The sequence below is a fragment of the Protomyctophum parallelum genome, assembly GCF_964188405.1.
Source record: "Protomyctophum parallelum genome assembly, chromosome: 18".
Taxonomy (NCBI): Eukaryota; Metazoa; Chordata; class Actinopteri; order Myctophiformes; family Myctophidae; genus Protomyctophum; species Protomyctophum parallelum.
The window spans coordinates 2,729,839-2,801,927 of NC_139716.1; the positions used below are offsets into that span (position 1 = coordinate 2,729,839).

Sequence of the window (72,089 nt, forward strand, 5' to 3'; positions counted from 1 at the left end):
AGTGATCTATTACCATTACTCACAAGGTATGCCTGAGTTGCCTTTCCTCAGTGGAGAGTGACTTGCAGAGGGCCAATGGTCAGTCCTTCCAGAACAGCATGTGGGCCTACAGAGAGAAAGAGGCACAAGACGTTTGTGAGTTTGTAGATTGTCTATTTTCAGCACATGGAAATATGCAGGCTGAGACTTTCAGAAACTTTCCCCTTCACAATAAAAGCACATCAGCTTTCACATGTTGCGGTTTCATAAAGAAAAGACAGGAGCAAAGTGGGCAAGGATTATGAATTCGGTGGCATTTCACATTGTAAAACGGTGGTGCACGTAAACATTGTGGGCACCTCAATGTTATCCTTATTGGCCATGTTGAGGTTGAACATGCCCATGCAGAAGGTAAGGGGTGTGTCTCATTTCTGTTTCATATAGCCAAATAAAAAATGCACTATTAGGTTAATTAATTATAATAATCATGCCAAGGCCAGGTAGCTTATAGAATGTGTGTGAGTGAGAAATATTCCATGTTATGTGCTTAATTTAAGGCGTTTATGCTTCAGCCAAGAAATCCTTTGTGATAACCCTTGTGATAACTTATCACCAATAGGCCTATATAAATACATGACCTTATCAGTGATAAGGTCATGTATTTAGTCTGGAGCCCTGTCTGCAAGCGAACAAAGCCAACTTGGATCGTGACAACACAAAATGTTGGGCCGATGTGACATTAGTTTGGCATATGACATTAGTGTGGCATTAGTTTTGCACTAAAAACACGTACTCCTTGGGCTATATTTGGGCTTAGCCAATTGCCCAAATGACCTCATCACATTTCATAAGAGAAGGTTTTTAAGGCTCTAGCAGTGATTCTCAACCCGTTTAATTTCAAGGACCCCCAGTTTGACATGCATTAGTCTATTCGGACCCCCAGTAAATGGGATTTATATCTCTGGGACCCCCAATGTATATTGTAAAATCAACGTTAATATAACTCTGAGAGTGTACAAATGAAACCTAATGGACCCGTTACTCTCTGAGTTACAGACACATAAAGGTTCATTTGGTTTAAAACTATCATTATAGCTGGGGACCCCCTGGAACTGCCTCAAGGACCCCTGGGAACCACTGTACTAAGGGACAAGTCATTTTATTCTTGGTTGCATGATGAAAATAGCAGAATTACAAGCACAAGCCCTGTGCTGCAACAAGTTGTGAGCTTGTAGATTGGCCATTTCAATTCTGCATGCGACCAACCATTTCAATGCCATAAAGGACTAAAACACTCGTACACAGCCAGGGACACAGGGACAGACCCACAAACACAGCTGTGTATAGGAGTGGTTGCACCACTCAAATGACAGATGATCATAGACATACAACAACAATTTGAGGAGCGCCAGCCCCTCATATATTCAGTTATAGTCTAGATTTGTCCTAAATACCATTGACAATGAATGGAGAATTAATGTCATATATCAGCCATTTTTGTCCTACATTAAATTCCCATGAATGGGATGAAATGGAATGACAATGAATGGATGATGTTAAGAGCGCCGCTCACTTCATACGGGTGTGATTTTTTTTAAACAGGCCAGCTTGTTTCTGCAAGCAACAGGCCCAATGCAATAAAAAATATGTTTTGGTTTGGTTATTCAACAGGGTCAGTTTACTTCATGCTTTTAGCCTTAGTCAATTTAACATCCTCTCCTTTATTCAACAGTTGAGCTGCATGTTCTTTTTTATATATTTATTTACACGCATGAACACACACACACACACACACACACACACACACGCATGCAAATAAATTATGTACACGCTTAAATTTACTCGCACGCATGCACGCACACAAGCGAGAGAAACAGACACCCGGTGTCACTGTCCACACCAGTTGACAGTAACGAGATGCTAACGTTGCTAACTACCGTATTAGCACTTGCAGGCCAGGCTTGCAGCTAGCCCTGGACCGGGGCTAGCTTGCAGCTAAACGCTAAGGCTAACGCATGCGGCCGGCCACCGGCATTGCCGCCATTTCCACACCAGTAGCAATGGACCAGAGCCGGTGGCCAGAGCCGGCCACCGGCGTTGCCGCCATTGCTACACTAGTAGCTATAGCTCTGGTAGCTCTAATCCCGTGCATGCAACAGCATTCACTCAAGCTATCATAATAATGATAATGGCGAACAAAACCACACAAAACTATCGCAACACATATAGGCTACGAGCCAACTCACGTTTCAACTAAACTAATTTCATACAACAAGTGCTAAACGCGGCAACTCTGATTCAAGTTGCTGTTCTAGCTATAGCCACACCAAGTTAGCTAGTAGCCACATCAGTCACATCATGCTATAGCATTCACAGACACCACAACATTGTATAGTTGCAAAACCAAAAACGCCATTTCAGTAAATACATGCATAGAAAATATCTACATTTGGTTCAGTTTCTTAGTTCAGTTAAATTTGTAGGAGTAGTGGAGTGACCAACACACACAAATTATAGTAGTCATTATTACTGTTTGGTTAAAATGTTATGTTCGTAAAACAGCAGTTTATATAACAATAATTTGAACAAAAACGCTCAATCATGTTTTCATATTTCTTACCGTGGTTTGTGAATATTAACACCCGCTGGCTGCAGAAATGTTGTTCGCCGCGCGCCGACCGTCCAACTGTGCGCACCGAGTGTAATGGCGGACATCTGAGGCTGAGCAAAGATCTGAGAATGACGTCAGCATCACGTGACAGCATCACGTGACAAAGGAATGCAATGTGAATGCTTTAATACGAGTATTCCATTTAAATTGAACCAACAGAACACATATTTAAGTTGAACGAACCCTTTTAAATTACATTATACCAATGGATAGATGAAAAACTTGAGAAAAGTAATTTTAGTATGTCAGATCAAGCATAAAAAACAATTCAAATAAATGGCAGGGCATATTCACTATTTTCAGTGTACTGTAACTGTAGCCAATAATAGGCAATGTGGTGTTTAACTATTAGAAAAGTAGTACAAGTAACTCGGTAATATTGCTTATTCCCAAAATTACTTCAGTAATATACCATTATAGTTATTAGTTACTCGTTTTATCAAAACAACTAGAGATAATATATGGACACAGGCCCCAGCCTGTATTCTCTGTGAGGAGGAAGCACAACAACCCTCGGTGAGGCCTTTGGGAGGGTCATGCAAGCAGCAAGCGGAACCGCAGCACCATGACCCTGCAGAACCATTGCCCACCACTCCTGAATGAACCGTCTGGTGCAAGGCTTTCTAGACAAGTGCACTCTCTAGTCTCTGGACCTTCAGGTCCTGTTCTGTTGAAGCAGTCCAGGCGTGAGGTAAAGTCCTATACTGGCTCTCTCTGACTTGAGCCAGTCTGCATTTATGTAGATGCATATATGGTACGTTGTACTTTCTTTCAAAGGATTTCAATGGAAGTATAGGTCATGGTTCATAACAGTAGGCCTATACCTTCAAGTCCATGATGTGGTACACATTAGGCCTATCTATATCTATAAATGCACCGCATGTCTCTGTGTGTGTATGTCTGTAATCCACGAACCGTTCACCCCACCAACTTCAAATTTGACACCCGCGTTCCACACCCCCACAGGGAATGCAGTGCGCAGCCATAGGCCGACTACCATGTTGTCCAGAACCACCACAAAAGGCCTCTGCCCAGGCTCTGGACAGGGCCCCTGCAGGCTCCATATATGGAGCTGGCCTGTTCAGACATCACAATGAAACATCTGCATATAGACTCCATATTTGGGCATGCCTGACAAATAAATCTATATATGGGCATAACAGGTACACATGAATAATAACTGGGTGAGCATGAATTTCCAACTTGCATCAATCCAAGTAGGCCAGTGCCTGGGCACAATAGTGTGTAATAATACTGTAATAATCAACATTTAAAATGTAATAGCAAGGGGTCATATAACTTAATCTTGAAGAAACCCATGCTGTGTACAGCACACACGCACACGCACACACACACACACACACACACACACACACACACACACACACACACACACACACACACACACATAATCTCTTTGTCTCTCTCTTCTCTCTCTCACTGCTCGCCTATTAGTTTGCACAGTGCGCTATTTCCGAACGCGCCCTAGAAGGGTGATGCATGTGTGTACCAGGCAGTCTGGATGAACAACAATATCGTGATGTGCGTGTGTGTGAACACACTCATTGATGACGCCACACAGACGGGTGTGGTAAACGAATGGGGACATTGATTGCATGCATTGAATCAGGTGGCGACTATAGGACGCCAGTATAAAAGTAACACTTAGACGTTTGTGCGTCGTTGGAGCCCACGTCTTGTGAAGCGGCACTCTGGGTGCGGGAGCGGGCCGTTCGCAAGTGCTTATAGTCTTGCCGGCGGCGAAGACAGGTAGTGAGGGGGAGCTAGCTCAGCTGTCAGTCAGCAGGAGGGGAGACTACACCTGCGGTCTCCTGTAGTTAGATAGCGGGGCTTAGAGAGTGTGCGCTCACCTTGCTCCGCCGCAGACCTGCGATCTGAGAAGTACTGAACGTTAACTTGTCAGCAACAAGAGGAAAAGAAAGATGTCGGAAGTAAGTTAAATAACTTAATTACTTACTTTCAAGTTATTTTAGCGGAGTATTCAGTTGTTTAAACTTCATACATGCGGTCAATCAATCACAAAACAGCCCATTCAAAAATATCCCACAACGATGTCGGAGAATCCAGAGAGCCACAGGTCTCGCCCCGGGGGCTGCCAGCAAGGAGATGCTGATGCACCCGCCACCACCTCTCCCCGGTCGGCACAGGCCGAAGCGATTCCCCCCGTCCCTCCCACGGAACGAAACGATCCACGTGCATGACATGAATCCACTGTGGACACCCACAGCCCACATGCAACTCGCCCCCAACCGTTCCACCCCCCCAAATGTCGAATCCACTGTGGACACCCACAGCCCACATGCAACTCGCCCCCAACCGTTCCACCCCCCCAAATGTCAACTAAGTGCACCACAAATAACAGCCACTATATTATTGTTATTATTATTATTACCACGTCGAGTCTATGGTCGAATCTGATTCAACCTGAGTCCCGCTTCCTTGCAAAGAAAAAAATATCCACCGACGTTGTGCTTAAACTAAACATGCGTTGTGTGTATGTGTGTCTGTCTGTCTGGCTGTGTGTGTAAGACACAAATTGTAATTCAGACGTGCCGTGAATGAAAGTTATTTTGGGGTACACTCAGTCAAATGTTTGAGAACTACTGCTATAGAGGACTAGAAAAGTCCACACCAAAAATAGAAGATATACAAGCTCACAACACGTTGCAGTGCGACATGTTGTGACTTGTGAGCTTGTAGATTGGCTATTTTCAGTAATTTATTAATTCATGTTATTTTAAAGTGAAAGTGATCAAACTAGCAATAGAATACAAGTTTAGAAGCATATTCCAGAAACATGAACAGTCTCAGAAATGCCATGATTTCTTCAGCTGGTCTGCCTAAAACATCATTACATTGAGATTATATTTAGCTTTATTCCATGTATAGTATAATGCACTTAATACTTTAACCTTCTTATGGTTTCATCTGTGTTAAATTATGTATTGTGTTAATGTGGTGTATTGACTTCAAGTTCTAATGTTTGGCAACCTGTTGTAAAGTCATCATTGGACCACAACAGAACATAATTATTACCCAAGCACAAAAGCCATCTTTTTTTTTTAACAATAAGGGAATTCTGAGTTGTAGCACTACTGCCATACAAATAACCTGTTAAGCCAGTGGTTCTGAAACCTTCATTCTCCACTGCCTTAGGAGTGCATGTATCCAAAGACGGGTGAGGAGGTGGCCTGCAGCGGCGGGCCTACAGCAGCACCATCACGTGAGACTGCCATGTCTGGAAGTCTCTGGAGCGGAGCCGGACTGCTGGCCTACAGCACCACCAGGCCTAGCCGAGGCCATACCAGACCATAGTGGTACAGCTGCACTGGGGTCTGGAGCAGGGTCAGGAACACCAGGGCCCAATGTGCAATGAATGTACTTTTTATGTATTTATTTGTGTTAATTTTCTACTGGAATTACTTGATTTTGACGTTATTTATTACATGATTGAGTCTGAGATACGGTATCCTTGTTCAATGTTCATTCATTTTTATACCGAAGACAAAATAACAATAAATAAATGTTGTATTTACAAAGTTGAATTGAACTATTTACATACTCATACATACAGTCATACAACTAGGGATGCACCGAAAGGGAAATTATTGGCCGAAACTGCAGTGAATACCGAATATAGGAAACAGTTGGCCCCCCGAAAACCGAATATCCAAATATGATTAATATATTATATATATTTTTTCCTACCATTGCTGTCATGGCCGTACCTTAAAGCTATCTGATTTATGGCAAAATAAATGGGTATGGCAAAACAACTTAAATTAATCACACACAAACACATTAATCATGTTACCAAGATTGCCTTTTTTCACCTTAGAAATATTGCACGAATCAGAGCCTATTTGTCTTTGGACGATGCAAAAACGCTAATCCACGTCTTTGTTTTTTCTCGGCTTGATTTATACTGCAATGCACTTTTTTCAGGACTGGCTAAGAAAACAACTGACAGATTACAACTTGTCCAAAATGCAGCAGCCAGAGTTTTAACTAGAACTAAGATGAGAGAACATATTACTCCAGTTTTGGCTTCACTGCACTGGCTTCCGGTTGTTTTTAGGATTGATTTTAAAATGATTTTACTTGTGTATAAAGCTCTCAATGGTCTCGCACCTTCCTACCTACATGACTGCCTGCCTAAATATGTCCCAAACCGCCCCCCCCCCCCCCCCCCCCCCCTAAGGTCTTCCACTGCTGGCCTGCTCGCTTTGCCTAAATAAATGGCAACTAAAAAATACGGGGAAGCAGCTTTTTGCTTCTACGGGCCGACGGCATGCTCCCACTGTACCTTCGTCAGGCAGCCTCTGTAGACATTTTTAAAGCACAGCTCAAGGCCCACTTCTACAACATTGCTTTTAATTGATCTTTTAATTTTTTGTTATTCATGTCCTCACTGTATTGCATTGCATTACTGCTTGTTTTTTAATGCTCCATTGCTCTGTAAAGCACTTTGAGCTGCATTTCATGTCATGAAAGGTGCTATACAAATAAAGTTTTATTATTATTATTATTATTAAATAATAATCACTACTATGGGTCCATAAAACATTTATTCAGCTCTTTTGAATGCATTAATTGCATACACTATTCAGTGATATTTTCTGCCTAAATTAAATAACTGAGTGACAGCATTTGTAAGATTTGTGTTAATTACACAGTAAAATATTATTGTGATAAATGTAGCCTATCCATTTGGAGCTGAGAGTTGGCCTGGTTTAACCTTTTCATTCATGTAAATGCAAATGTAATTAACTGATTAAGAGTATCATTCTGATTAATTATTTTCCCTCAGTTGAATTAACAGTTTATACTCACTTTACAGTAGGTATAGGCTATAGGCCTATATGTGGTTGTTTAAATGTAAAAGTATACCTATATTAAATGACATTATAGCAATAAACTTAGCCTATATGATCAGTGATTGATCGGTGCCTGCTAATACAAATCAAACAGCAGATGCGACGATAGTCTGTATTCTGTCCAAATGTAAAAACATTTATCATTATGAAGTGTATGGCAGGCTATATGCAGTTTGGTATATCCTTCCTTTCAGAAACTCTTTGCAACGAGTCAGGACTCAAGCCAAATCAGATTCGACGTAGTAATAATAACAATAGATATTTTATAGAATAGCTTTTATTTACACTGCACCCGACACCCGGGGAAACAAAACAACTGGAAACGAACCGCATCACACACGGGCACCACGTCGCCCCGCAGGAGAAACGGGGGGAAATCGCCCCGGCCCACGCCGACAAAGGAGAGGTAAAAACGGGTACAGCTCCCTGGTGACAGCCCCCAAAGCGAGACCTACGGTTCTCTGAATTCTCCGACGCCGTTGTGGGATATTTTTAAATAGGCCCTTTTATGATGAATTGACCACATACATGAAGTTTAAACAACTAAATACTCCCCAAAAATTACTTGAAAGTAAATTCCGTGGGCTAAAAAGGTAGTTTTAACTACTTTTACCAACACTGCAGTCAGTCCGTGTAAACAGCAATGGCCGCCAGTCGAGAACGCTGGGGCACCGCTTGGCTCCGCCCAGCTCCACTCGGCTCCACCCAGCTCAGCCCAGTGAACGCTGTCTCAATCCACAGACATGCCCTCTGCGTGTGCACTATGCCACCTCCATAGGGTAGTGTCAGTGCAGTGCCCTACCCTATCCTACCTAGTACCGCACCTTGTAGGGTGAACACTCCCAATTGGGATTCACCTATTGTATTTATACAGAGCTAGTTTATACTTGGTTTTAATATATCTTTGTGCTATTAATTCAGACAGTGCCTCATTTAAATAAGTGGGATGTGTTGCTCCTTTATAAATAGGCTATACATAAGGCCTATACATACACTGTTTTGTGTAGGCTACTGTAGACATATTTCAAGCTACGATTTTCGATACCAACATGCAATGAAGAGGACGTCTGCAAACTCTGCACACTATTTTGAATGCTCCTTAAATACAAACTGAAATGCAGGATTGTTTGGAGACACCAAAGCTTTAATACAGACAAGTCTATTTTTCCCCCCTGCTGTACGAATATAATTAGGACAAAGGCATGTTTGGTATTCAATGTGACTCAACAGCTAGAAAAGCATAAATTCCAAATGCAATATTTTATTTACTTAATCTCTATAAACTATCAGTAATGGCATCTCAGGCAGAGACTGAATGACTGTTATACAATTACTACATATAAATCTGGCATTGTAGATTGAATGCACTATATAAACATTTTTATGTCACAAAATAAATAAATGCAGTAGTGCTAAATTTGTAGAGTGAAAATATTGGCAAAAAGCATGTGACAGATTTAATACAGCGACTTAAGACAAAAGCAATGTAGAAATATCATGTATTCTGAGCTACAGACAGAGCATAATTTATTTAGGTTAGGTCGGTGAAAATTGATAATCTGTAGGCCTAGTAGAATTGTTCAGTCATGAATGTCCTTCATGAATACACCCAATACTTCAAAGCCACACATAAGTGTCATGTAATGTATATCCAAAGTATTAGCTTGCAGTGAATACTACATACAATTGAAAATGGAGGGAGCAAAGATCTGAGTTCCATTCAAAAGATTGACCATTTGCACATTTTTTGAGCATTCGTTGTACGCATTAAAGGTGGCACCACATCCCTCTGCTCTGGCAGCAAGATCACAATTTTGTATTCAACCTTTTCATAAAGTATGTGTGTGCAGGGGCGCAATAACCGCAGGGACGCAGGGGACGAATCCCCTGCCAGCGTCCCATTGGTCCCCCCCAGATGAGTTAGGGGGTCCCCCCTTGGCTGGGGGGTCCCCCCCTGTATCCCCCCTGGCTCCAAAGTTATTTTAGGAGAAATCCTGCTTTCATAAACGTGATATATTTTGAAGATTGTATTTGGTGCACCCCTCCGTGTAAATCCCATAATGGTTTGGCCCGTTCCCGGGCCAAACCGTTTCCCATGAAAAAATAGGTAAGCGTCTCTCAGTCACTTCCTCTTTGCAGTTTGTACCGCAAGCAGTGGCAGTGTGGCACCGAGCGAGCACAACATGGAGATGCATTGTAAGTAATAAATTAAGAATTATTTAACATGTCAATGGCAAATGAAGTAGATTTCATTTGTAAAGCTTTATAACTAGTATTAGGAACCTGCGTTTGATTGAATGTTTGCATTTGTGGCCCACATGGGGTGAAACTTGTGTTGAGAAATGCGTGCCAGGTAGTTTCTACCTGGTGTTTTTTTTTTAACGTTGGTTCTTGCCTTGGTATGGAAAAGCTACAGTAAAACCTTTTGTGTTAATTTATAATTCAGTTTCAGAGATGTCATGTGTGCTTACAGTGCTTCTGTTTCTCAGGTTAAATGACGGCATGTAAGTTAGCTATATCATATGATTAACAAACTAATTGTTGCACCGTGACCGTCGCACGTGCGGCACGTGGATGTAAAGTTTGTAGCTTACCGGTAGCTTGGCTAGCGTATTATGCTAATTATAGTCTTCGCTAGCCTACATTTGTACTTGTGTTCATGATTAAAGCATTAGCCTAGTATCACAGTATCTGTGTGTGTGTGTGTGTGGGGAACTTTGGAAGGTTGAACATGAAGAAGCGTCACGTGAAATTAGAAATGAAGAAACGAAATTACAAATTACAAATTACAAATACGTTGTTTAAGTCCTTGAATAAAGTGTTCATGTCAACGTTCAACTTGTTGTGCCATTTCCATAGACCACAGCAGACCCACTGCAGAGCCACACAGAGTCTCAGGAGCAGCTGCCAGAGTCTACAGATGAGAGTAGGGGTAATTTTAATTATTGTGTTGTGATAGTCTAAATGTCTAAATGTGTGCATTGTCCTGCTCCTAGATGCAAATTATATATGTGCCACGGAGAGACCAGATGCAAGTCCTAGTGTCCAGAGCACAGACTTGACACAGAGTTCAGCAGATACAGAGAGTAAGGGATTCACTATAATACAAATTTAGAGCATTTTTATAGTTGCAAACAATAATATTGTGCATTGTCCCATCTCTAGATGCAAATACTATCTACATTTTGGATGAGGAGGGAGGAGACACAGAGTTCAGCAGATACAGAGAGTAAGGGATTCACTATAATACAAATTTAGAGCATTTTTATAGTTGCAAACAATAATATTGTGCATTGTCCCATCTCTAGATGCAAATACTATCTACATTTTGGATGAGGAGGGAGGAGGAGAGACCAGAGGCCACAGCACAGGTACAAGTCCTAGCTGGATCATTGAGTCCATGGAGAGAACAGAGGTTACAGAATCCAGTAGTTCATCATGAATTCTCAGTTAACTGTCTTAACTTCATTACAACAGACATTGGTGCAGATGCCCAAGAGCCCAGACGTCCCTCTGCTTTGGGATCAGGGATCCCATTTCTGGCCAGAGTCGGCCATCATAGAGAGACCAGTTCCAGGACATCAGAGAAGACACATGTTGCAAATACAAGTAGGTATTAATTAAATATCACAATTTGATATAAACGGATGCAATGTTGTAAGTGTTTAGTGATACATGTATCTGTATTGTCCTATTCTGCAGGCACCAGAGGTTCACTGCCGGCCCCAGAGTCTACTCTGTCTAGAGGTCCCTCAGCTTTGGAGACACAGGGGAGAGAGGAGGGTCTACAGAAGAAAGTAGGTTTAATTTCCATTATATAGATGAATAGTGTTTGTATATATATATATTGTTTTTAATTTTCTCATTAATATATGCAGGCATCAGAGATCCCATTGCTTGCCAGAGCAGATGTTGGCCACCATGGAGAGACCAGTTCCAGTTCATCAGAGAAGAGACCACATCAAACAAATACAAGTAGGTATTAACCCATTCTGGACGGGAGCCCCTTTTGGTGTTTTAAGCATCATGTTATACTTTAGCTATTGGAAAATAGCAGATCTACAAGCTCGTAGTGCGGCACTCAGTGCTGTGCTACGAATAGATCTATTTTTGAAAATGTGCCACAAATCTTTGAATGTGTGTATATATATTCTTTCAGAGCGAATGTTTTTAGCACCTCTTTGCCTCTAGGGGGTCCCTGGAACAACATATTTTCAGATGGGGGTCGTGGCCAATTACATATACATTTTGGGGTCTTTGACATGAATGTTTGAGAACGACTGACATAGGTTTTTTCAACACTTCTAGGATTTGTAGAATTGTCCTCGGGTCTAAATGGATTAATTCCATTTTCACAATTTGAGTGTTTAGTGATACATGTATCTGTATTGTCCTATTCTGCAGGCACCAGAGGTTCACTGCTGGCCCCAGAGTCTACTCTGTCTAGAGGTCCCTCAGCTTTGGAGACACAGCGGAGAGAGGAGGGTCTACAGAAGAAAGTAGGTATCATTTTCATTATATAGATGAATAGTGTTTTCTTTATTTTTATTTTGTTATAGTTTTCTCATTCATATACTGTATGCAGGCACCAGTGGTTGACCTCAGGATCCCGAGATCAAAGATCCCTGTGCTGGCCAGACACCGTGGAGAGACCAGTTTCCAGAGGAGGACCCAGGAGAGACCAGATGCTGGCTGCAGAACAGAGTCCAGGGAGGCAGATTTGACTGATACTGATATCAGTGATGGTACCAAGCCATATCATCCACATGTGAAATTCATAGAAAAACAAATTCTTCCAAACAGGGTCTTATCATTCCAACAGAAATGGTTTAACGATTACCAGTGGTTAACTTACAGGCCGTCTGTACACGGAGGTCATCCTCTGGTCAAAAAACAGAACCTGCTTTTGTAACAGCAGGTTTTACAAACTGGAAAAAGGCCATAGGAAAATTTGGAGCTCATGAGAGAACCCAGTGTCATATTCATGCTGTAGCAGCAGATCAGTCTTATCCTGTCACTGTACAGTTGTCCAGTGCTTGGGCAAAACAACAAGAGGATGCAAGGCATTGCTTAAACAAGATTATTACCTCAGTACAGTACCTTGCTAGGCAGGGTCAAGCCTTTAGAGGCCACACTACTGAATCTGGAAATCTCTATCAGCTGTTAAAGCTTAGATCAGAGGATGATCCTGTGTTAAAAAAGTGGCTGACACGTACTGTTAATTATACAAGTTGGGCTGTACAGAATGAGATTCTGAAAATAATGGGAAATTCTATCATTAGAGAGATGATTGACACAATCAAGGGTCTTCCTCTTCTCCAGTTTTCTCTAATAGTAGATGGTACCCAAGATATTTCTGGTGCAGAGCAGGAGTCTATCTGCCTGCGTTATGTTGACAAACACTTGGTTCCTCATGAAGAATTCATTGGGCTTCATACAGTGTCTGACACAACTGCTCACGGAATTGCTAACATGATTACTGATGTCCTGCTAAGGTTGAATCTACCCATGACTGGTTTACGTGGCCAAAGTTACGATGGGGCTGCTAACATGTCTGGCAAATACAACGGCACACAAGCCATATTGAAGAGGGAACAGCCTTTAGCTCTTTTTGTTCATTGTGGTGCACATTGTGTCAACTTGATCACACAGGCTGCCTGCTCTGTCTCCCCACTGATTCGGGACGCCCTTTCTTGGGTCCACCAGTTAGGCATTCTCTTTGGCCAGTCAGGGAAGTTCAAGGCTATTTTTGAGAAAATTGCCACTTCAGAAAATAAGACCATGACCACCCTGAAACCTCTTTGCCCAACTAGATTTACTGTACGTCATAGAGCAATCAAGGCTGTGCTTCATCAATATGGCAGTGTCCTCAGTAGCTTAGAGGAAATGGGTACTGGTACCTCAAATACTGCTTCAACTGCTAGTGGCTTATTTCAACATTTTAATCGGGGGAAAACTGTGTTGGCTCTTACACTTGCTTCTGCTGTAGTAGGTGAACTGGAAGGGCTCAACACATCTCTGCAGTCCAGAACTGCAACTGTTTCTGGCATGCAAGATGCTGTTCGCATAGTGCGTTCTGCTTTCCAGGGCAAACGGAATGACGAACACTATAATTCCCTGTTTGAAAAGGCAACTGCAATGGTTAACTCTCTAAAAGTCTAATCAATTGAGGTGCCAAACAAAAGACGCTTTGCTGTGGAAGCAATTGATTACTACCGTGTAGAGTTCTTCCAGGTCTTAGATAAAGTGGATGTTCAAATTGCTGACCGCTTTGACCAGGACAGTTTTAAGACTTTGCAGCAACTGGAGAATATGCTCCTCACTGCGGAGGTGCATGATGTGGTCGATCAATACCCTGAGCTTGATGAGGAGGCTCTTTCTTATCAGTTGCCTTTATTTTTCAATGAATATGAGTTCAGTTGCAGTGGGGAGGCGGCTGCCGTGCTTGAGGGGCTGAAGCCGGGGGTACGGGAGCTCTTTAAACAAGTCGAGGCTCTGGTTAGGCTGTTGGTAGTGGTGCCAGCGTCCACATGTGAGGCGGAGAGGACCTTCTCTGCCTTGAGAAGGCTCAAAACATGGCTCAGATCCACCATGAAACAGGAAAGACTGAACAGTGTTATTGTATGCCATGTGCATAAAGACAAACTTGACATGGTGAAAACAAAACATATTGCCCAACAATTCATTTCACACAACGAAACCCGCCTACACACATTTGGCTCATTTGTATAGCGTGACATTTGAATCATATTGGAACCACACTGTCTGCCACGGTACTTGGAGGTTGCATTGCATGTTGCATTCTAAATTGGACGCTTTCTACAAAATTTAGGACCCTTATTTGAATCATATTGGAACCACACTGTCTTGTCTTGCTCATCCACATGATGTTTACTTGAAGATGTCACAAAGCTGACTTGAAGATGACAATGTTATTAGACTAAACACTTACAACATTGCATCCGTTTATATCAAATTGTGATATTTAATGAATGCCTACTTGTATTTGCAACATGTGTCTTCTCTGTCTGGTAACTAGTCTCTCAGAGTGAAATGCTCAATATTTTTGCTGCACTTTGTTTTTTGTAGCACTTTCCAAATATCTCAAATGTGAAATGTTTACATGTGTAATGTAACTTGAAGAGTGAAATGCTCTATTTTTGCTGCACTTTGTTTTTTTGTAGCACTTTCCAAATATCCCAAATGTGAAATGTTTACATGTGTAATGTAACTTGAAGAGCACTTTCCAAATGTGAAATGTTTACATGTGCCACACTGCCAGTGCCTGGCACTGCTGCTAAATCCAATAAATGTTTTTGAGAGATATTTTGTTTTGTTTTGTATTCATTTAATTGCATTCTGAAAACTCAAGTTGGACGACTGGTGGTGGTTTACATGTAATGCAACCATTTCTAGCTGTGATTGTGTAATTCTAGCTGTCAGCATGCAAATGAATAAATTAATCCATTGACTCATAACGAGATGTGACATATCAAAATGTTATAAACCCTCAGCCTCAACCTCAATGTCATTAATGACATGGGATTTCTAGTTATTGTTTTTAATGTATTGCCTTTTAATAGAATCCTCGCTCTTGTCCCGCCTCTAAAACACCATATCCGGTTTACTCTAGATCCGGGCTGCTATTCATCCGTGTGAAATGATGTTGACGTCCACCGTACGAATGTATTGGATCATGGATATGGTTATATGGATTATCGTGCGGTTACTTACTTTTTCGCCCAGTAGTACAAGTTACAACTTAAAGCGTAAAATGCAACGAACAATTACATGGCTGTTTTAGCCTATTTAAGAGAAGGAGCTGCAGACAGTCAATCGGATGTTGGTCATTGGTTAAACTAAAGAACGTTTTGTCACACATGGGAGAGCCGTGACGGGACGTGACCAGTGGACCACCAAAACCAAGCACAGACAGGTTGCAGGTAATTAATGACTAACAAAATGCAGTTTTGTATGTGCATTTCGGGGGGTTTTGGGTAGTGTGGAGAGGCACTGGAACGACCCCTCTGTAGTCCGACCCCTAACCATAACCACACGTTTTTTGGTGGTTTGACCCCCCCATCCCCCCCTCCCCTAGGGGAATGGGGGGGACGGGGGGGACGGATTTTTCGGCGGCGCCGCGTTCGGTCTGTGTTGCGCCTCTGTGTGTGTGTGTGTGTGTGTGTGTGTGTGTGTGTGACTGTGTGTGTGTGTGTGTGTGTGTATGTGTGTGTGTGGAGAGAGAAGACGAGAGTTTAGGCGCGGAGCGAGAGAGATAGAATGTAAAAGAAAGCTAGTTTTGACCAGATTTTAGTGTGTGTGTGGACTGTGGTGGGGTTATTGTCACGTCACTATGGAGTAGACAGCAGCATATGCTGCCGCGCTGCATATATATATATATATATATATATATATGCATATCCTGAGTTTGTTGATATGCGGCATATTATGTAAAATATGAACTCAATATACACCCTGGAACAATATATTATACTAGGATATGAGCGTAATTCTATGTTTGTCATGTTTGTGTTCCGAAAATGACCTGAGGGTGAAGATAGCAAGAAACCCTAATTTCCGGTTTTAGGATTCTTCTAGAATACGAACATTTCTGATGCATATCCTGAGTTTGTTGAAAGCTTGCAGCCAGTCGTTATATATCTAGACAGACAGACAGACAGACAGACATTTTCAAACCCCTCTGGGCAGGTAGGAGACTGGGATGGGATCATATTATGATGGTGCATGCCATTTACCAAAACACAGACAGGCACCTGCACATATTTTGTATGTGCCTGTAAATTATTTTGTAGTCCACTTCCAACTCTGTGTGGTCGATCATACGTCGATCTAACTACAGACAAATGATGAGCTGCAATGTTTTGGGAAGAATGTCCTGGAAGACAGTTGAAAGATATGCCAAGTGAAGTCATGTGAATCCTCAATGCCATTTGGGTCATGGTGTCATGGGTGACCTCCGACTTTAAGCCACAAATGGCGAGGGAACTGTGCAGTTGATCACGTCATTTGACCAGTACAGTCCTCCTAATACCCTTTCACTTGCCATTCCTTATTATTTTAATAGAAACCCTAGCTTAAATGCTGCTGCACACTGGTATTGGCGGCAGTGCACCAGCTGATGACCTTTCTGAAATTTGTCTATATAGCAGCTAGTCAGCTTTTGGTAATTTCTCACCAGCTTTGTTTAAACAGTATGACTAGAATGGTTATACATATGGAGATTAACGGAAGTCACACACACACACACACACACACACACACACACACACACACACACACACACACACACACACACACACACACACACACACACTCACAGTCAGACTTGCCTGATCAACAAAAGGTCCTAGGAATCAAACAAATTGAGCAGCTGCAGCTGCTTACTGTTCCAGTGTGGCTATACAACACCAAGCATATCAGATTCAGCGTCAAAAAGTAAGTCAGAACAAGTGTGAAACAAATTTCTTTTTTTTAAATCGGCGCAGTCCGAATGTCGTGTCTAGTCTTCGGTGGTCGACACTTAGAAGTGTCGGAGAGACACGAGACCCGTTTCATCGGATTTGGCATCCTTCAAATATGAAAAAGTGTCCTGCCTGAAACAAAATGATTTTTTTAAAATATTTTAATGATTTTTAAGGCCCAAAGGTCGCTTCAAAGCCTCTTGGGTGACTGTTGACCTTTAGGAGTGTCCATTTTTGAGGAGACCTATATGTTTTCTCGTTACTCTCGGCGAGCCGAATTGCATAATGTGCATAGCCTACTGTACAGATTAGGCAAGCAGGGCTCAGACTCAGAGCATTATTGGTTGAATTTGGTTCCCAGCTAGTCCCTGTTGGCTCATTGAAGTCAGTCAGAAGGAGATAAAATATGTCCTCTGCATGCTCATGGATGACTAAGACCCCTGCACATTCTGTATCCAGCCGGTTGACAGGCTACTGAAGTCATGCCTGTGTGCCGTAAACCCCTTCAAACTGTTAAAGAGCTTCTACTGTACAGTTGGTGAAGAAGCCTGCATGTATGAGGTGGCCTCGGGAAACCTTGATGTTGAGGCCTCTAGCATTATGGGCTCCCATGAGTCCCATAATGTACATTTAATTCATTCACCCACACATCTTCACATAGATTGTTCATTACATTCACCCATTCACACACACATTCACACACCTTTACATGGATTGTGCATTGCATTCATCCATTCACACACACACACACACACACACACACACACACACACACACACACACACACACACACACACACACATCCACACATGCACCTTTACATATAGATTGTGCAACATTCATCCATTCACACACACATTCATACACCAATGCCGGATCGAGGAAAACATATATATCATGAAAGGCACCAATTACATCGGGAGGAATTGGGGTTCAGAGCTTGCTCAAGGACACTTCGACACTGAGGAAGCCTGGGTTTGAACTGGGAAACTTCGCGTTCCTATCCGGTCACTCTATCCCTGCCACCCCTGTGTGTGTTTCGATAGCTTAGGAGAGCAGGCAACCTTTGCGGGCACATGCATTTGTTTAGCCTTAATTAAAGCCTCAGTGCCAAACAGTGAAAAGGGCTTTGATTTGATATGCTGCTGATACAGTACAGCCTTGTCATACCAAAGAAATAATGCCTCCTGGCCCTGCTTGGAATCCAGCATCAAAGGTTTAATCCATGTGTCGTACTATAGGGTCATGTCCCGGGGATGCACCTACTTAGTATATTAAGCTGCCTCACACGCTGCAGAAGATAGGAGATAGCTCCACCCCTTTGGCTTACTACTATAGATAATAATAGATTACTAATTGACTATAGATGACCGTTGACAATTTAGCCAACCCATTTGTTCTTGCAGAGGTGGAATAATTGCACAAGCTTCGGCAAGAGGCTTATGCGTTGTCAGGGTTCATTGCCATGCTGGCTTGTGTTGGACATTAAAAAAAATAGACCTGTACGTGCCCGTCGCAGTCGGCCACCGTCCTACTTGGGAACGATGCAACTTGGGCACCTAATGATAAACGTTGTCATAGCACCCGTTTTAACTGTCAGACGGTGTCCCACACAGAGATCTGTGTATGTGCCTGTGTGAAGACTGGCTGGAAATTGCACAGGTGAAAAGAGTTGGCCTCATTAGGCCCACTGGCAGAGCCTGACCAGAGACTTTTTGTGGTGGTTCTGGAAAACCGTGGGTCCGACTGACTCGATACCGGGCACTGCCGTCCCTGTGGGGGTGTGGAACGCATGTGTCAAATTTGAAGTCGGTGGACCGAACGGTTCTCGAGTTACGTGCATTACAACCGCACACACACACACACACACACACGCACGCACGCACACAATTCTCTCTGTCTCTCTAATTAATTAGGAAAATCTGCAGCAGGCAAATGTTGAACAAAATAACACATTCTTCTACATTCTCTAATTGTGTAAGAGTGTAACATGAAAGAGTTAAAGATCTAGTATGGCCTAAATCATGTATATCCAGTATCCACAGTTTAATATTCAAACTTTGTATATATATATATATATATATATATATATATATATATATATATATATATATATATATCATTCTGGGTGCCTGCCATGCAATGGCAGAAACACAGGTTGAAATCCGCAACACATACTTAATAATTATCGTAATATATGTTCCGAAACTTTGACCTCTATGGCCGGCCGCACGGTTTACCAAAGCCCCACAATATATACATCGAAACGTGCGGCTCGGCCGGGAATGGTGTGCTTGTGCTTTTCTTTCCGTTTCGGGTTACCGTGCCGACGTAATTCGCAATAAACGACGCGAAAAATGCCCCATGCAAAGTCAATGGGGAAACGCGGGTAAAAACAGAAAATGACACGTTACTTTGGAGCTACATTGCTCTGGCATACTGTTACGTAGAAACACGATTTAAACCTCAAACAGCACACGAGGCCATCGACTTTGTTGTGGTTCAGACGGAATTCGAATACGTTGCACGGTTTGCCCGCTACCGCAGTTCAAAGTGTGTGTGGTCTGAGCAAAAATCTCGACTCGCAGTGTCGCACGCCCAGAGAGAGAGCGGGTCAGAGGGAGAAGACATTGTGAAGACTGTAGCGAAATTCTCCGAACAAATCGTCCTCACGGCCAAAATATTCACTTTACACGCATGGGTTTCGGTAATTTTGTAGCCACACTCGTCCTCTTTCACCCAATGTCACAACCACAGCCCAGATTCATACGGTACGTGAACTACAGCCCTGAAAGCGACAGGTGTACCATCATAATGTGTCATACAACTCCATGTTAAATGCCAGAATGAGTCAGCAATTTTTTCATCACAAACACAATTTCTTAACTCGCTCTCATAACCACGTTTTTTATCGTACCAATACCACGATCGCACACGGCGTACCTCAATGTCTCGGGTCACTCACGGCGAAAACAAAAATCGCATTTGACGTTTACTTTTTGCGATAGAGCAATTTGTTCGGACATACGTTCTCTCACTGAATCAGTGTGGTTTTAACTTTCAATAGTGTTTGCATTTGCATAGACTAGCCCTAGCCCAGGTGAAATTGATACTTTGTTAATGATTCAAGGTCAAGTTGACCATCTCTCAAACACGCGCACACACGAACGCACACGCACGCACATGCACACATGTGCACGCACACACACACATTGAAAGTCAATGGAGAAAATCGGGGAAACACGTAACTCTGTCATTTCTCGACCGTTTCAGACGCGGGGTGGCTCGCCAGAACCGGGTTGCCCCCTGAGCGCACACACACACACGCACACGCACGCGCACGCACACACACACAAACCCTGTCTTCCTATTGGCTGGCCTTTACACAGCTCCAACTATTGCTTACAACATGCTACAGCCTCAAATTTTGGTACATGGACGTAGACCATCAAGAGGAACAAGCTGTAATGGCTTAATTGCTTAAGCTCCGCCCCTCTGTATTCCTATTGGCTGGCCTTTACACAGCTATAACTTTTGTTTGCAACATGCTACAGTCTTGAAACTTGCTCCATGCACTTAGACCAAGTTGACCACCACTCGCACACACACACATTGAAAGTCAATGGAGAAAATCGGGGAAACACGTAACTGTCATTTCTCGACCGTTTCAGAAGCAGGGCGGCTCGCCGGAACCGGGCCGCCCCCCTGAACGAAACCAAATGGACCCTTACAGCTCAGACATCTTAGCATTAGCATGTTAGCATGATATCATTAGCATGTTAGCATTAGCATGTTAGCATTAGCATGTTAGCATGTTAGCATGTTAGCATGTTAGCATTAGCATGTTAGCATGATAGCATTAGCATGTTAGCATTAGCATGTTAGCATGATAGCATTAGCATGTTAGCGTTAGCATGATATCATGTTAGCATTAGCATGTTAGCATGTTAGCATTAGCATGTTAGCATGATAGCATTAGCATGTTAGCATTAGCATGTTAGCATGATATCATTAGCATGTTAGCATTAGCATGTTAGCATGATAGCATTAGCATGTTAGCGTTAGCATGATATCATGTTAGCATTAGCATGTTAGCATGTTAGCATTAGCATGTTAGCATGTTAGCATGGTAGCATTAGCATGATAGCATTAGCATGTTAGCATGATAGCATTAGCATGTTAGCATTAGCATGTTAACATTAGCATGTTAGCATGATAGCATTAGCATGTTAGCGTTAGCATGATATCATGTTAGCATTAGCATGTTAGCATTAGCATGTTAGCATGATAGCATTAGCATGTTAGCATTAGCATGTTAGCATGATAGCATTAGCATGTTAGCATTAGCATGTTAGCATTAGCATGTTAGCATGATAGCATTAGCATGATAGCATTAGCATGTTAGCATTAGCATGTTAGCATGTTAGCATTAGAATGTTGGTGGCAACGTAATGCGCAATAAATAAATTGAAAGTCAATGGGGAGACCTGGCTCACATGTAACCATATGGACCCTTCTGAGAGGCTAAATGTCATCAAATGGTGGTCCGTGGCTCAAATGCTGCTTACAACATGCTACAGCCTCAAATTTTGGTACATGGACGTAGACCATCAAGAGGAACAAGCTGTAATGGCTTAATTGCTTAAGCTCCGCCCCTCTGTATTCCTATTGGCTGGCCTTTACACAGCTATAACTTTTGTTTGCAACATGCTACAGTCTTGAAACTTGCTCCATGCACTTAGACCAAGTTGACCACCACTCGCACACACACACATTGAAAGTCAATGGAGAAAATCGGGGAAACACGTAACTGTCATTTCTCGACCGTTTCAGAAGCAGGGCGGCTCGCCGGAACCGGGCCGCCCCCCTGAACGAAACCAAATGGACCCTTACAGCTCAGACATCTTAGCATTAGCATGTTAGCATGATATCATTAGCATGTTAGCATTAGCATGTTAGCATTAGCATGTTAGCATGTTAGCATGTTAGCATTAGCATGTTAGCATTAGCATGTTAGCATGTTAGCATGTTAGCATTAGCATGTTAGCATGATAGCATTAGCATGTTAGCATTAGCATGTTAGCATGATAGCATTAGCATGTTAGCGTTAGCATGATATCATGTTAGCATTAGCATGTTAGCATGTTAGCATTAGCATGTTAGCATGATAGCATTAGCATGTTAGCATTAGCATGTTAGCATGATATCATTAGCATGTTAGCATTAGCATGTTAGCATGATAGCATTAGCATGTTAGCGTTAGCATGATATCATGTTAGCATTAGCATGTTAGCATGTTAGCATTAGCATGTTAGCATGTTAGCATTAGCATGTTAGCATGATAGCATTAGCATGTTAGCATGATAGCATTAGCATGTTAGCATTAGCATGTTAACATTAGCATGTTAGCATGATAGCATTAGCATGTTAGCGTTAGCATGATATCATGTTAGCATTAGCATGTTAGCATGTTAGCATTAGCATGTTAGCATTAGCATGTTAGCATGATAGCATTAGCATGTTAGCATTAGCATGTTAGCATTAGCATGATAGCATTAGCATGATAGCATTAGCATGTTAGCATTAGCATGTTAGCATGTTAGCATTAGAATGTTGGTGGCAACGTAATGCGCAATAAATAAATTGAAAGTCAATGGGGAGACCTGGCTCACATGTAACCATATGGACCCTTCTGAGAGGCTAAATGTCATCAAATGGTGGTCCGTGGCTCAAATGCTGCACAGTCTTGGCGAGCTTCAGGCACCCAGTAAAATTTCTTGAAATTTTGTTTCTAGTTGTATATGCTTTCAACAATTTAATTGGATATGTGACCTATAAGGCTATTACAAAGTGTACAAATCAGCCAGCAATGCATGTTCCTTTTGGACTGGACAAGTGCAAGTTAAAACTAGATGGTTACCAGGTTCGATATTAAAAACAAAATCTCCCCCCAATAGCCCTATGTGTCTAAAATACTTTGAAATGGAAGGTGGTTTTGGCAACCCGGTAAACACCCAGAGTGCATCAGTACAGTCCCGCCTTGTCCCGCTTTAATGTGATTGGATGTGTGGTCATACTATGATTGACTGTGTGACGTTGGTGGCAGTGATTGGCTCAACAGGCACGAATATCGAACGTGTTAGCGCGCTCTTTCTTTCTTTCTTTCACTGCCGGCGCTCACCGAGTCACCGCTCACTATCGACAGTCGACATTTAGAGGTGATATTAATAATAGGCTAGCTAGCGTTATAGTCTAGATATGGACGAGGAAAGGGGTCGTGCCAGAAAAAAGACGACCAGGGCTCAGACTCGGCGGTCTCGCTCTCGCAGCAGAAGCCGTTCTACCTCCGTAACATCTCCAACAAACCCGCCCGCCCGGAGAAAGGAGCAATGGCGAACTGCAGGGACAAACCAGGAGACACCTGTCCGTGTCCGGCCACGCTCACAGGCGAACCTCAACGCCACTCCGACTCGCGCTGATGTGTGGAGGTAAATTTGTCTTTCACTAGTGTGTGCTTTTTGCTTCATTGTCCAAAATGTTTTTCTTCCATGATGTGTGCACCTGCCTGCTGTTTCATCATGCGTTAAGATGGGTGCAGGCCGCTTTAGACCGCGTGGTAGAGTCCAGAAACGAAGCCCGACATATTTTTATTTAATATTATGTAAGTGCCGCCGCCGGTCGCTCTATTGGTGCACGGCCGCGGACGCAACAGCAGCAGCCAGCTACTAATTATAACTCACAGCTGCACTATATCGCTCTGATAAACCCACATTAAGGAACAATTAAGTGGACTCACGCTGCATTATAAAACCCAAATCTAACTTTGTTTAGTGTGGTAATATTGCTCCCGCAGTATTTAATTTGTTTTTATTGCTGCGGATCTCCTGAGATGAATTCTTTCAGGAGAGCCGTAGCCTAGGCTACTTAGTACTCGGTGTGTGTGTGTGTGTGTGTGTGTGTGTACAGCTGCGCTGCATAATAATTAGGAGAGAGAGAGGACGAGAGTTTAGGCGCGGAGCGAGAGAGATAGAATGTAAAACAAAGTCTTTATAGTTTTGGCCAGATTTTAGTGTGCTTGTGTGTGTGGACTGTGGAGGGGTTAGTGTCACGTCACTATGGAGTAGACAGCAGCGCGCTGCGGAAGCAAGTCCAGGTGAAATTCACATCGGAAAATGAATATACGTGAGCCCGCCCGGCCCACGGCCCGTTGGTCAGGGACAGAGACGGCCCGGCCCGTTTTGACGGGCCGGTAAGGGCCCCGTCTTACAGGTCTCTAGCGCGTGGTTCATTTTTCTGGGTGCCTGCCATGCAATGGCAGAAACACAGGTTGAAATCCGCAACACATACTTAATCGTAATTATCAAGACACGAAACTTTGACGTCTATGGCCGGCCGCACGGTTTACCAAAGCCCCACAATATATACATCGAAACGTGCGGCTCGGCCGGGAATGGTGTGCTTGTGCTTTTCTTTCCGTTTCGGGTTACCGTGCCGACGTAATTCGCAATAAACGACGCGAAAAATGCCCCATGCAAAGTCAATGGGGAAACGCGGGTAAAAACAGAAAACGACACGTTACTTTGGAGCCACATTACTCTGGCATACTGTTACGTAGAAACACAATTTAAACCTCAAACAGCACACGAGGCCATCGACTTTGTCGTGGTTCAGACGGAATTCGAATACGTTGCACGGTTTGCCCGCTGTCGCAGTTCAAAGTGTGTGTGGTCTGAGCAAAAATCTCGACTCGCAGTGTCGCACGGCCAGAGAGAGAGCGGGTCAGAGGGACAAGACATTGTGAAGACTGTAGCGAAATTCTCCGAACAAATCGTCCTCACGGCCAAAATATTAACTTTACACGCATGGGTTTCGGTAATTTTGTAGCCACACTCGTCCTCTTTCACCCAATGTCACAACCACAGCCCAGATTCATACGGTACGTGAACTACAGCCCTGAAAGCGACAGGTGTACCATCATAATGTGTCATACAACTCCATGTTAAATGCATGAATGAGTCAGCAATTTTTTCATCACAAACACAATTTCTTAACTCGCTCTCATAACCACGTTTTTTATCGTACCAATACCACGATCGCACACGGCGTACCTCAATGTCTCGGGTCACTCACAGCGAAAACAAAAATCGCATTTGACGTTTACTTTTTGCGATAGAGCAATTTGTTCGGACATACGTTCTCTCACTGAATCAGTGTGGTTTAAACTTTCAATAGTGTTTGCATTTGCATAGACTAGCCCTAGCCCAGGTGAAATTGATACTTTGTTAATGATTCAAGGTCAAGTTGACCACCTCTCAAACACGCGCACACACGAACGCACATGCACGCACATGCACACATGTGCACGCACACACACACATTGAAAGTCAATGGAGAAAATCGGGGAAACACGTAACTGTCATTTCTCGACCGTTTCAGATGCGGGGTGGCTCGCCAGAACCGGGTTGCCCCCCTGAGCGCACACACACACGCACACGCACGCGCACGCACACACACAAACCCTGTCTTCCTATTGGCTGGCCTTTACACAGCTCCAACTATTGCTTACAACATGCTACAGCCTCAAATTTTGGTACATGGACGTAGACCATCAAGAGAAACAAGCTGTAATGGCTTAATTGCTTAAGCTCCGCCCCTCTGTATTCCTATTGGCTGGCCTTTACACAGCTATAACTTTTGTTTGCAACATGCTACAGTCTTGAAACTTGCTCCATGCATTTAGACCAAGTTGACCACCACTCGCACACACACACATTGAAAGTCAATGGAGAAAATCGGGGAAACACGTAACTGTCATTTCTCGACCGTTTCAGAAGCAGGGCGGCTCGCCGGAACCGGGCCGCCCCCCTGAACGAAACCAAATGGACCCTTACAGCTCAGACATCTTAGCATTAGCATGTTAGCATGATATCATTAGCATGTTAGCATTAGCATGTTAGCATTAGCATGTTAGCATGTTAGCATGTTAGCATTAGCATGTTAGCATGATAGCATTAGCATGTTAGCATTAGCATGTTAGCATGATAGCATTAGCATGTTAGCGTTAGCATGATATCATGTTAGCATTAGCATGTTAGCATGTTAGCATTAGCATGTTAGCATGATAGCATTAGCATGTTAGCATTAGCATGTTAGCATGATATCATTAGCATGTTAGCATTAGCATGTTAGCATGATAGCATTAGCATGTTAGCGTTAGCATGATATCATGTTAGCATTAGCATGTTAGCATGTTAGCATTAGCATGATAGCATTAGCATGTTAGCATTAGCATGTTAACATTAGCATGTTAGCATGATAGCATTAGCATGTTAGCGTTAGCATGATATCATGTTAGCATTAGCATGTTAGCATGTTAGCATTAGCATGTTAGCATGATAGCATTAGCATGTTAGCATTAGCATGTTAGCATGATAGCATTAGCATGTTAGCATTAGCATGTTAGCATTAGCATGTTAGCATGATAGCATTAGCATGATAGCATTAGCATGTTAGCATTAGCATGTTAGCATGTTAGCATTAGAATGTTGGTGGCAACGTAATGCGCAATAAATAAATTGAAAGTCAATGGGGAGACCTGGCTCACATGTAACCATATGGACCCTTCTGAGAGGCTAAATGTCATCAAATGGTGGTCCGTGGCTCAAATGCTGCTTACAACATGCTACAGCCTCAAATTTTGGTACATGGACGTAGACCATCAAGAGGAACAAGCTGTAATGGCTTAATTGCTTAAGCTCCGCCCCTCTGTATTCCTATTGGCTGGCCTTTACACAGCTATAACTTTTGTTTGCAACATGCTACAGTCTTGAAACTTGCTCCATGCACTTAGACCAAGTTGACCACCACTCGCACACACACACATTGAAAGTCAATGGAGAAAATCGGGGAAACACGTAACTGTCATTTCTCGACCGTTTCAGAAGCAGGGCGGCTCGCCGGAACCGGGCCGCCCCCCTGAACGAAACCAAATGGACCCTTACAGCTCAGACATCTTAGCATTAGCATGTTAGCATGATATCATTAGCATGTTAGCATTAGCATGTTAGCATTAGCATGTTAGCATGTTAGCATGTTAGCATTAGCATGTTAGCATGATAGCATTAGCATGTTAGCATTAGCATGTTAGCATGATAGCATTAGCATGTTAGCGTTAGCATGATATCATGTTAGCATTAGCATGTTAGCATGTTAGCATTAGCATGTTAGCATGATAGCATTAGCATGTTAGCATTAGCATGTTAGCATGATATCATTAGCATGTTAGCATTAGCATGTTAGCATGCTAGCATTAGCATGTTAGCGTTAGCATGATATCATGTTAGCATTAGCATGTTAGCATGTTAGCATTAGCATGTTAGCATGTTAGCATTAGCATGTTAGCATGATAGCATTAGCATGTTAGCATGATAGCATTAGCATGTTAGCATTAGCATGTTAACATTAGCATGTTAGCATGATAGCATTAGCATGTTAGCGTTAGCATGATATCATGTTAGCATTAGCATGTTAGCATGTTAGCATTAGCATGTTAGCATGATAGCATTAGCATGTTAGCATTAGCATGTTAGCATTAGCATGTTAGCATTAGCATGTTAGCATGGTAGCATTAGCATGATAGCATTAGCATGTTAGCATTAGCATGTTAGCATGTTAGCATTAGAATGTTGGTGGCAACGTAATGCGCAATAAATAAATTGAAAGTCAATGGGGAGACCTGGCTCACATGTAACCATATGGACCCTTCTGAGAGGCTAAATGTCATCAAATGGTGGTCCGTGGCTCAAATGCTGCACAGTCTTGGCGAGCTTCAGGCACCCAGTAAAATTTCTTGAAATTTAATAAAGTAAATAATAATAAAGTTTAGTAGAATCATTTATTTTATTTATCTATACATCTTAAATACATATAGAATCTATAGCATACACATAACCACATCTATCTATACTGGTATAGATAGAACGCAGCAGGTCTAATATATAGGATATTTAAAAGTGGGCTGTGATCAAAAATAAAAATAAGATGCAATTCATGTGACAGGTAGGCTACATACAGTAGCCTATAGGCTACTATTGTTTCTGTATTCATAATGTTTATATCAATAACTACCACAACAATGATATATCAATTGTTGTAAAGTCAGTTAATTTTGCTCATGCTCAGCTGCCAGTGATTTAAATCCCAATAACATGAGCTGAACAGTTCAGCAACTAACACTAAATGTGCTTTCTGAGTTGCATGGAAGATGGAGAGCTGAAAGCAGGTGTTTTTGTTAAAACGAAACCCTGTATGCAGCCAGTCTGAACCACACAGACTGACACAGAAGCATGGAAGTCGACAACCAGAAAACCAGAGGTTTGGCCTGAACACAGACACTAACAGCTAGGGCATTTTAGTTGACGATTTGGCCTTGAACACTGGAACATAAAATGTTAAAATTTCTGTTTGGCTTTTAGGCTATGTGAACAAAAATTGCATATGGCAAGATATGACGAATAACTTAAATATACAAAGAAATGACTGACAATGACAGGTACCAATAATAAATAAATAATGTACTATGACCAAAATTGCCATTTTCTTTTAAATAATTAGGCTATGCTTTCCCCCCCAAAAAAATTAAATAGTGTAAATACCCGATCTACAAGCTTACAACACCACTGCAATGCGAGGCTTTGTGAGCTTGTAGATCTGCTATTTCCCCTATCTTTAAACATTTATCAACATTTATCAACATGGTAACGATTACGATGATTATGCAAGAATCAGCTTTATTGTCACATCAAAGATTTACAGAAGTAAAACAAAAAGTAGGTGAAATTAGTTTTTGTGCCAATGTTACCCACTTTATTTTATTGCGATTACCTTGAATACTTGCAATCAGGTGATAATATAATAATTGTGACAGGCTGACTAACAGGGTTCTCGGGGAGCTGGTCCAGGCTGGTGTCAGCCCAGAAGAGAAGGAGGTGCCGGTCACCATCATGTCGCTGCCGTTGTCCAGGAGCCGGGAGGAGCATTCCATGTCTCTCAGCAGAGAAGAGGCCGGTGTGGATGGGGACGCTCTGAGACCCATCGTCATTGATGGAGCAATGTGGCTATGAGGTGAGAAAATGTAAACGCTCATTGAACAAACAAACAAATGTGTTTCAATTGTACAACACAGTCATCCAATGAAGTAGCCAATTAGCATTAAAGGTTTTATGACATTCATTTTAATTTCTTTTTCTTTTTCTTTTTTCTTTTAGGTTTTATGACCTCAATTACACCCAAAAAACCTGAACTTTGAACATTCAGTGGATCTTCTGTGGTCTGAAGTTTTCTTTGGGGTTTTTTGGGCCTTTTGAGCTACAATGAAAACAGGCAACACAGTGAAACAGTGACATCTGCTGGCAAATCCCATTGACATATATGGGATTTGCAGTAAGTGATGTCACTTACTGCCGGCAAATCAGAGCACCTGTATGAGCCAGAAAACCCCAGATCACAGAAAATCTACTGAATGTTAAAAGTTCATGTTTTTTGGGTGCAATTGAGATTAGAAAACCTAAAAAAAACAAGAACAATTCCAAAACCTTTTTTTTAATGTCACAATCACTTTAAGAATGTTTTTCTGAACTGACTGTTCTGCTGCCTTATTATTATTACGTATCATTATTAGCCTATTATCCACTGGGCATTACTCTATACTGGTTAACGTCTCAGTTAGCAGATTTATGCTATTACGACTACTACTACTAATGCCTATTATAAACCGATATATATAATGCCGATGTATAAACTCACGTAGAGCTTGTATAAGGATGCTATTTTAGGCAAATGTTTACAAATTTTTCGTCAAATGTTAGCCGTTTATAACATGCTCAGAATAGGGATGCTGAATAGCCTAGGGATATCTGTTGTCATTTAGAATACGGTACATTCTGTCCTTTCCAGCTCTTCATAAATTACATAGTCTGTTGAGAATGCCCTCAGTGAATTAAGCCTTAAGATAACATCTTATATTCCAGTCTCTGCCTGTTCCTCACGTACACTCACCTTCTTTTATACATGCCATACACACACACACACACACACACACACACACACACACACACACACACACACACACACACACACACACACACACACACACACACACACACACACACACACACACACACACACACACACACTCGTCTATAAAACTGTCCCATTTTGTGCACACAACACAGGCACGCCAGGTATGCAAATCTTAACATGCAAATCACAGTTTTCCTCTTTCAGAGAACGGTTGTTTTATAGGTCTGCACAGAATAGAAACAGGCCTGACAACACTTTAATTCATGGCTCCATTCTTCTAAAGTCAGATTTAGACTACATCGTACGACACAAATAGCCTGTCTACAAACTCACAACACGTGTTGTGAGTTTATAGATTGCCTATTTTTGGCGGGTGACAAAGCATACTGTAAATTAGGCAATTAGGTACTATACTACACTATAAAATCAATGATGGGTCCATTTTGGTTTAATTCGTATACTCCCAGAGTTAAATTAACATACCGTAGATGATTTTGCTGTGTAATGTAGGTGGTTTGGCACAATTACATTAGATCTTGAGATATTTATTTAGCTGTTTATTTTTTATTTTGATGCCTGTACCAATTCCAATTAAAGTTCTATAACTTTTCTTATATGTTAAAATTGGCTTAATGGAGCCGAACTCTAGATGTGAGGGCTGCGTAGGGGCAATTTTAACTTAGCAAAACTTGTACCACTGTTTGCTAAATGTAGCAAATTAAAAGTTACTCATGTTTTATTTCATTTATTTTGGTTCTCAGATTTTAGCAATTCAATTAGATTTGTAGAAGTGTGTCTGAGACAAGTGGCCCGACTTCGGACTTGTATATTGGGCAGTTTAGGCATTTGCATAGCAAATGTTGCGATATGCTGTGGGAATACTGTAAGTGCTGCTACTGTACATCTTTGTTCACACAACTACCTTTTTAATGTAACTTGTTGCCATGAAAGCGGAATGTGTCATTGCCGTCTACTACTACAGCATTGAATGAAATTAACAGGTACTAAACTCAACTCAACTCCAATTGTATTTATATAGCACATTTAACATGACCAGGTCAACCAAGTGCTGTACATGCTTTAAAAAAAATAGCAGATCTACAAGCTCATAGCGCGGCACCGAGTGCCGCGCTACAAGCTTGTAGGTCTGCTATTTTTGAAAAATCGAAGAACGACTGACATAGAAACATAGCTTTTTCAGAAAACTGTCAGGATGTAGAAGACATTTTTAGAATCTGATCTCAGGTCAAAATGGGTTAAGAAAAGAACAAAAACAGTGCGATATAAAAAGACAGCAACAGGAAATCAATGGTACGGTGAAAGCAAGTTTGCATGTGTGCTTGCAGTAATGAACTACTGTTTCATTTGAAGACCAAACGATTGCTTGCTCATGCTATTTCATTTTTCCTGTGCTTATTCAGCCACGGAAACAAGGAAGTGTTCTCTTGTCTGGGAATCCACTTTGCTGTGAGCTACTTCCTTGAAAGAGGTCACACTGATGTCACTGTGTTTGTGCCATCATGGAGGAAGGAGCACCCCAGACCTGATGTCCCCATCACAGGTAGGATGACGGGAATGTGCTGCCAATTTGTGCCAGTTTGATATGCAGTAGTGGTTCTCAACCTTGTTGTCGTTTGGTCGGGAAGGACCTATAGTCAAACAAAAGGTGAAGACGCAGGGGGATCACTGCCATCAGTTTGACGCTGCAAAGGTGTGTGTGTGTGTGTGTGTGTGTGTGTGTGTGTGTGTGTGTGTGTGTGTGTGTGTGTGTGTGTGTGTGTGTGTGTGTGTGTGTGTGTGTGTGTGTGTGTGTGTGTGTGTGTGTGTGTGTGTGCGTGCGTGCGTGCGTGCGTGCGTGCGTGCGTGCGTGCGTGCGTGCGTGCGTGTGTGTGTGTGCGTGCGTGCGTGCGTGCGCATGTGTTTACATGTGTTTTAAATGTGCACTGCTGAGCCTGGTCAAAGAGACATTTCTGTTCCTTGTGACAGACAATAATGTTATGTTGAATCTTGAATTAGACACTGATGTAAATACCCCAGAAAGTTTCCCTTTCCAACTGGAATGAACCTTGATCTGTGTACTTACTACTCAAATGTTGCTAACCTGGGACTTTTATTTTATCAGCTATATCATTTCCTGTGTTACTCATATATAACTGCCTGTTCATCTATTAGCAACAGTGGTTGTAAAAGCATGATCATTTCTAGATCCTATGTCCTATTCTGCAGAACCTGTTTGCTTTTGATATCACTGACACTCACTCTATGATTCATTCAGAGAGGAATACATTTCATTGGAGAGGGAACTTATCAAGGCCCTTTTTTCACAACGTTGTCCTCACAATGTCTAATACAATTACCTTTCAGAAAATAGTAGAGGCTATTATATAAAATTGTTGGTTGCTTTTAATTATTCAGTTCATTATTAGTATTTATCTAATTATTTGTCAATTATCAGAATTATTTGTCATTGCCAAGTATTTGTACAAGGCATTTGTCTCAACTATTTACTCAAAGATAAGCAAAATACAATATAAACGATAAACTTTATGCAATATATTGTACACTGTATATAGTATAGACCAGGGTTCCCCAATAAATTTTCCTCAAGGGCCATATTTTGACTACGGTACCAGGCTGGGGGCCGAGTCGGCACGCGCGAGGTCGAGGTCTTGCCCTGAAATTAATGTTCAGGGCAAGACCCCATTTGAAAAGGACCCCCAGTTTGACATGCAGAGGCTACTGACCCCAATTTAATGCCATTTATATCTAGGACCCCCCCCCCCCCCCAAAAAAAAACCGCGGGCCGCTAATTGGGGAACCCTGGTTTAGATCAACATAGCCAGAAATAAATATAAATTCTTGTTTCAGTGATAAATCTGACATCTACCCTATCTTTTTCATAAAACGTTCTGCGAAGACCAACACATTCTGTGGGACCTTGAGAGGAAGAAATGTCTGGTATTTACACCTTCGCGCCGCATCGCTGGCAAACGGGTGATCTGCTATGATGACCGCTTCATTGTCAAGCTGGCATACGAATCTGACGGCATCGTTGTGTCCAACGACACGTACCGTGATCTCCAAGGAGAGAACCCGGAGTGGAAGCGGTTCATAGAGGAGAGGCTGCTCATGTACTCCTTTGTTAATGACAAGTAAATCATCTTCTGTCACTCACTATACTTGCTTCTTGGAAGTATTAGGCAGATACCTAACGTGAATCTCATCTGCAGGTTTATGCCTCCCGATGACCCTCTAGGTCGCCATGGACCAACTTTGGACAACTTCCTGAGAAAGGTCCCAAGGACACCCAAGAAGCAGCTGTGTCCTTATGGTGAGGCCACTTCCATTATAATAATATGATTTTTCAATATCTGGTCTCAATCTGTATAATATAATATAAATAGGGCCGGGACTAATTGCGATTAATTTAGATTAATTAACTACAGAAAAATTAATCGCGATTAACTACAGATAAATTAATCGCACCTTTTTTTTCACCGCGGAACTAGTACTGAAAACTGGAAATAATAAAAAGTCACCCCATTTTGTGTTGCCTAGAACTGGAGGTCTGACAAAAAACAGTAACAATATGAAGTAAGTACAGCTTTGTGATGTCACTGAGATGTCACTGAGATGTACTGTTACAATTTTTTTTTTCAGACCTCCAGTTCTAGGCAACACAGAATGGGGTGACTTTTTATTATTATTTCCACAACAGGTATATTAATGACAGTAAAATGTTGAAAATGAGTGGTATCCTGTAGTCACTATTCGTTGATTCACTGGGATACCAAAAAACATTAAAAAAAAGGTTTCTCGCTGTTCTCGGGTTGAATATTGATATGCGATTAAAATGCGATTAATCTAGATTAATTAATCGCAAAGCCTCTGATTAATTCGATTAATTTATTTTAATCGAGTCCCAGCTCTAAATATAAACTTTTGTGTGCATTTTGTATTGATATATGAAAAAAATAAACAGCACTATAATAATCTCATAAATCTATCCTCATTCAGGGAAGAAATGCACTTATGGAATTAAATGTAAATTCCACCATCCAGACCGTGCTAACCATTCCCATTGCTCTCTCGCCGATGAGCTTCGTGAGAAGGCCAGGCAATCTTCATCAGCCCATAAACATTCTTTATTGGGTTCTGGTCCAGTGACTGCCAATGGCCTCTCTCTGGAGGAGGCGATGGCCCAGAAACTGACCCTGGAACAGTGGAGAGGCTCTTTGAAGAAAGGCCACACCAGTGAAAATGTTGTTCTGATCAAAGGGGCTCACCACTCCAGCAAGCGGCCAACATCTAGGAAAGAGAAGGTCAGTCAACACTCTCCTTCTGACCTGGAATCTCTTTTCTCCTCTGGCTCTCAGGAGCAGCTGGACTCTGGTTTGGGTTCCATAGATATTCCACCAATTGAGACCTACTGGGACCACACTGATCAACGCTATGGAGCCAGTTACAGGAGCTTCCATCCCAACTTCAGTTCCAGGCCAACAGTACCCCTAAAAGTGCACAACATTGGTTCTCTATCGTGTTCGAGACTGGCTCTCCACTACATATTATTAAATATGTACGGGAACTGACCCCACAGGGCAGTGTTCATGGATATCTCTTTAAGACACATTACTACTATGGTGGCCCTGCCCAGATTGCCAATCAGCGGGCTATTTAAGCCCCATCTGTGCAGAGCCACTTCGATTTTTTCATTTCCACGAGCAGACGTTTCGTGTATCTCAGCAGTTTTGACACTTATTAAACAATATATATATATATATATATATTTAGAACATACAGCTGCGTGGCACACAGTCCGCTTACCGGAGGTAAGAAGAGAGCCGGTCGTCGTTACGACTCCTCTCAGGGCGCCGCGTAGCTCCATCGAGAAATCAAACAAAACAGCAACAGCAACAAGCTGCAGTGCCTAATCCGCTAGACAGTGGAGGAAGCCTCAGCCTGTCCGTGCGTCCGTCCCTAGTGAAACCCGACCACGTTGGGGGAAACTAGGAGACGGCGTTCGGTGTGGCCAAAGCCAAGCGCGAAGCCGACCACGTTGGCGACGCCTTGGTTCCCTGGCTGCAGAAGCGGTGAGAGAGCCGGTCGTCTCGACGACTCCTCTCAGGGCGCCGCGTAGCTCTACTGATAAAACAGCAGCAACAACAAGCTCAGTGCCGAATCCGCTAGACAGTGGAGGAAGCCTCAGTCTTGTCCGTGCGTCCGCTCCCTGGGACGGCGTTCGGTGTGGCCAAAGCAAAGTGCGAAGCCGACCACGTTGGCGATGCCTTGGTTCCCGGGCTGCAGAAGCGCTGTGAGACCCCGAGCGAAACCGACCTCGTCGGTGGACCTCCTGGTTGATCATCGCGGCTGTACACCGTTGCGGCGGGTAGCGGGGTAGAACCCAGAGGAGCTGACCTAGTCGGCGTACTCTGAGGCCATCTACAGTCGCTGATCGTTGCCGCCGCGGTCCGGCCAGACCACACGGCAGAGAGTGTAAACAAACAATTCCAGCGTGTTCCACTTCCTCATTGACAGGTTGACATGAGCGTCATAGTGTAGGAGGGATTCCCGTCAGGGACGGCTGCCCAGACTGCACTGTGCCTCATGGTTCACAAGAGGGCGGTGTGGCTCAAAGATCAGGAGACAAAAACTCCCGATGACCCACCGTGTCAGGCGCTGCAATTAAATCGCTTACTCTGTCACAATTGGTTCTGGTTAATATATACTTATATGCTTATAAGTATGATAATGGCTACAACACCACACTATGCATGTGTACTTGTAGGCCTACTGGAATGATATACAAAAGCGCCAGTGTGCTTAATGTCAGATGGTTTTGTTCTAGAGCGCCTCAGAGCGGCTGAGCAGTTTATGTACAACCTCTTCCAGAGGTCCATAACTCTGCTGGTGACACAAAACAAACTGTGGACATTGATTTGGTATGGACTCTGTCCTAACAAAGAGAGAGCACACTGAGAAGCCATGTCATGGGGATGTCTTAGGGTACCATGTTGCCTTGATTCGTTTATGCAGCATTGTGAGATTCTGCAAAGGGGAGATTATGACCCCTCACGTTCAAGCAATTACTATGTGCCCACTCCCTGTTGAGCACAGTCCGAGTTAAAATATGGTGTACAATACAAGATGTATACATATATGTATATATAGGTACACATATAATAAATAATATAGGTATATGAATATATCTATATAGAGACAAGAGGAGATGGAAACAGCAGGGGTTTCTCAGGCTGCATGTGGAGCTCACATGCCCACAGATGATGGCCATGACCAGTGTGTGTCCTGCGGGGGCCCTGGTATGAGGACCCCGCCCCCGGTACGAATGGGCTCATCCTTCCAGCTGAAGCTGGAGGGGCCATGGGGGCCTGTTTTTAGAGGCAAAAGACCAGTCGTTTCCACTGACAGACTAAAATGTCCCATAGAAATGTCATTTTTATGTGAACATGTATGCTAATTGTATACAGCTGTGACTCTGTCTCCAAGACAATTTTTTCTCAAGGGAGATAAATAAAGACTACCTTGAACCTTGTCCCAGGTTGGCAGAGCTGGGTGAGCTAAGCTCAGGCTATAGCTCCACCTCTTTCCTGCCCTGCCTGGTATGGACAGGTCTGTAAAGAAGGATTTAGTGAAAGTTTTCTGTGAGACTACTTACGAGTGTCAGCAGCCCATTAATGCACTACAGTGTGCAGTTTAGGGAGCGAGCGTTGACTCGCCCTCTCGGGTTAGCTGTTGTCTCGTTTGAAGGTGAGACTAACAAAATTCCTTGGGGTCAGACGGCCATTAGAGCACACTATACACTACAGGGTATGGTTTATTGTTTATTGAATGGATCCCCGTTAGCTGATGCCGAGGCGACAGCTAATCTTCCTGGGGTCCATATGAAACGGACATACAAAAAGTACATGAATACATGTATTGTTGGTGTTACGCCAGCTTACACGCCTGTGATGTAGTTCGGTATTGTGGATCTGGGTTCAGTGACACAAACAGAACGTGCTGGGTCAGTCGAATGTTTCCCTTTATGTTGGGCAGTCATCATAGCGCACTATACTGTCATATTTCTGGCGAGGCGTCAGCTCACGCGACAGTGGTGTAGTTCTGTCACAGACAGGACATGCTGTGTCTGTCCGATGTTTGGTGACACAGACATGACATGCTGGGTCTGCCAGGAAGTATGCCTGAATCTCAGCCATTGTCACACTATAGGGCGTATTGCTGACGGGGTCAGCTCATGCGTCCGTGGTGTAGTTCTGTCACAGACAGGACGTGCTGTGTCTGTCCGACGTTTGGTTGAAGGCAAATTATGCAGGCATTATAGCGCACTATACTGTCGTATTGCTGGCGGGGCGCCTGCTTACGCGACCGTGGTGTAGTTCTGTCTGTGGATCTGGTTCCCCAGTGACACAGACAGGACATGCTGGGTCTGCCAGGAAGTATGCCTGAATCTCAGCCATTGGCACACTATACGGCGTATTGCTGACGGGGTCAGCTCATGCGTCCGTGGTGTAGTTTCACGGTGAAGCCGGGCTCAGTAACACAGCAGAGCGTGCTGTGGCTGTCGCGCAGAGCACACGATACAGTATACAGTGTGTCACGGCGAGCCGTTTACGCACCTGGGTGTGACTCTGCGGGGTAGAATCCGGTTACCGGTCTGAAACCACAGAGAAAGCTCTTCTCATCCAGAGAAGTCACGAAGTCATGGCTATCTAGGCGCAGCTAGCCAACACAGGGCTATTTTGTCAATGCCACCGTCACCTGCTTACACGGCGCTTCGGTGACCATAAGGGCCCTGACCTTATTGAGGAGCTACAGCGACTGGCTTCATGCTTCCCAGGCAGTAGCAGCGGGCAAGACTATTCGGGTGTGGCGCCTTCGGTTTCCACAGTCCGAGCTGCAGCAGGAAGGCCGAGCTCGTCCAATGAAGCTGCCTGTTTAGCCATTGGCCTTGTTAGGCCAGGAGGTCAGTGCACTGCTCCAACAAGCTAAGAAGGCTTGTGCAGATGAACAGATGCAGGAGGTGATGGCAGGAATGCTCCATCATGAGCAACTTGCCTCAACGGCTCCTCAGGCTGCGCAACCCCAGTTAGGTTTGGCAGCTCCAGGGGCCTACGGGTCCGGTTGGAGGCCAACCGGCGGGGTATGGCTAGATGTGCTCAGCACACCGAGCCCACTCCTCAGTCCTGACAGTTCAGGGAACCCAGCCCCCACATGCTGTCTCTCGAGACAGTGGCGGTCAATTCAGGTGGACCCCTGAGTAGGTTCCACCATGTCAAGGGTTGTATCACTCTCGAGGTCGTCCTCAGACGAGCCCTCCATCGTCGTTTCCAGTCATCCTGGTTCTCCATCTGGTCAGTTTGTTGGTACTTTGCGCTCCGGCGTCATTCTTGAGTACATCCACGTATGTTAGCGTGGGACGTCCTCGTGACCGGTGCCTGTTTGTTGGATCCCACAGCACTAGTTTGCTGGCTGGCATCTCTTGGCAGTTGAGCCAGCTGGTGCCTCCGCCCCTTAGGGCTGAGGGCGGCCACGGTGCACTGCGTCCCCCCGGCTCCCCTGAACATGCGGCCAGTGCATTATCTGTCCTTTACGGTCAGGCACTATGCAGGCGTATTGCTGACAGTGTCAGTTTACATGTATGAAACGTGTATAGTTACGCCGGTTCACACAGCAGAGTGAGTGTGAAAAGACTGTCATGGGGGAGCAGAACCACCAGAAGGGCATATTACGGCATGGCCGTTAAGCGCCTGGGTGTAATTGTGTGGGGGAAACCGGTTATCGGAGCCACGGAGTGAGCTCCCTCCTCGTCCGGGGGTAATGGGCTATGCCGGTGACCTTGTGACACGGCGGACCACTGTCCCACACAAGGTCAACACAAGGATCACCCAGTTACTGAAGGGTGCTCGCACATTAGGTCGGCAGTCCCCCCACGGGAGGTGGTACTGTCTGCCTTGCGGCATGAGCCAATTAAGCGGGGACACTTGGGTGGCTTCTCGCAGGACAGCATTCTTGCTGTTAGCAGTGTCAGCCACAAGAATGTCCCTATGAGTGCATGAAGGATGCTGCCACTTCCTGCATGGCATTGGTTAGGTGGTGCTGGCACCAATCCCTGCATTCTATACCATAACGGCCTGATCAGAGTACGAGCCAGTCAGCCTGTTGAGTTGCACCCTCCCCACCCTCCTAAGCAGGGTGGTAAAGCAGGATTGCAGTCACGGTTGGGCCCTGTCAGGGCCTCTAATGGGCCAAACTGTTTTAAGCAGATGGTCTCCAAGACTGGGCTCCCTCATTGGGTTGTGAAACAATCTAGCAGGCATATAGGTGGGCAGGGATGTGGGCACAATCCGTGCAGGGCCTTGTGGCCCATGCACTGATGACGAGATGTCCCTCTATCTGAGATCTGTGTGACGGACTCTGTGTCGATGCCGTCCGCATTTAGCAGGTTATACCAGTGTGGTATCCATGTGACAGCCAGCACCCTCCTCACTGAGTGGGCTGGGCTCCGCATCAGGACACGGCTTCAACAGTCTGTTGGCCTACTGTCCGAAGGGCTGACTTGAGCGGGAGTGCATGACTGCAGACTGCAGTAACCTGGTTACATTTCCCGAATGGCACCCTGGTGCTCAGAGGAGCTCAGGTTAGGGCCCCACCAGTCCTGTTTGGGGGCCAGGCCGTTAGCCCTGGAGGCTCTATGATGAGCCCCCTTAAAATCGTTTAGTCAGTGAGCCTGACATGCTGTCACTCAAGACAGCAGTATTATATAGTCACGTCTGCAAGGAGAAATGTGGGAGTTGTGAGCGCTGTCAACCCCTGACACGCTCGGCCGGGTGATGGAGTAGTTTTACACCTCGACCCAACCTTCTCCCCAAGGTTCTCTCAGGGGCACATCTCAATCAGGTGATTGAGCTCTGTCCTCTCTTTACATGCAGACGGATGAAGTGTGCAGTGGTGTATCTCTGACAGAGATCTACACAGCAGTGACATGGGCGACTCTGCCTACATTCACCCTGTCCTACCGATGGAACGTGGTGGCATCCGCTCCCCCTGTGGGAGTCGCTCCTGCGTGCTACTCAGCGGTAGGGTCACCGGCACCTTGACCGGTCAGGTCGGCCGGGCATCTGACGGGCTGGCTTGAGCAGCCCTTCACCCCGGTGGTCACTGGCCTAGCATCGTGCTGGGCCAGCTGAGCCTAGGTGGCGTCTTGCGCCTAGGCCACGAGTATTACTTACTTGGTATGAATACTGAAGTTTTGGAGCATTTTGGCGAGCACCTGTGACTCATGGCGCTCACCACTTATAGGCTCGGATGGAATTCAGGTTAAACTGCCTCGGGCTGCCGCGGGGGCAGCTGGTCTGCTTATTTCCTCGCGGTGTGTCTTAGAGAGTTCCCGTACATATTTAATAATATGTAGTGGAGAGCCAGTCTCGAACACGATAGAGAACGGAGGGTTACACTGTAACCCAGGTTCTCTGAGTGGAGAGACTGGCTCTCCACGAAAGAGCCGCTTCCGAAATTCGTGTCAATCAAGTTAATCGAAGTGGCTCTGCACAGATGGGGCTTAAATAGCCCGCTGATTGGCAATCTGGGCAGGGCCACCATAGTAGTAATGTGTCTTAAAGAGATATCCATGAACACTGCCCTGTGGGGTCAGTTCCCGTACATATTTAATAATATGTAGTGGAGAGCCAGTCTCTCCACTCAGAGAACCTGGGTTACAGTGTAACCCTCCGTTCCCCTAAAAATACACCATGTAGTTGCTGCTCAAATGTTTCGTCCTCTTCGTGGTCCACAGGTGGCTTTCATCCCCATAGCCAACACCATAGCATGGGACTAGCCAGCACCCACCACCCAGACATAATGGCTTACACTCCTTCTCATTACTATGGCTATGGGGCATCTGTGTATCCAGTGAGCATGCATGCACACAGCCACCCAGGAGAATTCCAGCATAGCAGGGCTCAAGACTCTCTCCACTATCCGGAATGTCTGGAGAGAAGCCACACTGGGAGCACTCCCATATGACACAACCAGGTCCTTGTGGAAAGGAGAAAGAGGATGTCCGAAAGAAGCTCCTCACCATCTTTAATCTTTAAGCCATCCCAGCCTGTCAAAGTGGGCAGGGGTGAGGTGGGTTCGGGGGGTGAGGCCAAGTAGGAGCCTGACCAGTTTGTTTTGGGAGGTCTGGAGGCTTGTTTTAAGGGCCTTTGAGGTGCTGTGGTACCAAGAGGTGGATGCATAGTCAAAGAAACCTTGTACGAGGGCTCCTGTTAAGGTCTTCAAGGTGTTTTTGTTGACCAGTGAGGAGATCCTGTAAAGGAATCTTGTTCTTTGATTGACTTTTTTGATTACGTTGGTGGCCATTTTATCACCGGAAAGATTGGCCTCCAGGATGGAACCTCAGTCTGGATCGATTGCTACCGGAAACAATTTTCTCTGTATAGTAGATTTGTCTCTTGTTTTGTTTAGTTTAGTTTTTTGTTTGTTTTCCACGTTTTTTGTATAATATTATTATTGTTATTATGCTTTAACTGTGTTGTATTCTATGTATGTGGGTTTGTATGTGGGGAGGGGGAGGGCTGTGGACGGGTGTTCTGTGTATTTTGTGAAAAATTTAAAATAAAAACAGAATATTCAAAAAAAAAAGTAGTCAACCCACAGAGCCTAGTCCTTCCACGCGCCAGAATGGTACCTCCCAGTCCCGGCAGAGTAGTTCAGGAGGAACGGATTGTGTGGCCCTGGTTTTTCCCTAATGGGACTGATCGAGGGTAGCTACTGGGACGTAGGTCGGGACTTGATCACCCCGGCTGGGTCACCTGAGTGAAAACCCCGATGACCTTGGGATACATCACTGAGGATACGTCCCAGGTGCATCCATGTATGTATGTATTTTGTTATATTTATCAAATAAATAAAATATTTAAGGTGTTTTTATTTTAGTTGTAGAGGGCAAGTAGGTTAAAATGTTTTAAGGCATATTTGTCATATTAGACAGGGATCCTTTTAAGTAAAACATTTGAGTATAGGCTACTTTTTTCCTGTTCATTCTACATACTGTGAAATAAAATGATTGATTGAAATTAACAGTTTGCAGAATTACAGTACATTTCAAGCACAACTCAATACAAAGACTGTTAACTGTGAGTGGAAGACCCAATAAAGCATTAAACTTGTTTACAAGCGGGTCCACCAAAATCAATTCATCAAAAATCTGTCAATTTCCTCCACGCACCTGCGTCGCCCTTTAAATGCAGTCTCGTGTTGGTGACGTCCCTTCTCCATCCAGTCATCTGCTCCTCTCTGTATCAGCTGAGCTGATCGAGTGTAGGCTACTGTGCTGTGTGCTCCTACACCGGCCTCTACAATAATAACAACCACAGCGTTTCTGTAGCCTACAACTGTTTCTGTGAGTAAATTAAATTCCACAACACACCATCCATCCATCCATCAACATAATATTGATTGATTAATTTCAGCCGCGGGTTTTGTTTGCGTATTAAAAGAGGCTTTGATTGATTGTTTGGTGTGTTTGTAAACGTGCTCTTAAGAGTCGACTCTGCTGCTTCAGATTTGCTGTTGCAACGAATGAATATCGATTCACTTGTTCTATCATTATCAAACCGGTTGCCGCAAAATGTTAAGTCGCCCTTCGGAGTCTTTGTGCAAAGTATTAGACCATATTTTCCCAATAAGAGAGGTGTTTTAATCACGTCTGTGTCGGAATCTCTCGGACGTTCTCAATGGACGGCGGTGACTCGAGGGGGCGCGTCCGGTGAAACCCGGAATTAAACGCGTTGTAAACTAGGAGGTAAATACGTCGTTCGAACACAAACGGGATTAAAACGCATATATATTAAATAATATGGAATAATACATTTCACAAAGACTCCGACGGGTGAGTTAACATTTTGGGAAACCGATTAATCACATATATGAATATGATAATGTTTTTGTACAGCAACGGGCTGTACTGGTGACGGTGCACTATTAAAGCACTGGCGGAGTGTCATATCACCAATGCTAGCCGCGGGTTAGAGCACTAGCATTTCGTTTTGGGTTTGATATTGAGTAGAAACTCAGCGTTATTAGTTTGTTTGTTTTGAACACATTCTGATGTTCTATCCTGCGTTTTTTGTGTGTGAAGTGAACCGCTGCCGGTTTGAAGTATTAACAGTTTGCAGAATTACAGTACATTTCAAGCACAACTCTATACAAAAACTTAACTGACGACCCAAGCATTACACTTGTTTACAAGAGGGTCCAGCTTGTTCAATTCATCAAAACATTTGGAGACATGCACTTCTATATAGCCAAAGAACGGAACAGGAATTCATCAGCCTTGTGTATGAACACAAGGCTGCTGTACTTTATACCTCATAGGCTACTAAGCATTTTAAAGTACGGTGCCCCTTTTGGCACCCTCTGTTACCTTTGCTGAATTTTGGACGGTGGTAGCCTATAGGGTCCCTCGTAGCTTATTCCACTCTCCATAGGACGCAGATTTACCTACTCTCTGTTCATGGAGACCGGCGCCGTCGCTTGATGTTTCTGAGAGGAGCAGCGACTCTTTTTTTTTAAATACTTAAACGGCAACTCCAATTAGTGCTATTTCGCACACGTTTCTGTTGTCTCCTATAGCTGTGTTGAAACATCTCACCAAGTGAAGGCCCAGGTCTCCGTGAACAGAGAGTAGGTAAATATGTGTCCTATGGAGAGTGGAATAAGCTATGAGGGACCCTAGGCTACCGCCGTCCAAAATTCAGAAAAGTTAACCGAGGGTGCCGAAAGGGGCTAGGTATGAGGTATGAAGTACAGCAGCCTTGTGGTCAAACTGTTCATACAACAGAAAGATTGGGTATTGGGTAAGACTGACGTTATGTATCTTTCATGACCTTTCACTGCTTCATCTCAACCATTACTCTGGCTCTGGTCTCAGCGAATACCGGACTACTCGCCTCGGCGAGTGGACTTCACCTTTGGCGAGTGGCCTTCCCCTTTGATCGAGAAGTCTTCACTTTCCAGGGCGGGTTCTCCGAGAGAACTCGTCCCCTTCTCGCCAAAAGGGGAAGACCACTCGACCCGAAATGAATAACACCCCCCCCCCCCCCCCCCCCCAACAACGATGATGATGATGGCTACTGCTAATGACATATTGGCATGTGAGAAATTACAATCCTAAGTAGGCCTAAACAAATTAGGCAATCAATATTAACATCTATGACCAAGTTTGTACATTTAACAGAAAGTACAACATTCCTGAGGCACAGGAAATATACAGATGTTAATTCGGATTAATGAACTAAACCTGACTTAATGAACTGTTTTTACACTTTGCAACCAAATGTAAAATGAATAAATAACGGGGACATAAATTGCGCAAAATACTGTTAAACATGACGGCAGCAGTGTAAGTGTACCCCGGCTGATAAAAGGATGAGCTCTCGCTGATGATTTAGAATGTTTAATTCCAGAAACACCGTAAGAACTATAGGTGGAAAAACACACAAACGGTACACAAATGTTACATATATGGCTTCTGACGAAGACAATTGACAAACCATACAGTAGCAAAGCTGAATACTGTAGGCTACTATATGAAAATCAAAAAGTCACAAATACATTGATAACTACTATTGCTCAGCATGAACTGTTTTTATATCAAATTGACAATCCTTTGAGTGCAAAACATGAATTACTGTATCATGAATTATCTTAATGACAAAACCTTTACATTTTATCCTTTTGAAACAATAATGGAATGTTTGTTATTGTATCTGTACTGTATCATTATAACAATGACAAGCAAGGCTAATATTATTTGTAGGCCTATAACACATTTTCCTTTGGCAAACATGAAATGTACCTTTTAATCTATCAACTGTAAATATGAATTACCTATCTAAACCAAAGTATTTATATAATTATTTATCAACGTTACTGAGGCTTCACAAAAAGGGTTCAAAATAGAAAGGCAGAATCACGTCTTGAAAGATACTATTAACTCGCAACGTAAAAGAGATTGCATACAAAGCAACAAAATAAACGCTAAACTACTCATCTACTTGACCACTTCCTTCCTGTTTCTACAGTATGAATAGGCTAACGAGATGCAAATATGCTCACTCACTGAAATGATCCGTTTGGCACATCACTAACAGTCAACAGTCAACAGTACCTTTGACCAGGGTTGCCACATTGAATGAGAGGGAAACAAGCAACCAGGTCTATGAAAATAAATCTAGAATAAGCAACAATATTGCTGACTGTCAAACATCATTGTCCAATGTTGTTTTAGAGCAGTGGTTCTCAAACATTTTCATGTCATCATGGACCACTAATATTCTAAGAAATGTACAGATAAACAAGTCCAAAGTAGTTTATAATGACTAGACGTGGCAATTTACAATTTAGGCATTTAGCAGACGCTCTTAATCCAGAGCGATTTACATTAAGCAAGAACAAAAAAGCATGGGAATACATCACATAAAAACATTTATCATGAAACATGCGTAAGCTAAGAAATAACAGTGGAATATCTATATAATACATTTATACATAGTAACCTGGCAAATAGGGCACAGGGCACAGGACACAGACATATATTTGGGTTCTTTATTTCCCAAGAAGTTGGTGTTGGTGTATCTTATTGGTGTAAAGAATGCCACAGTTTGGCAAATATGGCATGCAAGCCTGTAACATAAAATAAATCTAAACAAAATACGGTAGTGGCACTATCTAGATAAAACAAAGAGGAAACATACCACAATGAAATGAGATATTCCATTTCAATGAAACAAACATAAAACTAGAAAAAGTGCCCTTCCGGGCACAGGTCTCCACCAGGTTATCCACAGATCCGTGCAGTTAGAGGTAAAAACACTTTTCGGCCAGTTATAGCGCCACCTTGAGGCTGAGTTGAAATTGTTCATGTGGCATTTCGTCCTCGGCCTAGTGGGAATGTGGGTGCACAATTTCACGGAAATCACGCGATGTGTTCATGATTTGCAGCATTTTGTTTGAAACTGAGCACTCCTGTGAACTTTGGAAGCCAATGTTAACCAATCAGGATGGAGTCTGATAAATCTGAAAGACCCGTTTCGTTGAATGGCTCTAGAGAGACTGTGTACCAATTTGTGTGATGTTTGGACAAAATCTGTAGGTGTACTGTGCAAAAACTTGTTTTGCACAAAGCGGCCTCCTGGTGGCGCTATAACAGGCCGTTCTGGAAAGTTTGGGGCAGAGGTTCATCGTTGGCATCCAGGGAGTGTGTGTGCAAAATATGGCATCGACCGGGTTAACGGTGGCCGAGATTAGCTGTTCACGGACGCACGGACGGACGGACGGACGGACGGACACGCACACGGACGGACGGACGGACGGACACGCGGACGGACGGAGTGCAAAACATACTCTCCCCACATGCCTTCGGCCTGGTGGAGACAATTACATTAATTGTGTGTCTGAGAACAAGCTACGCCGCTACCAGCGAAGGCAAACAAAGGCTACACAGGGGAATCTGGCCCAGTTGTGGAAGGACTTTGAAAGGGACAATCTCGCCATCATGGACATGCTGAAGATTGCTTCTGAAGTGAATGGCCCAGTGTGGAGATGCCTCGGGGTAACTCACTGAAATGGGACAGCACACAGCACTTTCAACAGTGTTTTTTGAGAACTTTTTTCAACTTTTTCACTGAAACAGTGTGTACATGTATGACAACTTTTTGAGATTTTTTTTCAACTTTTTCACTGAAAGTGTTTTTGTACAACTTTTTCACTGAAAGTGTTTTTGTACATATGACAACAACTTTTTGAGAACTTTTTGAGAACTTTTTCACTTTCAACTTTTTCACTTATTACTTTTTTCTATATTTTTTGTAAAAACTGTTGTTTCTATATTTAAATAAAATACATTACATTTGACCGTACATTTGACTCTTGTGTTATATTCTTGTGAAATATTCAGTAAAGTATTCTGTTGATAAGATATGCATTGCAGACAATATAATACCCAGTTTGAAATGCATTCATTTTAAGACAAATCTAATACAAATTTTCGGACCATTTCTGATTTACCTATACTTTGAACTGGCCTTGTTGGTTGTTTCACTCTCACATCCACGATATGTGGCAACCCTGGTTTGTTTTGGTTTGCGCACGGATGTTATTTTTGTTGCTTTAGCACAGTAGCTAGCAAAGGCTGTAGTTGCTGAAAGTGAAGGAAACACTAGCCAAAAAGTGAAGACTTCTCGCCAAAAGGGGAAGACATCTCGCCCCGGGCCGAATGGTCTTCTGCTTGGGCCGAGTGGACTTGACTTTTTGGCGAGTCGCCAAGACCACTCGCCCGAATGGTCTTGCTATCGTCTCAGCCACTGCAGTGTATTTTTTGACATTCCGTTTCTAAGTTGAATGTTGCCACTACTGTTGGAGCAGCCATAAACTACACGGGTTCACCCCAATGTTCTGGGCATCTTTGTAAAGTTAGTGTTAGTAAAAAGCAAGTAAAAGAGTAACGTTTGAGCAGACTAACATCAGTCACTCTTACCATTCAATGTAGTAGAAGACCTGGCTGCAAGTTTACACAGATATGTCTTCTCCACCTACAGGAAATAAGTTTGCTGCGACCATGAGATCCGTTTCTGAATTAGTCTATATACATTTTCGCAATTTGAAAATGGCCGATCTACCATCTCACAATGTGTCGTACATTTTTCTCAAGTAAATGTTTAATTCCGGCCTTTAACTTGTAACTATTTCTACATTGCAGTATTGATACTTTAACTTAGTAAGAAATATGAGTACTTTTTTCCACCACTGTTTTTTTAACACGTTCTAAATTGTTTTGTCGTGGTCGTGGAACCGCTTGCAGGTGTAGCTGTTGAGTTAAAACTCATGAGTGGAGCATAAACTCAGAAAAGGAGCATGAATCTTCAACAAGACACAAGACACAACAAGACAACTACATCTCCCAGAGTGCATCAGCTGCAAGATGGCTGCTGGTGCTCGTTTGGGTGATTGAACACCTGTTAAAGGCTGGTGGTGCTGACTCTCTCACAAAAAACAAACAAGCAAGCTGAAGTCTACCCAGGAGCTCTACCCCAAAGACGCCAATGGTCTGTTATATTTATTCAACTGCTTTTCTACTTCAGCTTAATGTGGTTAAATTCAGGCTAATTGTGTGTTTAGTTCTACTTATTCTACTTACTTGCTTATTCTACTTATTCTACTTACTTGCTTATTCTACTTATTCTACTTACTTACTTATTCTACTTATTCTATTCTATTATATCTTTACAAAATAAGACCAAGAGAGAAATGTTAAAATGATTTAAGAATTTGAAGGCCTACTAAAAATGTGGACAATTCATGTTGGGTTTAAAATGCCTTGTGCAATTAGAGCTGATCTACAAGCTTAAATTTCAGCTATTTTCTTCTTCACTTATTCAATTTGAAATACTAAATGTTTACTTGGCTTGAGTCATTTGTTAAGGGTTACAGTTCAGAAGTGTTTAATTGAAAATGACTTTGGCAATTTGGGTTGAAATGTTGACTTTATGAGTTAATTTAAGACTGTTAAAATGTCGACTTTAGAGTTAGTTTAAGACTTTACATTTTGGCATTCTTTGTGTGAACACTATTTAAACCACTTTGTCTAAAAGACGGTTTTGATTATTTAAAATATATATATTTAATGTTTAAAAAGAGAACTTATTGTTTGAAAATATGTTTATTGTTTGCATTGTTGTTAAACCGCCTCGCCAACTATATCCAGCGCTCCCACGAGCTGGAGAGCCAGAGGTGGGATTGATTGAAATACTGAGAGGCAGATATCCATTGAAAACTAGGGTTGGGATCGGAAATCGGGGCCGATCACATCATTTTCAAATGATCGGAATCGTATTGGGAGCAAAGAAAACGTGATCGGGACATCCCTAATATCAATATGTCTATATCATGATATTGTCTGTGATTTTGGATATTGTACTATTGTGATATGGCATAAGTGTTCTATCAAAATTGGCAGACTCAAGTCTCAAAATCAAATGATTGGGAGCAAAAAAAAACGTGATCGGGACATCACTATTAAACTTTAACAATTTGCAGAAACAGGAAAGTTCAATACAAGGTCTGCTAAGATGATTAAAACCTATGAAAGCACTAGGCTTGTTTCCATTGTGGTCCTTCATATTCAATTCATCAGAACATTTAATGACATACAAATATACAGTACTATGCCAAAACAGTTGGAAATCTTTTTTTTTTTTTTTACAGGGGCCAGTTTAAGGGCCCGTTTTGAAGTAGTAGGGATTCGCATTCCTTTACGACTGGAATCTACATTTTTGTGGCATAGTAGCGAAATTAATTTAACCCAATTGTTTCAGTCAAATCTGGGTTGAACGTGATTTGTGGAACTCAATGAGGTGTAGTGTTGTGTATCTTGTAGACCAGGCCCATTGGAAGTTACAGTACTCTGTCCTCTACACTAAAGGCCTATTCATAACTCCAGTATATAGTTATAAGGTGACCACTGAAAACTACAACATGACGTCACGCCAACTCGCTGCTCACCCGAAAACATCTTTCTTGTTTACCGTTTCAGTGGTCACCTTATCACCTAAAATGGAGTATGAATAGGCCATCTTGACCTATCAAAATGAGCAGGTGTGAGTTTTATATTAGTAGTGAGGCCAAGCAGTAGCATGGAGTGAGTGTTTTTTTGCATGTCAGGTCGGCCATGGTGCTGCTCCTCGATGAGAATGAGGAGTCGGCGGCCCTGCCAGCCCCCACCGCCTCTGAGGAGTCCTCAAGCCTCTGCCCGACGGTGAGGCTTCAGATGAAGCGGAGGAAAGCCTCCAGCGGAGGTGCTGCTCCTCGATGAGAATGAGGAGTCCAAGACCCGGGAGCTGAGCACCGTGCGGCGGCTCTACGAGACCGAGCTGGCCGGGCTGACCGAGCTGGCCGCCGACAGGAGCGGCCCTGCCGCTCCTGTCGGCGGCCCTGCCAGCCCCCACCGCCTCTGAGGAGTCCTCAAGCCTCTGCCCGACGGTGAGGCTTCAGATGAAGCGGAGGAAAGGCCATGGCCCCTTTCTCAAGCGACGTCCGCCCCGCCGCCGCCACCCCTGTCGGCCCCGCCACCGCCCCTGTCGGCCCGCCTTGCCCCGCCACCCTGCCCACCCTAGGGAAATATGGCATTCACTGGCCCCCCTTCTCCTGGGATCCGAAGGTGGAGGACTGCCCCATCCAGCCCCTGCTGCCCCTGTCGGCCCAGCCACCCCCACCAGCACCGCCCCTGATGGCCCCGCCAACCTCCACCAGCCCTGCCGCCCCCCACGCTTCCCCATAGGGAGATCTCGATTTAAAAAAAGGACTGAATTTAATAGCCTTTTGTAAAAAATACTGTTGTTTCTATGCACTTTGTGTAATGTTTTGTTATTTAATTGTTTGTTTGTTTTAATATACAGTGTTGTTTTTTTGCGCTTTGTTATGTTTTTTTATTTACTTGGTTGTGTATTTTAATATACAGTGTGTGTGTGTGTGTTTGTATTTGTAAAAAATACAGTGTTGTTTTGACTCTGAAAACTTTGAATTCTGACTCGTCATTCCACAAAAAAGGTGCATAACCGGTAGACAGAGCTTGTAGATCTTCTTTTTCTGTAGGTTCAATGCTTGTTTTAACACATCAAATGCTGGAAACGTATCCATACGCCAGGGGTATTCAACTAGATTAGGTCGGGGGCCACAACTGTAGAATGATTGTGTGTGGAGGGCCGCAAGCGTGCGCGCGAAGCGCGGATTTTTTTGGATTCTACAAATGTATTTTGTGTTTAAACACAAAGATCTATGTAGGCCAGGGGTCCTCAACTAGAAATGCTGAAGGTCCACAAATAATAAGTAGTATAAATAAGTTTTGAATAAGACCATGGTCCAGTCTCATGCGCGCGCAAATACAATTGCGGGTCGCGGGCCCCATGGGGTGGGGCTTCCCCCCTCGCCCCCCACCCCTAGAAACAACTATGGCTGATTACTGTCATTATGATAATCTAGCACTTTATATATCGCGCACATCATACCTGTAACTTTCTCTCTTAAAAAAAAAAAAAAAAAGCTTTTTTTTTTTTTTTTTTTAATTATTATTCCAAGGGCCACTAGGGGGCGCTCCGCGGGCCGCATTTGGCCCGCGGGCCGCCAGTTGAATAGCCCTGCCATACGCTTTATTAATCTCGAACGCCGTATGCGCAAAGCGTATCTATACGTTTTATACGTTTTTTTTATGATTACTGTACATCATCTTCCTATGCGCCCGGACAACAAAGAAAGTAACACCGATCGGCTCTAGAAAGGTCCGGTATGTGATCCGGGAGTTAAAAGCCCCCCCCCCCCCTCCTGAAAAGAGGTCTGGTCTATGCGGGCAAGCGCCCTCCATTACGACGTACTGGAGGCGGCCTGCACGGCATAGATCAACGCAGATGTCAGGGGATCTAAAATGGAGGTACCCATACTCTAGTGTGTGTGAATACACTCGATTCCCCCTCCCCTCCTGTTTCTACATGGTTTCTCCCGAGGCAGCAATGGAGGGGGGGCCTCTTCGTCTCCGATCGCATTGCAGTTTCAGTTCCCCCCCCCCCACTCACTCATGATCCACTATTCCAATGTGGCTGTGCCTCCAACGGCAACTGCCTTGCACCGCCGGTCCGCCGCCTCGTCTTCTCATTCTCGGAAAAAGATAGCCCTCTCTGCCCGTATAAACCAAGAATAATCTGCAACGGTCGATCGCCATTTCAACACGCACACGGACAGGTATACGCGAAACGAATGACGTATTCTCGAAGGACCGCCATAGGAGAAGCAGTATAGATATGATCAACTGTCTTTTTTTCGCCGTCGCGTCTTCACCACCTATTTTTGGACAAAGAAGCACGTATACTAGGAGATATCACAGCCGTGGAACCCCCCCCCCCCACTGCGAGTTGCGATCGCTTTGCATCTCTCTCATTCTCGGAAAAAAGATATAACGGCAGTGGATCACCATAATCGCCATTAGCCATAGCGCCTTCGCCAGCCAATGCAGCCAACACTATCCTACTCCGTAGTGCGATTGTAACCGACTTTTTATTCATTATAATTGCAGTGATAAGACCGCAATTTAGGCGTCTGGGACGTAATCGACACGTTTGTAATGTATAACGAATACACATGGCTCATCCTAAACTGCGGAAGCCATCGAGTTGTCTGTCATTTTGTCGAAATCACAGCCGGGATTAGCGTCTCTCGCTTATCGCTCCTGTGGTTGTTTGCCCTAACATGTCCAGACATGTCAACCACTAACGCGTCTCACACCGCTATGCTATCGTTCTGAAACGAAACGATCGGTGGAAGGTAGCCTACACTGGTAGCCTACACTGATCAAGTTGTTGCTTCCCCTGTTACTGAGACAATGATCAGATATGTGCGCATAATCATCATCCTCATGAAGTTATCATAGCGAGTTATAAAGGTTTAAAGTCACATAGATTGACAGGCAGATATAAACATAAATAAATTATTATCATATACATACTACACACTGAATGAAAGCCCTAAATGTCTAATTTTAGGAGGAAAACAAATAAAATACACATTGATCCCATGTACAGTTTGTCAGTAGGCTATTGAATGCAGTTCAGGTCTAAAATTCTCTTTCAGAGAGAACTTTAGAGAAAGCATGGACCTGAAGAACTATTATTCACAACATAAGGCCTATAGCGACATGTACATATGTCATGTACAGACTGCTTTCATAAGAAAAAAACGAATACTGTAATAATAATAAAAAGTAATAATAGTCTTAGTTATCTCTGGTGGGCACGAGCTGAATTCAATGACCAATTACTGTCTATGTATATGTGTACAATGTGTACTGTTTTCCTCCTAAAAGTAGACATTCAGGGCTTTCATTCGGTGTATGGTATGTATAGGATAGTATTTGTGCTCATATTTATATCGGTCTGTCGGTCTGAAAAAACTGAACTGAAATGTCTGTCAACTTCAACCTTCCATATCTCTGCTGTTTTTTCAAGCGAGCAGCGTGTCTTCAAAAGCAGGTGTTAGAAAAAGGTCAATATCTCCAGAATGGAAGATGGTAGAATCATTTTTTTTTTTTAAATTGAAGTGGACATGTTTGGCTTTTTTGATTTATGCGATGTGATTCTCGCTATAAGAGGCCCCTCGCTGTGGGCCCCTAAAAAGTTCAAAAGTCCAATGTTAATCGCTTAGCACCACCAATCCTGAGAAAATGTCAAACCTTAGCATTCAATGTGTGGGGTGTTTTGATTGCACTTTTTGGGACATGTTTAATGACACATTTGCTGATCTTGATGAACTTAACTCTGTTGTAACGCAATACAAACAGTTTTGTATAAATAGCGTTATATCATCCAAACGGATCAAAGTGTTTCCAAATGACAAACCATGGATGAATAAGGAAATGAAAGAAGCATTATATAGGAAAAAACGTGCTTTTGACCAAGGGGATCTAGTTCAAGTGAAATTAATTCAGAAAGAGATCAAACGGATAACTAGTGAATGTAAACATAACTACAAACTTAAAATTGAGAGGCAAATGAGGGATACCAATGTACGTCAAGCCTGGAAGGGGTTGTATACAATGGTAGGAATAAAGGAAAAGAAAGAGGTCATCAACACTAGCGATGATATGTCTTTTGCCAATGAGCTAAATACCTTTAATGGCAGATTTGATACTTCAGATTTTTCCACTGAACGCAATCTGTTATGGGAACAATTCAGCAGTAGTGAGTCAATTACCATTACAGAGGAGGAGGTGCGTAGAACCCTCAATAGAATGAACCCACGCAAAGCACTGGGTCCCGATGGGATAAGGGGTTATGTGCTTAAGGAGTGTAGGGAGCAGCTCAGCCCTGTACTGAGACACATGTTCCAGGTATCGCTAGATACACACTATATACCAAAAGCGTGGAAGACCTCGCTTATAGTTCCAGTGCCGAAAATGTCTAATCCCAAAGTCCTTAACGACTATCGGCCAGTTGCCTTGACAACATTGTTAATAAAAAGCTTGGAGCGCATTATCTTAAATAACCTCCTTAATAATGTGCAACATGAAATGGACCCCTTGCAATTTGCATATAGAAAGGGGAGGGGCACTGATGATGCTCTTCTTCTTATGCTTAATAAAATCTACCACCACCTAGATAAACCTCAAAAGAAACGATATGCTCGGGTACTCTTTGTAGACTTCTCTGCGTTTAACACAATGAGACCTCATATTTTGATGAGGAAACTCTTTGATATGGGTGTTAACACCAATATCATCAGGTGGGTGGAGTCATTCCTGACTGAGCGGGTACAACAGGTCAAGGTGAATAAAGCAATATCTCTCCCCATTATGACCAACACGGAGGCTCCGCAAGGGAGCGTGATTTCACCGGTACTGTTCACGCTGTACACAAGCGACTGTAGAAGTGAGTCAGATAACACCTGTATTGTTAAATTCGCAGACGACACAGCTATTGTTGGTCTGATTGAGGATGATGAGATAAGCTATAGAAGAACAGTGGACGAGTTTTCCGGTTGGTGCAGGAGTAACTTCCTCCAGCTTAATATAAAACAAACTAAGGAGGTCATATTGGACCTTAGGACTGGTGCCCATGCACACCAGGAAATAGTCATTGGTGGGGATGGGGTAGTGATTGTGGACGAATATACAGTAAGTACTTGGGTACAACGATTGATTCCAAGCTGACATGGAATTCCAACAATCATTCCATCTACAAGAAAGGTCAGCAGAGGCTGCATTTTATGCGCAGACTGAGACAGTATAACGTTGAAAAAAATATCATGGCACTTTTTCATCGATCCTTTGTGGAGAGTGCATTGACATTTTGTTTTGTTTCATGCTATGGCTCATTATCATTGGTTAATAAGAACAAACTCCATAAAATCATCAGCGTGTCCAGCAAAATAGCTGGGGTACGATTTGAGAGTATGACCCGGGTACTCAGGAAGGGGAAAGCTATTTCTAACACACACCCGTTACACAGCCAATACCATCTTTTACCATCAGGGCGACGGTATATGGTACCTTCCTTGCAGGCTAGGGCCTCAAGATCGTTTGTTCCCATAAGTATAGGACTTATGAACAAGCAGGCCCCGTCTCAGTTCCGTGCATAAAGTGTGATGTGATGCCTCTTGGAACTATGACTGGTGGCCTTCTGTTGGCACTGTTCTTTATTGTCTATGTACTGTGTGATCTGTTTGTTTGCATGTTTTATGTATATCCTGATGACTGCTGTGCACAAAACAAATTTCCGAAAGGACAAATAAAGTATCTATCTATTGATGCTGCAGGACTTTGAAGTGGAAATTCGTCACAAGAAGGGGACGGACAATGTCCTCGCGGATGCCCTCTCCCGGGTTTAAGGTGCTCTCTTCTTTGAGAAGAAGTTATTTGGGGATATAAAAATATATAAAATATGGGTGCACGCCGAAATTACCGACATTTTACCATTTCCGGCAAAGCTTGAAATTGAACTTGAGTAGGACAAATAGTCACGTCTGCTCGGCAGCTGGCGTACCTTTGTCCTTGGCTGTTTTTCTGTCGTACACAAGCGGAGCAGCCTTGTCTGAACTGCTGATACGCTGTCACAGGCATCTAAACATATGTTTTCACTCCTAAAATGTTAATATAAAACGGTATGTGTATGTAAAAAACAAAAGAGAGATTTCCAACAATGTATTAGTTTGTGCTTAATCAAACAGTGCTTTACTGGCCTTTTCAGCATACATATTGTTTATGTATCATTTTGTTTTATGTTGAGTTAGGGTCCTTTAATAATATTATTTTATTTTATTTGTAATATTTTGAGAGAGGGTTTGTTGTGTTTTTATTTAGTCATTAAGCCAAGCAGTTACCTCCTAGTCTGCTGTATGGAGGGTGACTAAGGTGGGATTCCATAGAATAATAAAAGGATAGAGACCGAACCGGAGCGTTAGCCCCTGCTATTCATTTCAGTGGAAGTTGCTCATTGGTGTTTTGAAGCACCCGGAAGACTGCCGGAAGCACAATCCTCAACCTGCTCATCAGCCATGTAGCTGAGAATGTTGTCCCTAGATCCCAATGTGGTTTCCGCGCAGGCAGAGGTACCTGTGACATGATCTTTGCCATTCGCCAGTGGCAAAGAAAGTGCAGAGAGCAGAACAAGGGACTCTGGTGTTTGTCGACCTCACCAAGGCCTTTGACACAGCCAAGGCAAGTTTGGCTGTCCAGAGAAGTTGATCTCTCTCATCGCGTCCTTTCATGACGGGATGCCAGCCAGGGTCCAAGAGAATGGTGATGTATCTGAGCTATTCCCAGTCAGAAATGGAGTGTAGCTCCTGCTGCATCTTGTCTCCAGTCCCTGGCACATGAACAGATTTTCTGGTAGCCTTTGATACAGCTACATGATATTGCCTTGTTCATTGACATAGGCCAGTCTGGCTCTGTAGATGGACAGGGGACTGCATTCCCATCACTGAAATACCATCCATACAGTGAAGGAAGGGATGTCCAGCTTGGCGATGCACGTCCCTGACATGAATGAATGTCAACATAAACTGAGGAAATGCCAACATCAACAGTAGAACGAAACCAAAAAACAAGAGGGATGTTCTTCTGCAAAGAAACACTCCAGCACAATAATATAGTGACTAATAGAGGGAAATGAATGAATAATTAAATACTTATTTGAAATATAGGCTATATCACCTTTAAGTCTCTCGTGGTCAAAAACCATGAGTTTGGATTTCTATTTTCTAGCTCACCTGGTTCAGAATGTAGAGCCAAACCGATTTTCTGGGTGCTAGTATTGTGGTGGCCATATTGGATGTCATGGAAACTTGCATACAACCTGTGAAGTTTTGTGGAAATATCCCTCAGTTAAAAAAATTGCCCTATTCACCTCCATTATATACTGTATAGGCTAATGGGTGCTAATATTGTGGCGGCCATATTGGATTTCCAGCTAAATTACCGGTGTGTCCATATAGGTTGTGAATTGTGATTCTATTGGGTCATAGAAATTATTTCTGGTGGACAACATTTGATGTTATGGCAAATAACAGGTATCCAAAAAGGGGTGGTTTGCCCCATGGGTAATAGGATCTGACAGGAAAAGTTATGTCTCTTTTCTTTTTCACGTTTGCAGCCATTTTGACAAAATGCAAGAAATCATGGTAAAGCACTATTCCGGGTAGCCACTTGTAAATATGCACAATAAGGGTCCAGACTAGGTATGCCACGGTATGATATTTTACAGTACAGTACCGGTATTGATAACCTATACCTCGGTATTCCACGGTATAAAAAAAAAAAAGATTGCCCCCACACACATACCTATGTCTAGTGACTACCCCCACCTCCTTATAAGCCCTTATTTGTTCCCCAACCTGCAGGCCTACATATCTTATTTTTGTATTTTTACCTTTTATGATAATTAGAATTTTGTTATGTCATGTGACTTGTCATGATTATGAATTGATTACCCAGGACCGAATGGAAACAAGACTGCAAGGACTTTTTTTTCAGTGATCCTTTTGGACATGTGTTTGACTGTACCCTATACCGATTACATTTCTGCCAATAAAGTATTAAATAAATGAATCAATAGCTATTGCCCACCGTATTTCACTGTACTATAGCTCCCCCTAATGGCCGTTTTTTACCCTGTACGCTGGAGCAGTGGTAGTTCAATCTGCGCATGCTCACAACTGTGTGCATGGAACAACTCCGTGTTGACAGTTCACACTTAGTTAGTACATATGGAAATATGGAATATACAATTGGATCTGGGTGTCTTTCAGCAACACTAAGTCAAAGGTAGGAAGCTTTTCAATCTACTGCAGCTGTGTGGTGAAAATAAATGTTTTGCCTTAATCTGCGAGTGGAGTTGCTTTGCATATGCGCAGCATGCGCCGCCCACCGACGCTGTATTCAAATACCGTAAACTCGGAAATCTCACGGTATCAACACCGTGGCTGTTCCTGTCGCGGTATTACCGAAATTCGGTAAACCGCGGCATGCCTAGACCAGACACACCCAATAATAAAAATAGGTATTCCATTGAGTCTATCATGGTCAGAAACCATGAAATAGACACCAAGATTGCATTTCTAGCTCATCTCGTTCAGAAGTTAAAGCCAAACCTATTTTCTGGGTGCTAATATTATGGCGGCCATATTGTGGTGGCCATATTGGATTTCATGGAAACTTGCAATACAAAAAATGTTGTCCTATTCACCCCCCCATTATAACTAATAGGGGCTAATATTTGGGCGGCCATATTGGATTTCCAGCACAAAATTGACCGGGTTGTCCCTATAGGTTGTAATCCTACGGGGTCATAGATATTATTTCTGGTGGACAACCTTTGAGGTCATGGCAAATGCAGGTTTCCTAAAAAAAGGGTGGTTTGACCCCTGGGTATGACCAATTGACCATATACCTGTGTAAGAATGGAGAATTTGTACTATAATTATTAATTAATACTGTTCAAATTCATGTTTGTTAACCAGGGCACTTGGGGCAGGGTTGTGTGTGTGTGTGTTGAAGCTTTATAGTGAGCAATAAGGCAGTACACATGCTTTTCATTAGGCCTGTACGTGACAATGACAGTTTTATATTAAAATGTATTTTCTAGACTATTTCCAACAATAACGCCAATGCAGTTGGTTTCGTTGTCGTTTGACGACAGCCGCCGTCTTGCAGGTGAAGCCCACATGGCCAGCAGTTAACCATGCATAGTAGGAACTTACACAGCTTTATTTTGGGCATAATAGGTTTTTGAGATGTCCGTGATAATCTTTTTCAGACCAAAATGCCAAGATCTAGATTGTATTACCGTGTGACTGTTGACCTAACCAACATGAGGCTCCAGATGCCAGACCCCGCGGGGCCGCCCGGGATGATGATCAACGTCCCCATGCGTTCAAACTCGACCTTTCTAGTTTACACCACCTAACGGTAAGGTACGGTAAGACTGAGACATTGAACAATGTATTGATTCTCACAAATGTAATGGATACTAGCGAAATTTCGATTTGTATTTTACGTTATTTGAATTTCTTAAGTTTTTTATTTGATCAGCATAATAATTCAGTGTTTTTAAAACTGGTTCACCTGCAGGTGGCGGCAGAGCTGCACAGTAATTTCTGCCAGACAGCTAAAAAAAACAAGCCCCAAATCTCATTTTGAACAGATGAGCCATAATGAACAAATACCGTTATGGTAGTATTTGACCAAAACCAGAGCAGAACTCCCACCACGGGACTCGGGCAATCAATTAAACAGTTGCAACCACTATATTAATGGCAAGTATTTCATACAGTTTAAATAAAAATGTAAGATGGGATACAGGTGAGCGAGGGAAGTCAGGGAACTTCTAAGTTACTATGTCATGAAATTGAATGTATCTGAACTGTATTTGAACTGTGTGTTGCATGCTGAAAATAGCAGATCTACAAGCTGAGCTTGAAGATCCACTATTGCAGAGCGCAACCAAACATAAAATGACTTATGTTTTTGTTCTACTGGATCTCTTCTCCACTAGTCCCTCCCTAACACTTTAGTCTAGTTTTTATTCATTGACAAAATTGTCAATATACTTAGTCTTAGTCATCATAGCTTAGTTTTTATTGCTTTTATTTGGTTTTCATCAGTGAAAGAAGGGTAGTCGACAAACATTTTTTGTCATATGTTTAGTCGATAAAACACTGGCTGAGTGGGATGCACACAACTAGCCTGTTGTTGAGGAGACGAGAGAAGTCACTATCAATAACTCAACATTAATGTAAGATACAAGATATTTTAAAGAAAGGGAGCGATGTCAACGTTATCATTCAGACCAGCGAATGTTGCTTTAAGAGTGACTATCCACAATGTTTCTCTTTAGAGTAGTTGCTATAGTCTGTCCCCCCCAGACTAATGTGTTGTTGTTGTGATTGTGTCCAACACACTGCTCTGCTAACTACAGTGTGTAATAGCTGGTTCTGTCAATCACACTCCTTAACAGAGACCTTGCAGAGGGCAGACAGGGTAGGGTTGAAGGTTATGAGGTGATGTTCTTCCGCTTTTGCACTAGGTATGTTGGTGTGTGGTTTTTTTATGTTGTACAGGTCACTGTGTGCCTTTGTTGTCTTGTATTGTATTGTATTGCATCTGTATGCTGCAGGGCGGGTCCTTGGGGTCCAAGACAAATTTCTCCCTTGGGAGACAAAATAAAGAAAACTTGAACCTTGTTGTACAAGTGCACTGCACTGCAAGCTTGTAGATCAGCTATTGTTTATTTATTTAAATATTGACTAATTCATATCTTGTCCCTGGCACAGGAGGCATACTTTGGTTAGATATAGCATTGGTTAGATAGACATAGTATTGGTGCGACTGGATTAAGGTTGGTGAGGGGTGCATTAAATCGACCGGATTATGGTTGGTGAGGGGTGCGTTAAGGGTTGGGAGAGGGTTAAGGTTAGGTTTACGTGTGCTTCCCCGTGGGAGGTTAGGGTGAGGGTTTGAGATATCAGACCATTGGTATGTCTAAACAAAAGCATGTGCACCGCCCTGGCACAAATCATCTTCAGATGGGGGTCCACATATCATTTTGGGGGTCTTTGGAAGAATTACTGAAGGCATTGTAGATCAAGAGGACAGCACAATTAGACAACTGGAAACACCTGCCAATGACTTAACCCTGGCACTGCTCTGAATCACTCCCACTGCAATCTTGAGTGAGTTTACAAAAAAATGCTAAATAAATGGATTTCATGGATTTAATTTAGGCAGAGTGAAAAATATGTCTTGATGCACTCTCTTGCCATGCACTTCAGATCGGTCAATCCACTGAGGAAATAAGTGGATGACAGAATGACTCATTTGAAAGTAGAAGTGACTGGATATATCAGCCAAACTTAAAAAGAAAGTAAAGGAGAGGAGCTAGGCAAGTCCCACATAGGACCATTCTAACCACTCCCAAAATAAAAAAAACACTAAACTTAAAATTGCATTGCGTTAGAGAAACAGGAGTCATGCTGTTCTGTGCTGCATTGACTGACTGAATGAATGAAAAAGCAGGAGTGTGGGACTCTCACACTTTTATAGGGGTGTTGGGCGGGGCAACATTTGCAATCAGGAATGAGCAGCAGGTGTGCAGCACTAGCTAGTTAACCAGATTTTAACCCATAGCATGATCTGTCCATTGCAATGTTGAGATGATTCAAAGGTTAGTTTTGTATTTGTTTCTCCGGCTTTTCTTCTTCACTTATTCAATTTGAAATACTAAATGTTTACTTAGCTTGAGTCATTTGTTAAGGGTTACAGTTCAGAAGTGTTTAATTGAAAATGACTTTGGCAATTTGGGTTGAAATGTTGACTTTATGAGTTAATTTAAGACTGTTAAAATGTCGACTTTAGAGTTAGTTTAAGACTTTACATTTTGGCATTCTTTGTGTGAACACTATATTTAAACCACTTTGTCTAAAAGACGGTTTTGATTATTTAAAATATATATATTTAATGTTTAAAAAGAGAACTTATTGTTTGAAAATATGTTTATTGTTTGCATTGTTGTTAAAACCTGTTTCTTTGTTTTCAAAGGTTTTCAACCTTATTGATGAAACCAACCAAGTTCAACAAAAGCAACTGCAACAAAGTGTGCAAAAAGTTGAAAATAAAGTTGGACATTTGAGTTGGACATTTGGAGTTGAGTCCTTTACTGTCATTTGGAGTGGAAGTGGGGTTTGACTTAACAGTTGAAAACCAAGTGCTAGCATTGGAAGACGAGGATAAAACTGCTTCGACCCAATACTGCTGACACGGAAGGATGAAGATGGCTGAAGATATGGCGGAGAAGGTCAAAGAACTAAAGAAGGAGAGGACCACAGCAAAACGCCGCTTCACCAAACAAGCCAACCACATTGCCAGGGGAGCAGACGCCATGCTGCGATCCGAGCTGATGGACGAGTTCAGCACACTCTCTCTCTGTTATAGAGCCGTGCTTGAGGCAAATGATGAGTTCAGGCTTGAGCTGGAGGCTGAAGTAAAACCTGACGATGAAGAGGAAGGGCTTGACGAGAAGCAAGAGGACGACCTCAAACATACTGCAAAAGAAGCCGAAACAAAGATGGCAGAGATCAGAGACATTGTGCAGCTAATCCTGTGGTCCAAATATGGAAGACATGAGCTGGAAACGGCTATTGATGGAGCTGAGAAAGTGTGTGAAGCAGCAGGAACTGTGCCAGTGAAGAGTGAATCCTTAGAGTGCTATGAACAGCACCTAACGCTCTCAGACGAGATGGGAGAAAAGGCTGTCTCTATAATGTCCATGTGGGAGAAATGGATACCCGTCGAATCCAGTGATGGACTGAATGCGAGGCTCAAGGACCTAGGAGTAACCCTTCTCAGGCTGAAGATGAGGAAACCTCAGTTTACATCTGCACGCAGCCTGAGGATTGCTGAGCAAGGCACAGGAGTTGCACCACACCATCCGACGACACCGCTGGTGAGGATAAAGCCAACCACTCTACCTACCTTCTCTGGAAATAAGAGAGATTATCACCGATGGAGAAAAGATTGGGAAAGCCTGCAAAGGCAGGGAGAGCCATCCGGATCCCCTGAAGTGAAAAAGATCCAGCTCTTGGATAGTGTGGAGGAGAAAATCTCCAAAGAACTCAGACTTTCTACCTACACTACAGCCAAAGACATTTTCAGAGTATTGGAGAACAGGCATGGAAATAAATCAAGCATCACTGTCGAAATCCTTGAAGAGCTCGACAGGATACCATATGTAAAAGGAAACCAGCCAAGAAAGGTCATCGACCTTATACAAACTGTGGAGAAGGCTCTGTCAGATCTCACTGAATTGGGCAACTCTGGGGCCATAAACAACCCACTTGTGATCAAATCAATCGAAAGCAAGTTACCTGACTTTATCAAGAGAGACTGGTTGATGTTCATGGTAGATCCCAGCAACAATGTCACAGCAGAGAACCATTTTGACATGCTCTTGAAATATTTGAAGAACCAGGAAGACGTACTGGAGAGGCTTGATCAACTAAGAATTGTGGAGAAGACGGACAAGCCAGATCGCCCGGACAAAAAGAATGAGAGAAAGTTTGCCTCGACAAAGAACACCAAGAGACAAGAGCTTGACGGATGTGTTGTCTGTGGCGACAGTGGACATAACCACAAACTGTTCTTTTGCCGGAAATTCAAGGGACTGAAGTTATCGGAGAAGACTGCTGCCTTGAAGCAGCTGGGAGCATGCAGGAAGTGTCTCGGATGCCATGACGGAACTGCATACTGCAGGGAGACATTCCTATGCAGAAATGCAGACTGTAAGAAGGGAGGAAATGCTGCAGACCACCATTATATCCTCTGCCCAAAAGGAGGATTCAAGCCTCGAGGGGAAGAGGGAAGAGGTGGAAGAGACGGCAACAAAGGCAAACTCACAGAGGAACAAGAGTCGTTCTTGTCTGAACTCTCCTCGGAAATGGCAGATCGAGGCAGAAGGGCTTTTACTAACAAAACTGCAGTGGCACTCAAAACCTCCGGCCAGTCTGAACTACTGCGAAGAAATGGTCTCGCCGAGCTTCCTGTCATCATGATGCTGATGAAAGTCACTTCAAACGCTGGTCAGAAAATTGGGACATTGATTGACCTGGCGTCGGATACAAACTATATCACCCATAAGGCTGCTAAAAGACTTGGGTTGAGAAAAGAGAAGATAACCTTGATTGTACATGGGGTTGGAGGAATGGCCATGAAGGTGGACACTCAGAGATACCTCCTCAAAGTTAGAGTGAAGACTCCTAAAGGCACTGAAAGAGCCCATGAACTGGTCTGCTATGGCCTAGATGAAATAGCCAAGGTCCATCAAGTGATTCAACCAGAGAGGTTGCAAAGGTTCTTCCCGGAGGTCAAGCTTGAAGAGCTGGAAAGGCCAGAAGAGGTTGAGCTACTCATAAGCCACCGAGAGGGAAGACTCGCTCCCCAAAGAGTAAAAGTAATTGGAGACCTCGTCTTGTGGGAGAGTCCACTGGGGAAGACAGTGGGCGGAGCACATCCTGATCTGCATGAAGAGGTGGACGTGGAAGCACATGGATCAAGAACACACTTTGCTCGCTCCATGAGAACAGAAGCAGTCAGATATCCAGGGAAAGATGATGCTCACGACCTCTTGACCTCCCACAATAACCTGGATCAACTCGACAAGATCACTGCAAAAGTTGAGATTTTAGAAGCTGGAGGCTTCTTCCTCAAACCATGGGTCCGGTCAGGGCAAAGTGGGAGGAAAGGAACAGACAAAGAGGAACAAGGGAAAACTTTCATTCTCCCAAATCAAATGAGGGAGGAAGACAACAAAGTCCTGGGGGCAATCCAGAGAGACATGGCTGACATCATTACAAGAGGAGGCACTCCTGAAGATTTAACAGAGGATTCCACCTGGCAAAACGGACCAGAATTCCTGAAGTGGCCAGTGGAGGAGTGGCCCATTAAATCAGCTGGAGAGGTAGCTGCCCAGGCCAGGGAGAGCGTAAACACACTCCAAAGGAAGGCATTTTCAGCTGCAATCACTCGAGCTCAAGCTAAAATCAGTCCGCAGGCAGACGACCCTCGGACCACACAGGAAAGAAAAGAGGAAAGACCAACTCTTCTAAGAAAGAAGCCCACTGGCTGGGTCAAAGATCTTGTGGAAATAAGAAGATTCAGCAACCTGTCCAAACTGGTGAGAGTCATCGCCTGGGTCTGTCGAGCTGTCAAGCAGTGGCTAGAGAGGAAGTGCCGGGTGCCAGGGAAGTCAAAGTGGGAGGCATCACCCAAACAAGCTGGGTTGACTGTGAAAGAACTTGGCAACGCATCTGAAGAGCTTTTCCTCGCTGCTCAAGAAGCTAAAGCCTTCCCAGAGACGACTCTAAGCAGATTGGCAGTGTACAAAGACGTGAACTCTGGACTCCTAGTTTGTGGAGGCAGAATCCAGATGTTCAACGAAGGTAAGACTGCAGTGCCAGTTTTACCATTTGAATCGTGGGTGTCCACATTGCTGGCACAAGAATCCCACAAAGCAAACCATGAGGGAGTAGCAGGAACCCTTCTTCGCATGAGGAAAAAGGCGTGGGTGATAAAAGGCCGGAGACTTGCCAAGAGGGTGGTTGACAGCTGTGTTGTTTCTAGAAAGAACAATGTAAAACAGTGTCAACAAATCATGGCTGACCTGCCTCCAGAGCGAACAGGCCCAGCTGCACCTTTTGAATTCACCACCATGGACCTGTTCGGCCCCTATGAAGTGAAGGATGAGGTCAAGAAGAGAACCAGACTCAAAGTATGGGGGATCGTCTTCTGCTGCATGGCTTCCAGAGCCATGCACACTGAAGTGGTGAGTGACCAGTCATCCGAAGGATTCCTGCTCGCCTATCAAAGGTTCACTTCGCTGAGAGGACACCCCAGGAAACTCTGGTCAGACCCTGGCTCTAACTTTGTGGGAGCCAAGCCTGCTCTGGAAAAGCTTTACAAATTCCTTGACCAACTGAACAGGTCCGACCTTGAAGAAAAAGCTGCCAAACATGGCACAGAATGGTCGTGGAAGATCCACCCTGCAGACTCTCCCCACAGGAACGGTGCAGCAGAGGCAGCTGTCAGAATAGTGAAGCGGGCCTTAAGCAACCTTGGTGGGGAAGGTGTTTTCACATGGGGAGAATTCCAAACGTTTCTCTTCATGGCAGCCAACCTTGCTAATGAGAGACCCATCGATGCAAGAACTCAAAGCAGGGAAGACTGCATAGAGTACATCACTCCAAACTCTCTGCTTTTAGGACGTGCCCATCCTAAAGGTGACCCTGGAGACTTTCAGTTTGATGGCTACCCATACAAAAGACTACAGAATATTCAGGCAGAGGTCAGCAAGTTCTGGAAGAAATGGAGCCAATTGGCCGGTCCTAATTTGTTCATGAGGAACAAATGGCACACCAAAGAGCGAAATGTCGCTGTTGGAGATGTGGTCTGGTTGGCTGACCAAAATGCCCTGAGAGGACAGTACAAGCTGGCTAGAGTAGTCAGTGTCAACGCTGACAGCAAAGGCATCGTAAGAGATGTGCTGGTGAGGACCTTTCCCAGCTATCCTGTTCCCATCACGAAAGCAAACGACAAAGGAAAGCCCACAAAATCAAACAGTGAAAAACCCAAAATCCCGGCCACAATTCTGCATCGAGATGTCAGACGGCTGGTCATTCTACTTCCTACTGAAGAACAACAGAGGCGTGAAGGACTTGAGTGACCTCTCTGTGGTTAAGAACCCAGGAGCTCAAGTGGGAGGTGTTGAGTTAAAACTCATGAGTGGAGCATAAACTCAGAAAAGGAGCATGAATCTTCAACAAGACACAAGACACAACAAGACAACTACATCTCCCAGAGTGCATCAGCTGCAAGATGGCTGCTGGTGCTCGTTTGGGTGATTGAACACCTGTTAAAGGCTGGTGGTGCTGACTCTCTCACAAAAAACAAACAAGCAAGCTGAAGTCTACCCAGGAGCTCTACCCCAAAGACGCCAATGGTCTGTTATATTTATTCAACTGCTTTTCTACTTCAGCTTAATGTGGTTAAATTCAGGCTAATTGTGTGTTTAGTTCTACTTATTCTACTTACTTGCTTATTCTACTTATTCTACTTACTTGCTTATTCTACTTATTCTACTTACTTACTTATTCTACTTATTCTATTCTATTATATCTTTACAAAATAAGACCAAGAGAGAAATGTTAAAATGATTTAAGAATTTGAAGGCCTACTAAAAATGTGGACAATTCATGTTGGGTTTAAAATGCCTTGTGCAATTAGAGCTGATCTACAAGCTTAAATTTCAGCTATTTTCTTCTTCACTTATTCAATTTGAAATACTAAATGTTTACTTAGCTTGAGTCATTTGTTAAGGGTTACAGTTCAGAAGTGTTTAATTGAAAATGACTTTGGCAATTTGGGTTGAAATGTTGACTTTATGGCCGCAGTCACACCTATCAGACAACGTGTGTTGTGTGATAAAACAATGTTTTCTGTCTTGTCGTTTGTCGCATCAATTTACCACAATGCTTTGCGGAATCTGGGCGGTGCGTGGGCGGTGCGAGGACATGCGGAAACACATCCACGTGTTGCCTGTTGTCCTTACGCTGTTAGCTGCGGGACACAGTAGCTATAGTAGCTTGCTGGTTATTGCAACTCGTTTGTGGTGACAAAATGGTTTTTTGGAGGAGAAAGAGGGCTCTTGTGCTGGCGATCTTGGTGGCGAGGAGAAAGAGGGAAAGGGAGACGCGCCAGAGAGAGCTTGTCGCCAGGAGATTGAGGCTGGAGGAGGAGGAGAGAATGCGAGCGAGGGAGATTCAAATGGCCCCTCCGGTCCGTAGGAGGCGGCGAGTGTGGGTCGATCCGATCTTTCAAGTTCGGAAACGGCTCGGTGACGGTCACCAGCTTTATTGGGAGCTACGTCGGGATGAAACCCGTTTCCACCAGGAATTTAGAATGTCTATCCAACAGTTCGATTTCCTGCTGGCGAGGGTGACTCCAGACATTCAGAAGCAAGACACTTTCTACAGGGAAGCGATACCTCCCGCTGAACGTCTTGCTATCTGTTTACGGTACAGTAACTATGTTACGTTCATTTTGTTGATTACCCACCTAGTAAATGCATCGTTAGCTCGAAAACTCGCCAATCAGCTAACGTGTGCACTGTGCAGCAAGGAATGACAGGTAGACTTAAATATGTTACTGTAAGCTGGAAATCATAACAGCACCAGGAATGTAAATGGATGTGAGGATGAAAGATAATATTATATAGGCTATATGCTTAGTGGATAGTTGTCTACTAAAGGCTGCTGGTGTTTGACCATGATACTGACATGACACTGACATGATGTCAGTATCATGGTCAGTATAATGTCAGTATCATGACAGTGTCATGGTCAGCATCATGTCCGTATCATGGTCAGTATAATGTCAGTATCATGTCAGTGTCATGGTCAGCATCATGGCAGTATCATGGTCAGTATCATGTCAGTATCATGTCAGTGTCATGTCAGTATCATGGTCAGCATCATGGTCAGTATCATGGTGAGTATCATGTCAGTGTCATGTCAGTATCATGGTCAGTATCATGGTCAGTATCATGTCAGTGTCATGGTCAGTATCATGTCAGTATAATGGTCAGTTTAATGTAAATATGTCAGTGTCGTGTAAATTCAACAAGTACACTCATCTAAACTGGACTAAAATAGACAAAGTAACGAAGAGTATAGACGGTAAACTCTTAGACGGTCGGATGAGGAAAATCACGCAGGCAGAGAGATGAGCTGAATATCCATCGATGTATTTATTTCAATTAGTACCGAGACAAAGACAGAGGGCTTTCCGCGGCCCTTGAGTTGAGCCGCGGAGCCCTAGAGCTGACCGTCCGGGCAGCTGCCCCCACAAGACTCCCCCCACATTGTATTTACAGCCATATATATGTGGTCTACAACAGACGGTATTTTTACATACGAATGTCATTGAGGTGCAGATAGAGTGACGTATGAGACTGGCCTCTTGGTGGAAACAATAGAGCATGCTAATTCCTGTCACACCTATGGCCGAGCCAGCTACTTACTATGCAGGATGGCTAGACCCTGCTTTTGAATGACAAAGGCAGGCCTTGCATAGACCAGAGTGACTGCAGACTTTAAGACAGACAGAACACCTTTGTACAAGAACATTTGGTTATAGAATGACGAATTATTGAGGCCATATACGACATAATTCCCCCCTTGACCATCACCATGATGATGGTCACATAAAAATATGGAACAATAATTCTATTACACCCCCCTTGACCCAATCACATGACATACTAAACATAAGAAAAGGAACAACAGAAAGTGACACTTTAAAAGTTCCCAAAAATAATTCCCTGCACATTCATGCATATCCATAATTGACATTTGCACTTCACAATTAACTGACATTTAAACACACCACAACTTTGTCTTAGGCTACCCTGTGTTTCAGTTTTAAACACACAAGCTTTTTCAGACACGCTCAATAATCCATTTATATTTTGAAACTATTTCCCTTCAAAAGTTTGATTTTGATGACAGCACGCTGCAATTACATTATCCCAGTACCCACCTTTAAGGGCCTGGGTAAATGACGAATCGACCTATGCTACTACTGTTTACTCACTCACGTCCAAAGGTCCAAGTTATCTCGATATTAACAGCAAAATCTCGCACATCGCTGGCAACTAACTGCCTTTTCATAGTTGACTATATTCGCACACTAAATTTCATACGAGAAAACCATAATTAGCTCTATTAATACCAAGACGAATTACGTACTGACGCGTATTGATAGGGCCACTATCGTCCGCCTGACACAGCCACATACAATTGTTTCAATCGAGCTAAACATTATTTAATCATTTCCAAGACCCATAGGCTCTTTAATCAACTTTTTTAACTAATTTAAACTTCGACAAAACACATATCAACACATGCCTACATTATATGTTGAATAAACTTACATTACACAAACGTTTTGAATACAGATAGGACTGTTGAATCTCTTCCATCTGTTATAAATGAACTATTTTGGTGTCGCAAAACATTGTCTCTTAACTTTGTTTAATATCTATTATTCGTTTGAGAAAAAGTCAATCTACCGTAAAAACACAGTCACTGCTCAAAAATGAAGCGATAAACCAATATCAATGCTACTCTTTCACCAAAATTACTTTTAGCCCCATACTAGGCCTACAGACCGAGTAAGGTTAATAGATTTAACTATTCTGACCACCATTTTCGCTCTGGTTACTTTAGCCCACAATTCGACACAGTACTTATTCATACTGTATTTTAAATCTTCTCAAATATAATTCCCCTTTTACACATGTGACGTACCTGAAGGCATTCGTGGTCAAACTGAGGAACTGCATCTTGTATGAAGAAACCTTGTTGCAATGTTTTTTCCGCGCACTGCCACTCACGTGTGTGTCCATTGTCCTTCGTCCCATCCAACACACAGTCACACTAGTGTATAGATATTAAATTGGGGGTTTAGTTAAGGTTTAAAATTAAATTGGCTTTAATTTGGGGTTAAATCTAAATTTTGAGTTTAGTATGAGAATACATTTCACATTTAGGATATTTCATTGATCTTTTGTAAAATTAGATAGGTTAAATTGGATTGTTAAGCCTACAGGTTTATTTTAGTCAAAATGTATAGTCTGCATATAAGTAAATTGACCTTAGGGACGAAACCACTGGCACGGTTGCTTAAATGCAAATGAGATAGTGAGTACATTTGACATGCTGGTGTCAGTCACTGAAGTGATCAAGGGGGGTATTTTCCCTAAATCAGTCTAAAAGAAAATAGAGGCATTTCTATATTTCTTTCTTAAATTGCAGACTAAGTATAGTTTGTCTATCTCATTTCTTTATTTTACACTTTCCTGTGTGAACGGGGATGAGAAAGTATTGCATGTTTTCCTTGAGTGAGTGAGTGAGTTTGTTGACTATCTGCTCATTCTATGGGGCCAGTATGCAAATGAGTATGCGTGTCTGTGACTGTGGGAGGTGAGGAGACATGCAGGCGTGAGTGTGTCACCCAGAATGAGTAACAGTTAGTGAGATTAGCTACAATTTAGTAGTTATGGCCACAAAGCGTACTCCAGTGCAAATTGTGCACAAGAAATATCCATCTAAGAATATTCCCAGCATTTCAGGAAAATGGCATAATCGTTGGCCGCCATGGCCAAAAGAGGGCTCTTTCGAGGTAGAAGACCTTGAATCTATAAAGGCAGAGGTGTGTAAATATAGAGCAGATGAGACGACAAAAGAGAGAGAAATGAAAAGGAAAGAAGAACTGTCAGTTTTAGACTTGTTCTGTGAAGAGGGGCGGACTCGAAGATTGAAAGAAAAAGTGAAAATGGGTCCTCATATTGTCGCACATATAGCGAGCCAGAGGCCTACTGTCAGTGAGGAGATGAGCAGGAAATTGTCAGACTCCGCACCATTGTCTGTGTCAGTACTGCCGGAGGAGAAGATTTCCGCTGATTGCAGCACAGACAACCAGTGCATTGACATTGTGGGTAACTCAGCACAGACTGAGGTGGACTTTCTGGAGAACAGTGACATGAGGACATCAAAGCCAGAGGACAGCGACACTCAACGCTCTGTTAAGAGGGAGCTGGAGCGGGTACGTTCCCTGAAAGAGGACGTGACCAGTGAATTAAGGACACAGAGACAGTATATGCGTGCTATAGAGACACGTTTGAGTGAAATTCTGATGAAAGAGGCCCATCTGGTCCTTGACTTGATTGACCTGCATGATGAGGCTGCACACAGCTACAGAGAGGGAGGTGAAGACATTTACAGAAGGGCAGCCCGCCCCAACACAGACATGAACATTGATTCTGACACGGAGGAGGACAGTTCTACTCAAGCCCGCAAGAAGAGAGACTTACAGCATTTGAGACGACTCTATGAGAAATGTGGGGACAAAGACACTGCGCAGAACTTTATGGAAAGTATTGCTACAATTGCTATGAAAGAAGTGGACTTGACCGCAGGATGTGAAGCTGCTCGAGAACCGGACAAGCTGAAAAACAGGCAGAGTGGAAGTAAGAGGAAGAGGAAGAGCATCAACGAAAGTGATGAGGACTTTGAACAGGACAGCAGTGATTGGGAGAGGCCCCACACTCGCACAAATTTGAGCCAGAGACGTGTGAGAGACTCCAGGGGGGCTTTGAGCAGGCGCCCATGCAGACCACAGAAGAGGACTGCCAGTCGCGCACTAGGATCGGAGGACGGAAGTGGAGATGGCGCGGATGGGGGTACCCTCGCCCTGGATGCCGAGGCTTTCCGTAAGAGGCTGATCGAGATCAGGGAATGCAAGACACGCCAAGCGAA

At 43.3% G+C, this 72,089-nt stretch overlaps 1 protein-coding gene across 1 annotated transcript; it reads left to right on the forward strand.

The window, feature by feature from the left end:
* Positions 1-29,051: 29,051 nt before the first annotated feature.
* On the forward strand, positions 29,052-35,204 carry LOC310875663 (endoribonuclease ZC3H12A-like; the record flags this gene model as incomplete). The annotated part of the gene is made up of 7 exons (XM_083788956.1): positions 29,052-29,153; positions 31,532-31,671; positions 33,028-33,262; positions 33,341-33,441; positions 34,128-34,432; positions 34,487-34,612; positions 35,121-35,204. Exons 1-7 carry the CDS (start codon positions 29,149-29,151, stop codon positions 35,202-35,204), a joined length of 996 nt encoding a protein of 331 aa, XP_083645082.1. The 5' UTR covers positions 29,052-29,148.
* Between the last annotated feature and the right edge of the window lie 36,885 nt (positions 35,205-72,089).